The 64572-nt window shown below is 41.5% G+C and overlaps 2 protein-coding genes and 1 long non-coding RNA gene across 3 annotated transcripts; 1 reads left to right on the plus strand and 2 right to left on the minus strand.

Moving 5' to 3' along the window:
* Positions 1 to 15631: 15631 nt before the first annotated feature.
* Positions 15632 to 18340, minus strand: SLC25A53 (solute carrier family 25 member 53; the record flags this gene model as incomplete). Its single annotated transcript, XM_082864899.1, has 2 exons — positions 15632 to 16563; positions 18247 to 18340. The coding sequence occupies 2 exons, from the start codon at positions 18338 to 18340 to the stop codon at positions 15632 to 15634; spliced, it is 1026 nt and encodes a 341-aa protein (XP_082721025.1).
* A 7047-nt stretch (positions 18341 to 25387) lies between these two features.
* Positions 25388 to 26576, plus strand: ZCCHC18 (zinc finger CCHC-type containing 18; the record flags this gene model as incomplete). Its single annotated transcript, XM_082865472.1, is given in 2 exon segments — positions 25388 to 26193; positions 26195 to 26576. Coding segments are annotated over 2 exon segments (1188 nt in total).
* Positions 26577 to 33316: 6740 nt separating this feature from the next.
* Positions 33317 to 53446, minus strand: LOC309978133. Its single transcript, XR_014327113.1, has 4 exons — positions 53357 to 53446; positions 39039 to 39266; positions 35354 to 35400; positions 33317 to 33574 (listed from the first exon to the last, which is right to left on the minus strand). It is a non-coding gene; the product is annotated as an uncharacterized lncRNA (long non-coding RNA).
* Between the last annotated feature and the right edge of the window lie 11126 nt (positions 53447 to 64572).

Raw genomic sequence — 64572 nt, forward strand, 5'->3', positions numbered from 1 at the left:
ATTTCTTTGCTGCCCTTTGAGGCACATTTTTCTTTACAGATGTATGTAATATACACCTCCACGTGCAATATTTGAACATGAATATTTGAAGGCATCGTTTGAACCAGTTCTTGGTCTAAGACCACATTCCCCTAGGCTTTCTACCTACATCAATCTGGTGTCAAGAGGGAGCCCCAGACAACTTTCCTTCCATAGCCCCCTACCCTCTCTGCCTGCTCTCCACCTCACTCACTCTGCCACAACCATGGTCTCTCTGCTGTTCCTCAAAAAAGTCACAGTCACTCTTGCCTAGGGCTTTTTCAATGTCCATTCCATCTGTCAGGAACATTCTTCCCTCAGATATCCACTTGGCCTACTCCTTCACCCCTTTGTGATAGTTGTCTCTATTCACTGTTTCCAATTTTTCTCCTCCTTCCTATTCTCATTTGAACACATTCCAATCAGGGGTCCACCTCCACCACTCCACTGAAATTGCCATCCTCAAGGTCATGACTAGTTTCTACATTGATCAATCCAATGGTCAATTCTTAATCCTTACTGGACCTATCAGCAGCACTGGAACAGCTGATGAGCCCCTCCTCCTCAGTTCACTGTCTTCAGTTGGCTTCCAGGACCCCACATTCTCCTGGTTTCCTCTGACCTCACTGGCTGCTTCTTCTCAGTGACCTTTACTGGTTCCTCTTCTCCTCCCAGACCTCTTAAACTGGGAGTGCCCCCGGGCTTGGTCCCTGTTCTTCTCATTTCTATCTACACTCCCTTGGTGATCTCTTCCAGTCCTATGCTGTAAAACACTTTCTATACTGATAACTCTTAAATTCAAGTCTGCAGACCAGATCTGTATTGCTGCCTACTCAGCACCTCCACTCAGATGTCTAATAGACATCTCAAACTCAAAGTGTCCCAGATTAAATTCCTAATCAGTTTTTCCCCAAACCTGCTCCTCCTACAGCCAGCCCCATCTCAATTGATGGCAATTATATCAGTCCATATGCTCAGGCCAAAAGTCTTGACATTATCTTCAATTCCTCCCTTTCTCTCCCACTGTACATCCAACCCATCAGGAAATCATTTTGGTTCTAATTCAGAGTGTACCCAAAATCCAATTATTTCTCACCATCACCATTGCTACATATAAGGTCTAATACACCATCTTCTCTCATCTGAATAACTAAAATAGCCTTCTAAGAGATCTCTCTGTTTTCATTCTTGGTCCTCTATGGTTTATTCCCTACACAAAAAAATTAAGTGATCATTTTTAAATATAAATGAAATCCTTGTACTTCTCTGCTCAAAATCCTGAAAAGATATCCAGTTCCATTCAGAGTGAGAACCAAAGTCCCTACAAAAGCCCTACATTTTCTGGCTCTCCATTATATCTCTAACCTCCCCATCTGCTCTCTTCCTCACTCACTCTGTCCCATCTGTGGCCTCCTTACAGTTCCACTGAAAAGCCAAGCTCACTGTTGCCATAGGGCTTTTGGAGTGCCCTTTTCCAAGTTATCCATTTATTTAAATTCTCTCACCTCCTTCAAGGCTCAAATCTCACCATTTCAATGAAGACTATCTAAACTATCCTATTTAATACTGCAACCTGCCCATCCCTATTCTATCTGTCTTACCCTGCTCTGCTTTCATCATTCTCTAACACACTATACAACTTATTTACTTGCTATGCTTATTGCTTTATTTCAGTCTTCCCGCATTGAAATATAAAGTCCACGAGGGCAAGATCTCTGTTTTGTTCACTGATTCTAAGTACCTAGAATTGTGCACAAAATGAAGATTTGTTAAGTGAATTGTTTTCTCATGATTTTTGCTTCATGGTAAATTATATCACACTGTGTGTAATCATCTACAACTTGATTTTTTCACCCATTATGCTTTCTAGATTTATCCATGTTCATGCATGTTCATGTTCATATGTACATCCTTTTTAACTGGTATATAATATTCCATTGTATGAATAATTTCCTTATGCATTTCCATTCTTGTGGACATTTAGGTTGCTTCCTTTTTTTCTATTACAAAGAGTGCTTCAATTAATATTCTTGTTATAGCCTCCTATTACTCTATAAATGTGTTTCCTAGAAGTGGAATTGCTAAATGACAGAGTATGTTCATCTTCAACCTCACTGGACATTGGCAAATAGCTTGTCATAGTAATTGCACCAATTTACACACATATCAGCTATAGAAGAGTCCCCATTTCCCTCACATTCTTGCAGATAAGTATTTTAAAATTTCTTTTTACCAATCTAACAGGTGAAGATGAGCATCTCCCTAGTGTTTGAATCTGCCTTTCCCAGATTATTTCATGACATGAGCACTTTTTATAGGTTTTCTGGCCAAACTCATTTCTTCTTCTGTGAATTACCTTTTGATAACTTTTACCCATTTTTCTTTTGTTTGTCCTCTTAATATTGCTTCTTATGGGTGCTTTACATATTCTATATTCTAATTATTTGTCTGTAACATGTTTTGCAAAATTTTTTCTCCAATCCTATTTAGTTGGTTTGGTTCACAAACCATTACTATTTGGTTTACAACAAGTGTAACTGGAATAAACCTGTTTAAGGAAAGAACAACTTTTGGTGAGCATGCAACTCTACTGGTGGGAAAGTATCCTATTAGGCAGGTGTTGAAAAGGTTTTACTTAAGTATAAAATACATACAGAAAAGTGGACATATCTTAAGTGTGCATCTTGATGAATGTTCACAAAATGAAGACACCCATATAACCAACCCGCAGATCAAGACCATCCTTTATCCATCAATTATCCATCCCTTCTCCACTCTTTTGCAGTGCCACATCCTTCATAAATCAATTTCCTGTATATGCCATTTCCAATTTTGTAATCGATTGTCAAGTTCCACAAAAATAGGCCTGTTAATATTTTGATTGGAACGTTATTGGACTTATGGATTAATTTGAGATGAATTGCTAACTTATTGACATGAAGTCTTCCCATGCATAAATGCAGTATTGTTGGGAGACCCAATCCACCATGGGCCCTGAGCATCCCTGAGTTTTCTTGCTGAGTATGCCAAAAATGCAAGTCCCTGAAGGCTGCTTATCTGAGCCATTTCTCAGGGTCATGTTTGCAATAAAGGATGAAGAAGTATCTCCCCACAGACAAAGAGCAGGCTTGCTTCTACTTTCCATAAAATCAGTGGAGCTTCCAAACTCATTGTTCCTCTCCTGTAATGCAATCCACTATGTGTGCAGCCATCTATCATGAGTCCTTTACATCATCCTTGTGGGACTTGGGGGAGCATTAGGAACAGATGCAAACCAACATGAAGCTCTGGTTACTGCTTTTGTTGTCAATAATAAAGTCCTTTGTCTCTCACCCAAGAGTCTCATGTCTTATGCCAGAATCCATGAAACTAGGGCAGGCTAATGTCTTAGCTTGTATATAGGCAAAATCCCAGACCCTGTGCAGGTCTTGACAAGTATATTTCTTCACTTTCAGATATATTTTAAATGTCCTTTAGTACAATTTTATACTTTTATGCGTAATGGCTTGTTCATATTTGTTAGCTATCTTTTTAGCTGCCTTATAGATTTGGGGGCTACTGTGAATGGGTTATTTTTTCTACTGAATCTTCTAATTGGTTGTTGAATTCTACATCCTTTTTAAACATCACTAGTGTAGCTATTCATATGGAATAATGTATTTTTCCCTCAACAGACTGTGGGCTTCTCTTGAGAGCAGAAACCATGTCTTATTCATGTCTGTATTTTTCCAATGAAATATTTAGTTAAGTTAACATTTATTGAACATCTACTATGTATCAGTTGCTAAATAAGGAGTGAGAGGCATTTAACCATCAATAAAACAGGGTACCTGCTCTCAAGGAGTTTATAAAATGTGAAGAAGACCAAAACATCCACAGACTATTACCATTAAGAAAGTTATATTATGCATGATAGCAGAGATATAAACAAAGTACTATGGAAGTAGGGGCAATTCAATGTGATTTGGAGGATTATAGAAGTTCTCGTACCATATGGTGTATTTGAGTTGGGCCTCACAAGGTAATCAGCATCTGGACTGGTACAGATGGAAAGCAGAGGAAGGGAGATGACTTCTCATACCATGCCTGGCATTCAAAGTCATCCACAATTTAGCCCCAAGCTATTTTTCTGAACCAAGATGTTTAGTCCTCGAGGAGATAGGAACTAGCCTCTTATCTGTTAGCCCTTTCCCAAATTCATAATATTTGAGTTCCCACCTGTTGCTTTACATTGTAACACACTGATTAAAAGCAGAAGATTTAGAATCAGATAAATTTGGATTCTGGCCCAGGCTCTATAACTTACTGACTATGAGATCTTGGGCAAATGAAAACTAGTAATGGTGCTTATCTCACAGGATTGTGTGATAGATTAGATAATTCTTGTAAAGCTTTGGTATAGTTCTTGGTACAGAGTATGCACTCAGTATACATTAACTGTTATGAATGGTAAATCTATTTTATCCATCCCTCTGGTATTAATTCTCAAGTCAATCAAAACACACTTATTGGGCTTCCCTGGTGGCGCAGTGGTTGAGAGTCCACCTGCCAATGCAGGGGACACAGGTTCGTGCCCCGGTCCGGGAAGATCCCACATGCCGCGGAGTGGCTGGGCCCGTGAGCCATGGCCACTGAGCCTGCGCGTCCAGAGCCTGTGCTCTGCAATGGGAGAGGCCACAACAGTGAGAGGCCCGCATACAGAAAAAAAAAAAAAACACACTTATTGTATATCCACAATGTGTAATAGATTGTATTAGATATCATGGAGAACACAAAGATGAATAAGACCCTTCCTCTGCCTTCAGTGACCCGTCAAGTAAAGGATATAAAATGTGTACACAAATAATCATTAGGCAAGGCAAATTAAAAGACCTGGATTTTCTCTCTGGCCCTCCATAGCATGAGGAAGTTGGAACATGATCACCAAGATTACTTCCAAGTCTAACATGATTGTATGACTTCTATGATTGTAAGTGCTACATCAAGGTTACTAAGTACCAGGGGAAAGTGGAAAAGAGGTTAAACCTGATTCTACCTGGGAGAGTCGGGGATGCCTGCAGAGAGGAAATGACATTTGAATTGTGTTATAATACACGGGTATCATTTGGTGAGGGAAGAAATGGGAGGAATGGAATTCTGTGAAGAGAGAAAAATAAGAACAAAGGGAAGTGTAGGGCACACTCAGGGAATACCCAGTAGTCTTGTATGGTTGGAACATTGGGATTCATAATGTTTAAGTAGGGAAAAATATAGTAGAAGCAGTAAACTGGTGTCAGATCATGGAGAACCTTGAATGTCATGTTAAACCATTTGGATTTTATCTATAAGCTGTTCACATTGGAAGCTGTTAAAAAAGAGTTGTGGCAATTGTTCAGGTGTAAAATAAAAAGGGGCTGAACAAGGGCTGCGGGTCTAATAATAGAAAAGAAAGGACAGAAATCTTTCAGCATTTTCTTTCTTTTTTTGGCCGCACTCCACGGCTTGTGGGATTTTAGTTCCCGGACCAGGGATCAAACCTGGGCTCTCAGCAGTGAGAGAACAGAATCATAACTACTGGACTGCCAGGGAATTCTCTCAGCTTTTTTCATATACTACTTTGTGTGTATTATTGAATAATTTTTAATCAAACATTTCTTCAGGGCAGGAACCATTCATTCAATCTAAAATATTTATTGAGTACCCACTATATGCAAGCCACTCTTCTGGGCACTGGAAATACAGTGGTGAATGAAAGAGTCAAGGTTCCTATATGTTAAGACTCTTTCTGTTGAAAGTATCAAAAAATGATGATACCACTGGAAGTGAGAAGACTAGGTTAAGGTGGGTAGGGGAAAATAGAAAGTTCAATCTTTGACATATTAACTTTGGGATGCCTACAAAATATCTCAGTGGAAATGTCAAGTAAGCAGTTGGATATAGACACCTTGAGCTTTTTCTGTGCTCCATCCCACAGTTCTTCTCCATTAACATAGTAATTTGTTTAAGGTGAAATGTTTACTTTTTGAAAACTTGATGAATGATTGGCATCTTTATAGATAATACTATATTATATTAATCAATACATATTATATTACAATGACTATGTCAATATGAGGGAGCAACACATATAAACTGAATTATTAACACAAGATGTATATTCTTGCTTAAAACAAAACAGAAGAGCATTACCTATAAGAAACATATTAAAATCCCATTCCTGAGAATCCTCTTTACTGTTAGCAATTTTTTTAATTCAGCAATTAGTAAAAATCCAACAAAAGACATGTTAGACACTATGAAAAATATTATGAAACTTTGAGAAACATTAAAATTAGAGTCTTAACCATTATTTTTGCTTACATTAAAACTCAGCAGTTACTCAAATTAAAACAGTTTGCTCAAATTAAAATCTCAACAATAATTTTTGTAGAAAATAAAATCTCAGCAACTATTTTGGTAGATATTGATAAGAACAGTTAAGAAACTCTTGAAGAACAAAAATGAGGTGCGAAGACTTTCCCTATCAGATAGCAAGACTCATTACAACGTTACAGTAATTAAGGCAATGCCATATTGGCACAAGATTAGACAAATAGATAAGTGGAACAGAACAGAGAGGCCACAAATATTCCGAAGAATATATGAACACTTGATATTTGACAGACTTGGCATTATGAATGAGTGGGGAAAGGAGAGATTTTTCAACAAATGATATGGGGCAATTGGGTATTTGTAAGGAAAAATAATGAAATTGGACGTCAATTCTCACACTCCATACAAAAATTAATTTCAAGTATATTAAAGTCCTAAGTGTAAAAGGCAAAATTAGAGAAATTTCAAATGTTAATAAAGGAAAATATCCTCATGATGTTGGGATAGGGAAGGATTTCTTTGAAAAGACACAAAAAGCACTATGGATAAAGAAAAAAAGATTGATAACTTTGAATATAGTATAATTAAGGACTTCTGTTTGTTGAAAGAAACCATCAGGAAAATGACCAAAAAATAAGAGACAAAGTGGGAAAAGATATATGCAACACATATAAAGGACAAAGAAATAAAGTTAGAATATATAAATAACACCTACAAATTAATTTTTAAATGGCACACTACCCAATAGAAAAAAATTGGCAGATGTATTGAATAAATGCTTCAAAAAATAATAAATCCTAACGTCTGATAGGCTTATGAAAAGATGCTCAAGAGAAGAAAAAGAAATAAAAGGAATCCAAATCGGAAAAGAAAAAGCAAAACTGTCACTGTTTGCAGATGACATGATACTATATAGAGAGAATCCTAAAGATGCCACCAGAAATCTACTAGAGCTATTCAATGAATTTCGTAAAGTACCAGGATACAAAATTAACGCACAGAAATCTCTTGCATTCCTATTTCTAACAACAAAAAATCTGAAAGAGAAATTAAGGATACAATCCCATTTACCATTGCAACAAAAAGAATAAAATACCTAGGAATAAACCTACCTAAGGAGACAAAAGACCTGTATACAGAAAACTATAACACACTGATGAAAGAAATTAAAGATGATACACACAGATGGAGAGATGTACCATCTTCTTGGATTAGAAGTATCAACAATGTGAAAATGACTATACTACCTAAAGCAATGTACCAATTAAATGCAATCCCTATCAAACTGTCAATGGCACTTTTCACAGAACTAGAACAAAAAAATTCACAATTTGTATGGAAACACAAAAGACCCCAAATAGCCAAAGCAGTCTTGAGAAAGAAAAACGGAGCTGGAGGAATCAGGCTCCCTGATGTCAGACTACACTACAAAGCTACAGTAATCAAGACAGTATGGTACTGGCACAAAAACAGAAATATAGATCAATGAAACAGGAGAGAAAGCCCAGAGGTAAACCCACACACATAGGTTCACCTTATCTTTGATAAAGGAGGCAAGAATATACAATGGAGAACAGACAGCCCGTTCAACAAATGGTGCTGGGAAAACTGGACAGCTACATGTAAAAGAATGAAATTAGAACACTTCCTAACACCATACACACAAATAAACTTACAATGGATTAAAGACCTAAATGTAAGGCCAGACACTATAAAACTCTTAGAGGAAAACATAAGCAGAACACTCTATGATATACATCACAGCAAGATCCTTTTTGACCCACCTCCTAGAGAAATGGAAGTAAAAACAAAAATAAACAAATGGGACCTAATGAAACTTAAAAGGTTTTGCACAGCAAAAGAAACCATAAACAAGATGAAAAGACAACTGTCAGAATGGGAGAAAATATTTGCAAATGAAGCACCTGACAAAGGATTAATCTCCAAAATATACAAGCAGCTCATGCACCTCAGTATCAATAAAACAAACAACCCAATCAAAAATGGGCAGAAGACCTAAATAGACATTTCTCCAAAGAAGATATACAGATTGCCAACAAACACAGGAAAGAATGCTCAACATCACTAATCGTTAGAGAAATGCAAATCAAAACTACAATGAGGTATCACCCCACACCAGTCAGAATGGCCATCAACAAAAAATCTACAAACAATAAATGTTGGAGAGGGTGTGGAGAAAAGGGAACCCTCTTGCACTGTTGGTGAGAATGTAAATTGATACAGCCACTATGGAGAACAGTATGGAGTTTCCTTAAAAAACTAAAATTAGAACTACCATACAACCCAGCAATCCCACTACTGGGCATATACCCTGAGAAAACCATAATTCAAAAAGAGTCATGTACCACAATGTTCATTGCAGCTCTATTTACAATAGTCAGGACATGGAAGCAACTTAAGTGTCCATTGACAGATGAATGGATGAAGAAGATGAGGCACATATATATAATGGAATATTACTCAGCCATAAAAAGAAACAAAACAGAGTTATTTTTAGTGAGGTGGATGGACCTAGAGACTGTCATACAGAGTGAAGTAAGTCAGAAAGAGAAAAACAAATACCGTATGCTAACACATATATATGGAATCTTAAAAAAAACAGGTTATGAAGAACCTAGGGGCAGGACAGGAATAAAGATGCAGACATAAAAAAATGGACTTGAGGACACGGGGAGGGGGAAGGGTAATCTGGGACGAAGTGAGAGAGTGGCATGTACTTATATATACTACCAAATGTAAAATAGATAGCTAGTGAGAAGCAGCCGCATAGCACAGGGAGATCAGCTTGGTGCTTTGTGACCACCTAGAGGGGTGGGATAGGGAGGGTGGGAGGGAGACGCAAGAGGGAGGAGATATGGGGATATATGTATATGTATAGCTGATTCATCTTGTTATAAAGCAGAAACTAACACGATTGTAAAGCAATTATACTCCAATAAAAATCTTAAAAAAAAAAAAGAATCATGTACCACAATGTTCATTGCAGCACTGTTTACAATAGCCAGGACATGGAAGCAACCTAAGTGTCCATAGATAGATGAATGGATAAAGAAGATGTGGCACATCTATACAACGGAATATTATTCAGTCATAAAAAGAAACAAAATTGAGTTATTTGTAGTGAGGTGGATGGACCTAGTGTCTGTCATACAGAGTTAAGTAAGTCAGAAAGAGAAAAACAAATACTGTATGCTAACACATATATATGGAATCTAAAAAAAAATGGTTTTGAAGAACATACAGGCAGGACAGGAATAAAGACACAGACGTGGAGAATGGACTTGAGGACACACGGAGGGGGAAGGGTAAGCTGAGATGAAGTGAGAGAGTGGCATTGACATATATACACTACCAAATGTAAAATAGATAGCTAGTTGGAAGCAGCCGCATAGCACAGGGAGATCAGCTCAGTGCTTTGTGACCACCTAGAGGGGTGGGATTGGGAGGGTGGGAGGGAGATGCAAGAGGGAGGGGATAATGGGGATATATGTATATATAGATAGCTGATTCACTTTGTTATACAGCAGAAACTAACACAACATTGTAAAGCAGTTATATGCCAATAAAAATGTTTAAAAAAAAGAACAAGAAAAATCATTAAAATCAAATGAGAGGCCATTTTACACCCACCAGGTTGGCAAAAATTTTAAAGTCTGATAATAACAAATGTTGCCAGCAGGTGGAGCAATGGGAACTGCTAGTAAGTGTAAATTGGTACACAGCATTAGGAAAAGTTAGTCATTAGGAAAATTTAGGCATTATCCAGTAACATTGAAAGTCCCCATACCCTATAAACCAACAATTCCACTCTTAGGTAAATATCGTAGAGATGTCTGTAGTTATATACACTACTAAGAATATTCATGGTAGCGCTGTTTTGTAACAGTCAAAAACTGGAAAGAGGCAGGATGTCCCTAAAAGTTTTCATGGATAAATTGTGGTATATTCACACAATAGTACATACAAAAATAAAAGTGAAATAACCAAACAACAGTGAGATACCACTATACACATACTTGAATGGCCAAAATTCATAACACTGACAGCATCAAATGCTGGCAAGGATGTGGAGCAGCAGGAATGCTCATTCATTGCTGATGGGAATGCAAAATGGTATAGCCACTTTGGAAGGCAGTTTGGCAGTTTCTTACAAAACTATACCATATGCTTACTATACAATCCAGCAATTGTGCTCCTTAACATTTATCCAGAGGAGTTTAAAACTTACGGCCACATAAAAACCTGCACACGGATGTTTATAACAGCTTTATTCATAACTGCCAAAGCTTAGAAGCAATCCAGATGTCCTTCGGTAGGTGAATGGATAAATAAACTGATAAATCCTGATGATGGAATTATTATTCAGTGCTAAAATGAAATGAGCCACAAAAAGCCATGGAGCAACCTTAAATGCATATTACTAAGTGAAGGAAGCCCATCTGAAAAGGCTACATACTGTATGATTCCAACTATATGACATTCTGGAAAAGGCAAACCTATGGAGATAGTAAAAGGTCAGTGGTTGCCAGAGGTTGGGCGGGGTTCAGAATAGGCAGAGCACAGAGGATTGGGGGGTGCAATGAAACTACTTTGTATGATACTATAATGGTGGATACCTGTCATTATACATTTGTCCAAACCCATACAATATACAGCCCTAACAGTGAACCCTAAGGTAAACTGGACTTTGGGTGATAATGATGTATCAATATAGATTTGTCAGTTGTAACAAATGTATCACTCTGGTGTGGGAGGGTGATAATTGGTGAGGCTATGTACCTGTGGCAGCAGGGCGTATATGGGAATTCTCCCATACCTTCCTCTCAAATTTGCTGTGAACCTAAAACTTCTCTTAAAAAAATCTTTTTAAAGTAAATTTATCACAGTTTAGAAAAATGAAATAACTACAACTACCTGCAACAATATGGATGAATCTCACAAATAATATGAAAGAAGTAGTCACAATTCCAAGTATATAAAGTATATAGAGTTCAAATATCTGTAAAATAAAACTGTGCTGTTTAGGGATGCTTATACGGAAATTAGGGAACCGTTGACTGAAACTGCCCTCCCTGGCCAGGCAGGATAATAACTGCTTGCATGAGTTATCTCACAACAGGAGGTCCTGATAAGGAACATAGAACTGACAAGCTACAGCCAGCCAGAAGAATTCAGGAGGGGCCAAAAGGAAGGAGGAAATGCCAGCCCATAATATGTTCTGCCAACCTCCCAGAAACCTTCACGCTGGAATCCATTTTGGCTGAGAGATGCACACGGCACCAGGAAGGACCCTGAGTCAGACTAAATATGGGCACAGACAAGATGACTGGCCAGAGACAACCCGGAAACTAACCCCACCACCATAAACCCTGAGACTGCGAGCCATGTGGCAGAGCAGTTCTCCTGTGTTTCCTTACCCTGCTGCCCAGGTGCTCCTCCCCAGTAAAGTCTTTTGCTTTGTCAGTATATGTGTCTCCTCGGACAATTCATTTCTGAGTGTTAGACAAGAGCCCACTCTCAGGCCCTTGAAGGTGTCCCCCTTCTGGTAACAAGAAGATAAATCTATAAAGAAAAGTAATGAAATGATATCATAATAGTCAGGATAGGAGTTATCTCTAGGATGGGTGGAGGAAGGTCATCAGTGAGGGGCCTGGAATGCAGGAAGACTAGGGGTGGGGGTTATCAAGATGTTGCATTTCTTGTCTTGGATGGTCATTACATGGGCAATAGCTTTATAAATGTTCTTTTAACTGGCAGTTCTCTTCTGAATGCTTCTCTTTTCCTAATGAAATAGAAAGTAAGGTCATGAACTGGAACTGAGGATGGGGGAGGAGGTGTTGAAGATTTGAGGAAAAGTAAGATGGTATGAAAGAAACAGAGAAGTTGGAGAGTAAACAGAATAGGGAAATACAGTATTTTTTACCTTATTCTTTTAGGAAAACTTTTCACTTTTTTCCTGAGTTATGTTTTTTATCTCCTATACAACATTATTTTATTAACTTTAATATACTACACTATATGCAGTTATCCCAAACACATTGTTAAATTATAATGCTGTTTAATGTTTAAAACTAAATGTTAAAAGCAAAATTAAGTCTTCATAAACCATATACTTATGATAATAGTTTTAATACATTAGTTACTCATTATTTCACCTTGAGCGTTAGGAAGCTGATGTAGTTTATATTTAGACAAAAATACATAGAGCTCAGACAGGGATTTTTATTCTTTTTCTTTCAACTTTCTGTACCAAGTAGCTTTAGTGTCAACTTCTATATTTTATAAGTTTTAAACAGACGTAGGTTTTTATTACCTCTTTATTTTATTGATCTCAAGTCCAAAGGCCATTTTTTAAATGTCAGAAAATATAATATTAACACCACAAACTAAATATTGATATTTAAAATTACTAGAAAACCATTACACTCTTAAATTTTACTTAGAAGATTTAAATGGGGAAAGTTGATTGGTCTATATAATTTTAGAATTTTACCTAGGTTTTTATATGAATCAATCTGTAAAACTAAACTATTTCAATTATAACATGATTTAGTTGTAAATTCATGTTTATAATTGCATAGCTTCAAGTATTAACACACAATGTAAAGTATTTAAAAAGGCAAATATAGTAAATTTAAACAATTATCACTAATGTAGCTTTAAAATATGCCATGAGTTTTCATTTTCTAATATTCTGTAATAACTGTGCCAGTGTCATAGAGATAAAGCTCTTAGTCTTTTTAAAAGAATTTGAATCTACAAATACTGAATCTAGAAATATTAAAAATTGCAACTCAGATAGTTCAGGAAAAACTACCGTGTGTGTAGACAGAGAATGAGTTCTCAAATAATAAAGCAAATGGTTTATGGGTATTCTTTAAACTCTACTTATGCTGGCAACTTTTCTAGAAGTTCAAAATTATTTCTAAATAAGAATTTTAAATGAAGAACTGACACATGGACTGACACAGTGACATAAGTGGAAATGGACAGTGTACTTGGAAATAAATGCATCTCTTGAATAAGAAAAGTGGGGGAGTATGAGAGTTTATCCCCTTCTTTTCAGCTTAAAAACCAAAGCCATTAGCTAAGTAATGATTTTTGTAAATACTTTTTTTCATTCTGAAAGCTAGCCTTTAAATAGAAATAGCTGCTCTTCTACTTTTCCTTCCCTTGTACAAAATCTGTGTTCCCCATACTTGAATCTGCAAGCAGAGTACTGTCCCACCCCATCTAAGTCTGCACAGGGATCAGACATGGGAACTCATTTGCAGCGATTCTGGACCAGCCATTTTCTGTTGACCTTGCTGGCAAATGCTTTCTGATCTCATATTGCTTATAGCTGTGTCTTTAATTTCTTTGATATTCAGTGAGGAATCCCCACAGCTAGGATCTACAGTCAGATCATTATAAATGGCAATTTTGGTTTGGTAAGGAGGTGCAAGTGGAGATCATTACATGAGATCATCTATAAGGGAAAAACTGCAACATATGTCATCTTGGAAATCCTCAAAATTCCAGAGTTAAAATGAATCGGACCATTAGGCAATGTCTCTGTGAATTTCAGATCCTACAGTGCTGTCAACAACAAACATGTCACCAATAACACAAACTCATCAAATGTCCCAGTTGAAAGTCATCTTTAATTACTGTTGTTACTATTATCATCTGCAGCAGCATCATTATCATTAGCACAAAACTAAATCCACTAATAAAGCAAAAACCACACCCCAAAGGCAGGTCTTAATGACAGTGAATCAATAACATTATCTTCATGTACAAGGGACAGCACCCTGAGGATAAAGACCATATCACAGCTTGATAATCAATTCAATAATTCAGCCAACATTATTGAGCACCTAAGCACAATGGGAGATTTAAAAATGTGTACAAGAATCCCTGCTTTCAAGGAGTTTTACAGTCTAGTAGGAGGTATTGAAGAACATCAAGAACACAGCCCACATGAAATCAGTGACATAATGGCATCAGTGCCACATATGAATATTGGAGAGGGGCATCACATGAGACTAATGTCACATTCAGTTAGGGGCAATCACATTCAGTTAGGGATAATCAGAAAAGGCTCCTTAGAGAAGGTGGCATCTGAGCTGGGCTTTGAGAAACCAGAAGGATTTTGGCAGACTGGCATGTGGAGAATGGGTATTGCAGGTGGAGAAAATAGTGTGGGCCAAAGCATGGCCATGGGAAAGCTAGTGGCATGTTTGGGGAGGGAACAATAGTCCAGTTTGGCTAGGATATAGGATCTATGTAAGTGGGAATGGTGTGATAAAATGCTACAAGTTTTATGAGGACCATATTTTGAATGGCTCTGAATGACAGGCTATAATTTCAGATCTTTAACTTATGTCACAGTAACTATATTTATCCACAGCAATAAAATACGCAATTATTTATGAAGAGATATAGTCATTCCAGTTCCAGATTTCTTAGGGAACCTCAAGTGGTTTCTAGGCAATGTTATTGCCTTGCTATCAAAAATGTCCCAGCATTTAACACCAATCAACCTATAGTAGAATTATCTATTCTGCATGCAACTAAACCTATTCCCTCAAAGACTATTCTTCCCATCCATCCAGGGACCACACTTCTTCCCACTGCCCTCAGTTCTTGTGGCACATGATCAGTTGAGGCAAGTCTAACTCAGGATTTCCAGCCATAACTGCTACCCTGAAACTAGTACCCATAGCCTTGAGAAGTGAGAGTGGTGGTGGCAGGAGTAGTGAACAATGTCATGAAAATGTAGCCATCTGAGAAAGTCTATGGAATCCCCATCCTAAGAGTCAAGCTTAGTTCTCTGAAATTGGAATTCCTGGTCCTCCACTCAGTTTGGTTCAGAGGACAACTGGAGGGGTCCCAGAACTCACAGTGCCTAATTAAGGTCACCTTTTAGAGTTTCCTCTTATTCATATCTTTTAGAGTCTGTGAATTCCTTAAAGGAATGACATTTCATGTGGGTTACCAGTTACTTAAAGGCTTCCTGGGTCTGAGCCTGTTGAAGCTGTGGATAGACCGGGGTGAATTTCTTTTGCTAACCAAGGAACACTGTTGGCTTTGTCTTTGCCCAATAGGCTGGTAGTTGGGAACTTCTCGAGTGCAATGACAGTTGAAAGATGCTAAAGAATAGTTGTATTAGGTGACCAAGCTAAAGAAGTAAGCTATTTAAACCAACCCAGGAAAGCTTAGAATAACAAGTTGCCATGGCCACACTGCCTGCAGCTAGTCAGTCTTTCAGCTCTTTCCTGGAACGATACCTCCTCTGGAGGAAGTCATGGATAGCAGTAGTGATGCCCCATGTCACGCTGGACCTTAGGATGACCAGGGAACCTCCACGGTAGATCAGGAACACCTTTCGGCCCCGAGTGTCCCATACGTCCTGGGCAGAGGCCCACAGGCTTGGCATGCTCTGCCAGCCAATATGGGACTGCATATTGGCAACTAGCACAATCAGAGGATACAGAACTAGGCAGGTGATTGTTCCATTGACACTCCCAGACACCAAGGCAGGAACCCAATGGGGCAGGCCTTGCTCTGCCAAGCTATCCTGAATGGGATCCTTGAAGGAGAAATACAGAGCACTCCCCAGGCTGTTTCTGAGAAGGACAGGCCAGAAACCGCGATAGTAACCCAGCGACAGCCGCCCCCAAAGCCCATAAGAGTGGAATTCCTTGAGAATGCTGAAGGTGCTGGGAAAGCGAGCTTGCTTGCGACCATCCTGGAGCACATTTTGCACCCTTTCAAAGGGGCTGAGTGCCACAGCCTCCACTACACCAGACATGAGCCCTGCAGCCCAGCGGTGTCCCAGGGAGTGTGGCCCAACAGGGGAGAGACAATACAGCAGGCTATCATAAGTCCCAAACAGCAGAGTCCCTTGCAACGTCTTGGAGAGAAGAGGCGGGTAGATTCCCCGGTAGAAATATTGAGGGCCTTCATGCCAAAGCTGCCGCACAGCCTCTGACACCGCCACAGCATGGATCTGTTGCCGGAACACAACCTTATAGATAGGAAAGGTCAGAAAAGTAGACATAAAGTTGGAAACGGCCCCAAGGGCATAGGCCTGGGAGTGCCAGCTTCTCTTTCCCGGAGACTCTGTTCGTGTCCAGCGCTGAAGCTCCTTCCCAGGAGAGTGGTTCTGTTCCCCCATGCTGAAGATAACTGGGTGCAGAGGGAAGAGACTGGCAAGAGTGGAAAAAAAAGAGGTTAGACTGACCAATGAAATCTGTTAGTGAGCATTTTCATTGCTTAGTTAGAAACAGAGTTCCAAGAAACTCAGCTCTAAGGGAACAAGCAACTTGGGGGGCCAGTTTCTGAGAAACAAGGGCATTCTTAAGAAAGAATTCATCCACTTTAAATTAAAACAAAGGCAGTGAGTTTTGCTGAACAGAGACACCTCTACAGTGTTTTTCTGATCCAGCAAATACTCTCATATTCAAAGAAGGTTGAAGGTTGAAGAAAATAAAATTGGGAAAGGAGGGCTCCGAAACGTTACTGCATTCACCACATGAAATCTTGCATTTGATAAACTGTTAAAATAATAAGTTGTTATTCTCTTTCCAAAAAGTGGCACTATCTTGTAGAGACAGAAAGGCATTCAAAAGTTGTAGTCCAGTACTTTCTCTAAAAGTTGGTAGTAAATTTAGGGAGCGGGGAATCTCCTTGCCTCTCTTTCTGCAGATTCCTGACAATGTGGTAGCTGTTTCATGGCAACACCCCGCCCCCCTCTCCCAGTTGAGGAACAGAAAGATTAGCTGTTCCTGGAAGTTTAGCATGAAAAGGCTCCGTACCTGACAGTTTCCAAGCTTAACCTTGTAGATCTGTAGCTATATAACAGTGCAGGGGTTCTCAGCGTACATGCTACTGACATTTGGGGCGAGATAATTCTTTGTCGTAGGTGCCTGCCCTGTGCATCGTGCAATGTTTATCAGCATCCTGGTCTCTACTCACTGGATGCCAGTAGCACAAGTTGTGACCTGCCCAGCTCTGACAGACAAAAATATCTGAAAACATTGCCATATGTCCCCGGTGGGTAGGGAGGAGGTAAAATTGCCCCTGGTTCAGAACCACTATACTAGATGGAAGAGGCCATTCAAGGATTCCAGAATACTGCTCCTACCCTAGAATGGTCTGGGAGCAGATGGAGTTGTATGAAAGGTAACTGGGGAGCCAGGGTCCATGAAGGAAATTTGGGATCAAGAAGAAATGAATGTTCAGTGCAGATCTGAGAACCTGAGGGAGTTTGTCAGGAAGGAACTAGGGGTGAGAGGACCGGGTGTGCTGTGCGGGGGATGGCGTGTGGAGGAGAGGAACAGGAAGCTGTGTGGGTAGGGGAGGCGGGGAGTGGGGGACAGGCATGATGGTCGGGCAGGGGACTCACATCTAGATCGACAGGAAGCCTGGTAGGAACTGCAGACCCAAAAGTTTCACACAGAACCCTGGGCTGTGTGGTCCCAAGAGGAGAGGGGTGTTGAGGCTCTAATTACGCTAGCCTCTTCAATAGAAACAAAGGGGGTGTCCCCCAGGCTGAGGCACTGAGGGAGGGCTAGGAGCCAGGCACTGCAAGAAGCCCACTGCAGGCTTCCCTGGGTTGCCGCACTCAGAACCTGCCTTGAAGCGCTTCTCCTTCCAGAATCGCCCCCCTTAAGCTCCTCCCTGGTTCTTCCTCCTGCTCTGTCCATGACTCCACAACTGACCTTACAATCCACCTCAGCCACAGTCTCTCTAGGTGGAGGGGGTGGAGCACAGTCTCCTGTGCTCTGCCTCCACCCCTCCCCCACCCCCAGCAGTCCAGGTGTGCCTTAAGCCTCAGCTCCTGGCTGGGAGAGTTCCTCTGCCTTGGACCCTTTAGCTGAGAACTGGCCAGGAGCAAAGGCTCAAGAGGCCCACTCCTTGCATCCCTCTGGGGCACTTCTGGGCCCCTGGCAGCCACCTCCATCTCTCTGGAGCCAAACGGGACCCCTCCCGCACGCCTGAGCAGGAGGTAGCTCCAGTCAGGCCCTCAAAGCCACAGGGGCGCCTGATATTACCCAGCATTCCTACCAAGGATTTCTTCCCCAAGTTTTACCTGCACCTACGTAAGGTCAGGTGGTGAGGGAAACGTTTGTCCCCTCTTCTATCTCAGAGTGCAGTAATGTTCCACTTCCTCCCCACATTTTCCTGAGTAACCTGTAAACATGTGTTGATTGACTGTATAGGGAGAGCTGACTTAGCAGAAAGAAAACTGGGCTAGAATTTGGCAGACCAGAATTCTCAGTGCCAGTTCTCTTATCAACTTCTTGTGTGACCTTTAGAAATATATTGACATCTTGGAGTGTAATGCATCTTGGAGTGTAAAATCAGCAGACAGGACAGGGAGGAATGCTCTCTAGGCATCCTCATACTGTGCATGTGGCAGGCGGCTGATGTGGGGGAATTCAGGCCAGTATTTGATAGAGGAATTGTGCTTTTTCCATCACTGGTTCCTTCTGCCATTTTTGCCAGTCATTTTCAGGGATTAAAGCTGAACAATAATTTAGAAACAATTTACCTTAAATATCTGTCATCATTTTATAAATCTAATTCTTCCTGTTTTATGGGGGAGGGGGAGTCTACTTTACTCCCATGTGTTTTTCCATTAAAATGCCAGCCTTTGGGGGCAGACAGACCTAAGCCTGAATTCTCCCTCCACCACTTGTTTAGTTGTGTGACCTTAGGCAAGACACTTCCTCAGTCTCAGTTTCTTCAGCTACAAACTAAGGACAACAGACCTCCCTCAAAAGGTTGTTGCAAAGATCAACAAAATAAAATGAGATAAAGTGGTTGACCATCCATGGCATGGTGGCCTCAGTAAACAATATTTTTTTACAAAAGATGCTTCCCGACCTCATCGTCTGTGAGGATGCTGCAGACACTCCTGCAGGATACTCAGAACAAGATGAAGTGGTATCTTGTGTTCACATGAGAGGCAAGGAAGACCTTTCTTCTGTGAATGCAAAGGTGTTATATAAACAATCCAGGACAGCCTGGCCCCTTAAACAAGAATTTCTAAATAGAGGCCACAGAATGAGTCTGGAGTCAGCCTACAGCAGTTACCCCCTGGACCCCATGATGTGTCTCCTATGTTTACAGCCTAGTAAAGTGAGCCAAGGGGATTCTAGACTCCCCTGGCCAGTCTAGCCCAGATGCACAGCTTGCATGACTGCGCCAAGATCCAGCCCTACATTTCTCTGTTCATTCCGGCATCCTTCAGCCATTCCTTTGGCCAGCTCACAAACACATATTGATCATCTATGAAATCACTGTAGGTAAGTCACTGTGGAGCCAGAGGTGAACAGGACTTGGTACCTGCCCTCGAGGGCTTGGGAATCTAGTGGGGGAGACAGGTCAACCATGAGCTAAACTATACTGGGAGGTAAAATAAAGCGTACACTAATCAAGGTCAGAGCAAAACGTAAGAGCAATTTATTTCACCTAGGATAGGGAGCAGCCAAAAATTTCTCTGAGGAGGGGCAGCTGACTTGATCCTTAACCACTGAGCAGGCACTCGTTAGGTGGAGGAGTGACAGCAGGAGTTCTAGGCTGAGGAAGAGGCCTAAGGCACAGATGCCTAAAACATGAGTGGTACCTGGCTCTGGATACAGGCTGTGGGAAGAAGAGAGATCTGTGGGTGACAGAGACAAGCTGATGTAAAATGAGGGCCTTGTTTTCCCCACTGCAGTGTATTATAGCATAAAGATACAGCCTCTGGAGTCAGACAGCCCCGGGTTTGAATTTCACTGTGCCACTTCCTAGCTTTATGACCCTTGCTAAATCTCTTCTACTCTCTGAGCCTCAGTATCCTTATCTGTAAAATGATTGTCATGAAGGTTTCATGTTATGAAGTATATAAAATGCTTAGTGCATTACCCGGTATACAAGTTGGTCCATAAATTATATTAGTGGCTTGATTTTAAAAAATGAGATCCCAGGGTTTCCCCGGTGGCACAGTGGTTGAGAGTCCACCTGCCAATGCAGGGGACAAGGGTTCGTGCCCCAGTCCGGGAAGATCCCACATGCTGCGGAGCGGCTGGGCCCGTGAGCCATGGCCGCTGAGCCTGCGCGTCCGGAGCCTCCGCAACAGGAGAGGCCACAACAGTGAGAGGCCCGCGTACCGCAAAAAAAAAAAAAAAAAAAAAAAAAAAAAAAAAAAATGAGATCCCAGTAATATAAGTAAGATTACAACAACATTGTTTTAAAGGCTGGAATCAGTCTAATGCACTGGGTCATCTGCAGAGTACATTTTGAATTGTTTGTTTGAAATGAACTTATCTGTGAAACTGAAACAGAATCACGGACATAGAGAACAGATTGGTGGTTGTCAAGGGGGTGGGGATTGGGAGAGGGATGGCGTGGGAGGTTGGGGTGAGCAGATGTGAGCTTTTATATATAGAATGGATACACAACAAGGTGCTACTGTACAGCACAGAGAACTATATTCAATATCCTATGATAAACCATCATGGAAAAGAATATATAGAAAAGAATGTATATATATGTATAACTGAATTACTTTGCTGTACAGCAGAAATTAACACAACATGGTAAATCAACTATACTTCAATTAAAAAATATTGATAAAAAATAAAATGAAGGAAGATTTTTTTTTTCATTTCTTGTTTGTAAGACAACAGAGAAGAGTCCTTCATGGGCTTTGCAAAATGGGATAACAATGCCTGTCTCAACAGTGTTGCTGAGAAACTTAAATAAGATAACAGATGGAAAGTTCCTGGCACAGAGGAGCCAGGCAGCCAAGGGCAGCTATTGTTGCTTCAACTAATAGCTTTACCTCTCTAACCTTCAGGCTTTTTAGGTTTCTTTGTTGAAATTGGAAAATGTGGTCTCATTAGAGCCATGAATTGGAACACACTCCCACACACGAGGCCAGAGATCAGGGATGCCCTATATCTAATAGGAGCTAGCTTAGCAAATCCTCCTCCCAGTCTTGCAGGAAGAGACCCTCACTTTGTTCTAATGGCCCAATCCAGGCACCTGTACACAATCTGTTTCCTTCCACTATTTTTTGTCAGAGCTATAAGATCTATTCTTTGTCCTATTTGATCCCACACCCACCAGGTCCAACTGCAGATCACCTACTTTGGCGATGAAGCCAATTTAAACACAGAATAAGAATCTGCAAGAGACCCAGGGTCAGATGTCATGATATTGGGGAGCAGAAGCAAGAGTCTGAAGGAAACCCTAGAGCTGCTGCTAGCATCACCCCTGATTGTGTGAAGCGAGTCTTCTCTTTACTTCCTACACCCTCCACCCTCCAACTCCCCACACTCTTCCATCCACGAACAAGCCCACAGTCCTCAGATGGAAGGTGCTTCATCTCCAAATGTTCATTGTTTACTCCAAGGAACTCTAGGTATTGAGGTAGTCAATAAGAAAGCAGAAAGGAGAAGGTGAAGTATGCACGTTGAAGACAACCCAACAGCAGTCGAAGGGTATCAGATTGTTCACTTGCTTCAATGCATCAGGAGTCAAGAACAAGCCCTGAAAGGGGCCTCCTAACCACAATCTACCTAAGGGAAGTAAGACCTGCTCTTCAAGAACCAGAAATCATGGAAAATGGTACAGATTTCTCTGCCACTGATTTCACAGCCCATTCACTCTGGACAGCCCTGCATGCCGTTTCCATGGAGTTGCTCCTTCTCTGCGGCCAGTGATGCCAAATCCAGCAAAGGAGAGGTCCTCTCAAGAGCTCACAGAAGGGCAACCTAGCAACGTGTCCTCAAGCCAAGAAATGAAAGAGCTATTATCAGCGGCAGAGAGCTGTAGTTCGGGGGTTAGGTCAAATTGTGTTTCATTTCTCACACTTCCTCCTCAAGTACAAGTTGAGAGAGAAAATGTTAGGAAGAAAGATTGTAGGGGAGTGGTCCTTAACCATTTCTGGGCCACAGACTCATTTGAAAATCTACAAAGCTAAGACTCAGAAGAATATACAGAGTCCAACTTCTACTCTTTGCAAACAATTTCAGGAAGGACCCTAGATAGGAAACTCTGCTCTGGAGTTACATTTCACGACAGATATGGTATAGACAGATACATTGGCCACAGCCCCATTTACTTATTACCACCAGCATAACGTGGTGTCTCCAGCAGTTGTTCACAAACCTCTCTACACCTCAGAATTAACTACAGCACTGGTTAAAAATATAAATCATCCTCCCCAGCCCTAGTCCTAGTAAATCCAAATCCCCCAGAGGTAGAGCTTAGGAATCTACATTTCTAACAAGCTTTTCAAAATGATTCTGAGGCAGCCAGCCTTGTACCCATACTTTGGTTAACAGCATGGATTCTGGTGTCAGGGAGATGGGATACAAGCTTTGGTTTCACCTTGTAATTTCAGGCTAGTCATTTCACCTCTCTGAGTCTTATCTCCTTTGGGGGTCATAAGATGTAAAAATAACTTTTTACTTAAAGAAAAAGCAGGCAGCTTGTTGTAGTGTAAAAATGAGAAAGAAAAGTGCCTCAGTTTCCTCTTCTGTACAATAGGTACCATAAAAGTTCCCTACCTCTTCCCCACTGCCCTCTTCCCACTGCCTCCCCAAGCCCTCTCTCAGCACTACCAGCACACCAAGACTGCTGTTGAGCTGGTTTAAGACCACCCGCTTAAAAATGCCGCCAAGGCAGCTAAGCGGGGCAAATCGTTGGCATCTGGAGAACAGACTTGGGTGTAAAACCGGATGCTGATACTTACTTGCTGTATGATGTCGGGCAAGACGCCTAACCTTTCTATGACTGTTTCCTCATCTGCAAAATGGAGATGATAGTCCTTGCTCACCAGTTCTATATAGTAGTTCCAAGTGGGCCTTCCCATCTCCACTTTGGGTTTGGCTTTTCTCAACTAACCCTCAATCTGAGAGTAGAGAGGAGTGTTTACAAGGGGCAGCCTTTGAAATCAGTCAAGTCGACTTGGGTGTGAGCTCGTAGCTCTGCATTTCCTAACCATAGTGACTGGATGCTTAAGTCCCCTCTCTGTTAAATGGGCATACTGCTACTCCTTCACAAGGCTGCTGAGACGAATAAATGAGATGTCCGTGCAAGCGCGTTTGCACGCAGAAAGCGCTCAGTAAATGATTTTCATCCCTTCCCCCTATACAAAGGTGAGGAACTCTTATTGTTCACTTGATTTCTGTCCCACCTCGTGTTGAAGGCATCCGGTCTCAAAGCGCGGAGGACCACAGAGGTGTAAGGGGAGAAGGAGAAAGGAAGCGAGGGGGAAGCAGCAAACTCACGGGTAAAATGCAAATCGGCCCAGTCCGAGAGTCCGAGCTGGACTTGACACCGCACCGGCTCCCGCGCCTGTGTGCCGCAGCCCCAGCCGGCCGTCTCCCCCCTTTTGCTAGCAATGGCCTCGAGCAGGAGGCTGCGCTGGGAGGCCGCCCCCTCGCCCCGTTGATTGGCCGCGCCGCCCGACTCATCTTGCTCTTTTGTCTCAATGGGCAGAGGCTAAAAGAAGCGGCGGCTGCTGGGAGGGCTCAGCGGGTGGGCGGGGGCGGCCGCTGCTGCCTTGGGAACCGCGCTGCCTCGACTCGGCTACCCTTAGCTGGGCGAAGCGGCTCCGTCTGGCGGCTCCGGGTCGCTTGGCTGCTTAGGAGGCGTCATCTTTTTCCCCTGCAGGGCCACGGTGACCGGCAGGCGGCATCCACAGCTGTCCACGCCGGAGCATGGGCTGTCCACCAGCCCAACACAGGTAAAGAAAAGGGGCGCGATTGCCAGGCCCGGAGAGAGGAGAGTAAAGCCCCATCAGGACTGGGCGGCTCCCCGTTTGCGGAATCGGGGACTGCGAGGCAGGGGAAGGAGCACTGCCGCGGCCCCGCTGCGCTGAGGAAGGAGGTGGGTTCCACTGGATGCTGCCGAATGGGTAGGATTTGCCAGGATTGGCGGGAGGGCGTTTTCAGGGGGTAGTAATGGGGCGGGAAGGGTGGGGGGAATCGCAAGCTGTCTGCCTTGAATCCTCTTTGCATCTCCTGGTCCCTTCCTGGTGAGGGATATGTGGGTGTGCGTGTCCAACTCCCATTCCCTTTCTCCATCATTCCCTTTCCTCCATCGGCAGGCCATCAAAGCCGAATCCGAACTTGAATTCTGTGCGGCTGATTGCGGAGCTGGTAGGCCAACGATTTCCCGGAGTGGGGTGTGGGGAAGTCGCTTTGGCTTGTATTCACAAGGTGGGAGAGGGAATTTTCCGTCTGGCTACAGCGGAGGAGGGGTCGAGGGAGCAGGATGAGGGGTGAGACTGCTTCTTCCCTGCCCTGCCCTGCCCTCCGTGATGGTCCTGAGGACTGGGATCTGCAACCTCATATGGACAGAGGTAGACCTACCTCGGAATCGAGCTTTCTCACGGAGGCACCTGTTGCAGAGACTGAACGTGAAATGAAGGCGCGCACTTGTTTCTGAGCTCATATAAGAATCTTGAGAAATAACAGGGCAAACTTTGAGAAGGGGATGTGGTTGAGACGTGAGACCATGAATTTAATGGAGATCTTACTTGCTACCACAAATCTGTGAGACTTAGACCATTGCACTCTATTTTGAGAGCCCAATATCGGCTCCACACACTGACTATTTCACCTAGAATTCTAAGCAACAGTTGCTCTCCCACGTGGAGGCCTGGCAGGAGGGGATGGTTGTAGCTCTGAAAAGCACCCTGCTAGCATGGGGACACCCATTAGCTCCTGAAGGTTGTAATTGCCGGTTTCCTGCAGGATATTTTCCAGGCAGTGGACAAATGGAAAATGTACCTCAGGGCGTTCAGGAAGGTAAAGAAAGCGACCGCAGACTGCTTTCCTGCAGTCTACTACCTTACTGACCTTTCCCACCCCCTTTTCTTTACAGTTCCTACTGAGATAGAAGGAAGGCAGAGCCCAGGAACTTTGCTTTGGGGATTTCTCCTGCAGATTAGGCTTTTCTAAAAAGCCTGAGCATTTTGTTATATTCAGATAGACGATCATCGTCCATCATGGCTAGCATCATTGCACGTGTGGGTAATAGCCGGCGGCAGAACACACCCTTGCCACCTTGGGCCCATTCCATATTGAAGTCCCTAGGGAGGAGTCTTGGTCCTTTAAGGGTCAATATGGCAGAAAGAACCATGAAGTTGTTCTCGGGGAGGGTGGTGCCAGCCCAAGGGGAAGAAACCTTTGAAAACTGGCTGATCCAAGTCAATGGGGCCCTGCCAGATTGGAATATGTCTGAGGAGGAAAAACTCAAGCGCTTGATGAAAACCCTTAGGGGCCCCGCGCGGGAGGTCATGTGTTTGCTGCAGGCGGCCAACCCCAACCTAAGTGTGGCAGATTTCTTGCGCACCATGAAATTGGTGTTTGACGATTCTGAAAGCAGTGTCACTGCCCATGGTAAATTTTTTAACACTTTGCAGGCACAAGGGGAGAAAACCTCCCTTTATGTGGTCCGTTTAGAGATGCAGCTCCAGAATGCTATTCAGGCAGGGATCATAGCTGAGAAAGATACAAACCAGACTCGCCTGCATCAGCTCCTTTTAGGGGCTGAGTTGAATGGGGACCTGCACTTCAGGCTGAAGCATCTTCTCAGGATGTATGCAAATGATCTGGAGCGGCTTCCCAATTTCCTGGAGTTAATCAAGATGATAAGGGAGGAAGAGGATTGGGATGACACTTTTATGAAACGGAAGCGGCCCAAAAGATCTGAGCTAATCATGGAGAGGGCAGCAAGCCCTGTGGCATTTCAGGGCTCCCAGCCAATAGGCATCAGCACTGCTGATTGCGACGTGATAGAGGTAGATGATACCCGTGATCCTGGTGGAGTCTCAGAACCCTCCACTTATATCCATAGGTGCCCCTGGCCTCAGAGTCAGGGCCAGACTTCAGGCTCAAATACTGGTCATCAATTCCCTAAACAGTTCTCAGGCTCAATCTCCTTCTACCAGTGGTGGTTCTGCATATAAGAATGATGGTCCTGGAGATATACGTAGAGGCAGGAAGAGAAAATATACAGTCTGCTTTTCATACTGTGGTGAGGAGGGCCACTCAAAGGAAACCTGTGACAATGAGAGCAACAAGGCCCAGGTGTTTGAGAATGTGATCATCACCCTGCAGGATCTGACACATACAGAGGAGAAGAAGTCGAAAGAGGTCCCTGGTGAACACAGTGACCTCTCTGAGCCACAATAAGGAGCTAGACCCTGCCCTAAGTGAACCCTTAACTGTATTCAGAGACTGGTGATGGGGAAAACAGGGGAGGGGGTGGGGGAGGATTCTAGGTGCATGAATTAATCCACAAAGTGACTTTCATTGGGGAAGAAGAGGTTGTGAATACCAGCAAAATGGAGAGGACAGCCTGACCTCTGTCCCTGCTCCCCCCTCCATCTGCCTAAGGATCTATTCTGTGTGTGTGTCTATTTCCTTGATGACTTTATTCTTTTTGTGAAAGGAGTATAAGTCATTGTTAAACCTTCAAAAAATGAATGAAAATACAAAACTAAAGTAAAAATTACCTGAAACTCTCCATCCTTGTATAACCATTGTCAGTCCTTGGATAAATGTCCTTCTCGATATTTCCCTATTCCTGTGTACCAAGATAGATAATAGATAAAAGTGATCAAATGTAAGTGCTTTTCTATTCTGTGTATTTTTTCACCAAACTATGTTGTGGATTTTTATGTCAATTAATATATATAATCATCAAGTTTACTGTCTCTATGTGTGATATTACTTTTAGGAACACAGAAGGAAAATAATAAGAAAACTACATATAGAAACTATAAATGGGGGAAGCTCATACTGTGAAGTGGTGGTTTATCAACCTCACTTTAAGATGAGGAAAAGAGAAGCTGAAAGGAGCTATCTCGCAAAGAGTCCCTTATCACAACTGACCTTTCTCCTATATCACAGAGTCAAATTTGCACCCACTAGTTAATAATGCCCCAATGCTTTCTTAGCTAATGCATCTTGAGAAATCTGATGACAGGACAGGGGTGGGAGCAAAAATGAGAAATGGGTATTTCAGGGGCTCCATTCCTGTTCACTTTGGAAAGGGGTGGCTCTCCCTTCCCTGTGCAGATTCCCTAGATTGCTGCTACTACTGCTTCTGGACACCACCTGGTAGCAACAACAAGACTGTCCTTTGGGTTGACACTACCCTCTGGCTCCTCTCCAATTACAGAGAAAGCAGCTACTTATGAGAGTTCAGTACCAGGAGGCTTGGCACGGCCCAAGCCTTACCCTAGCTACATGCTAGGGGACACCAGAAGCCCAAGGACTCCCAGCTAACCTCCCTCTGACCTAAGAAATGGGAATCACCAGGGAAAGATGAAAAGCAATCTGGATGCCAGGGCATGTGAAAACAGGGGAATTAGAAAGCCAGAAAGCCCACATAGCCTTTCAGAACTGAGGGCATTAATAGGGGAGACACCTTCCTGGACACCTGATCCTGCCCCATCTCATGGCTTCAGATTGGAGATGATTTTTAAAAATGACTGAAATGACCTCAGTCCTTGAGGGTCCCATGTTCTTTGTAGATATATCATTAGTTCCTATCCTTGTGAACAGGACAAGTTGGTAGGGGGATGATTTCATTTAAGTCAGGGTGTGGAGTGAAATTAATGCAGACCTGAGGGAGTTTGTTAGGAAGGAACTAGGGGTGAGAGGACAGGGTGTGCTGTGCGGGGGATGGTGTGTGGAAGAGAGGAACAGGAAGCTGTGTGGGTAGGGGAGGCGGGGAGAGGAGGACAGGGCATGATGGTTGGGACTCACATCTAGATCGACAGGAAGCCTGGTAGGAACTGCAGACCCAGAAGTTTCACACAGAACCCTGGGCTGTGTGGTCCCAAGAGGAGAGGGGTGTTGAGGCTCTAATTACGCTAGCCTCTTCAATAGAAACAAAGGGGGGGGTCCCCCAGGCTGAGGCACTGAGGGAGGGCTAGGAGCCAGGCACTGCAAGAAGCCCACTGCAGGCTTCCCTGGGCTGCCGCACTCAGAACCTGCCTTGAAGCGCTTCTCCTTCCAGAATCGCCCCCCTTAAGCTCCTCCCTGGTTCTTCCTCCTGCTCTGTCCATGACTCCACAACTGACCTTACAATCCACCTCAGCCACAGTCTCTCTAGGTGGAGGGGGTGGAGCACAGTCTACTGTGCTCTGCCTCCACCCCTCCCCCACCCCCAGCAGTCCAGGTGTGCCTTAAGCCTCAGCTCCTTAACCCTCATGGCCAGAAGGAGGCTGGGAGAGTTCCTCTGCCTTGGACCCTTTAGCTGAGAACTGGCCAGGAGCAAAGGCTCAAGAGGCCCACTCCTTGCATCCCTCTGGGGCACTTCTGGGCCCCTGGCAGCCACCTCCATCTCTCTGGAGCCAAAGGGGACCCCTCCCGCCTGCCTGGGCAGGAGGTAGCTCCAGTCAGGCCCCCAAAGCCACAGGGGCGCCCAACATTCTCTGACTCTTGCAGGTTTGTAGCCTCCTTTGTAACCTTCTCTAAATCTACCCTTGGAGGGAATCTGCCCACTCATTTATCCTAGATTAAAATATTACTCTTTCTGCTCACCTTTTCTCAATTTTACCCTATAAACACTTGTTGAATGATTTACCCAAATAAAGTTTATGCTGTCATAATTTCTTTCTGGGACCAGGTAGAGTAAAAAGAAAAATAAATAAATGCTACACCTACCAGGGCCTTCCTTTTCACTGGAGTTAGCTCGGGGGTTCAGTATAGACCTCTGCTTTGAAATCCTCTAATTCATTCCTTTTTCTTCCCGCCCCTAGTCCTTCTCTATGTCATATAAACTTGAAGATGTCTAAATTTTTATTTCACCAAAATGATGCATACCCGATATTTTATTTCACTTGGTGTGACATTGGCTTTTCCTTATTTGGGAAGTATGTATTTTCCCTATTTGGAAGAGATGGGAGACCTGGGCATTCAGATCAGTCTGAGGGCTATAGCCAAAAAAAGCTTTTAAATAATTGTGTCTGATAGCCTTCATTTAAGATTATGGGTTTTCTCCCTTCCTTTTTCCCTTCAGTCTCATTAGACTGCTAAGAGATGAAATGAGTCTTTTGTCAGGAGAAACTAGCCGTTGAATGACCTTCTTTTGCATTATCTCCCTCCTTCTAGATACTATCTTTCCTTGGTTTCCATGACACCTGTCTCACAGCTCCCCCCTAAGATCTTTTTTTTTTTTTTTTTTTTTCCCCCGGTACGCGGGCCTCTCACTGTTGTGGCCTCTCCCGTCGTGGAGCACAGGCTTCGGACGCGCAAGCTCAGCGGCCATGGCTCACGGGCCCAGCCGCTCCGCGGCATGTGGGATCCTCCCGGACCGGGACACGAAGCCGTGCCCCCTGCATCTGCAGGCGGACTCTCAACCACTGCGCCACCAGGGAAGCCCTGAACAGTTTTATATCTTGACTGTGGTGGTTGTTACACAAATCTATACATGGGGTAAAACTGTATAGAGCTACATGCACTCATGAAAATGAATGCGTGTAAAAAGTGATGACAACTGAATATGGTCTGTAGTCCAGTTAACAATACTGTACCAATATCAATTTCCTGGACTTGATATTTTATGGTAATTACATAAGATACTGTCATTGGGGGAAGCTTGGTGACAGGCACTTGAGCCTCTCAGCACTGCTTCTGCAACTTCCTGTGAGGCCATAATTATTTGAAAACAAAAAGGGGGACTTCGCTGGTGGTCCAGTGGTTAAGACTCCAGGCTTCCAATGCAGGGGGCGTGGGTTCAATCCTTGGTCAGGGAACTAAGATCCCACATGCCTCGTGGCCAGGAAATAATAATAATAAATAAAAGTATATAAAATGTAGCATTAAAATGTTTTAAAAAAATAAATAAAAACAAAAAGGTTTATTTAAAAAGCTACTGTGGGATTTCCAGAGTTTCAAAAAGTAGCCTTGGTGACTTTAATTACTAGAATCATTCTGTGCTAGTTCCTTTTCATGCATAGCTGGAGTAGTTTAAAAATTCCTTTTCCTTTTGGCAAGTTTTGCAAACATGTGCTCAAAGGAAGTGCACTAGTGCTTCTTTTTAAAATTCTGACAGCTTTTTTATAATACAGTTTAAAATAAAATTACATGCACATGGTAAAAAAAGATCCTACTAAAAAAAAAAAAAGATCACTACTATGTTTTTAGACCCTAAAGACTTTTGCTTATATAGGTTATAGATCTACCAATGTTTACTATATTCAAAATCAAAACTGAAAATATCTAAAAACATTTAGTAATTCATTAAATAATAATAAACCCACATGTTAACATAAACAATATATTTTATTAAAATAACTATTTTCCAAAACAAAAACTAATTTAGAAATATTTTATATTTTTGAAAATCCCTGTAATGTCTGCCATAATACAAGACAGCTAGACTCTCGTATCTGCTTCATCATTGTGTTATGATTGTGGTTATTTTGGTTGATGTGTATGAAGAAAATCCAACCTTATGGAGATATGTAGTGGGAAAAAGGAGGATTTCCCAGAACTTTGAATGCGTCTCAGGTGTCAGGTGTCTTCAGGGTCCCTAGACCACATCACACTTGGAGAACCACTGTGCTGGAGATACATACTGAAATATTTACAAAGGAAATGTTAGGATGTCTGAAATTTGCATTAAAATACTCCAACACACACACATACACATATACACGTCAATTCTTGTTATACATGGTAGTCATGTTTAATAAAATTACCTTGAGCAGTGAACTAGCAAATGCTGAGTCACTGCTCCTAGCAGACAGACAGGGTAAGTTTCCTGCAAGCCCCTGGTCACATTCTCATCAACCAATCAACATATAACCTTGTTTCACTTGTGTTTCTGTTTAAAGACACCTTATTTTATATTTCTTAAAATAATTATATGCACTGTTTTTTAAAAAAAATTATTTATTTATTTATTTATCACTGCATTGGATCTTCATTGCTGCACGTGGGCTTTCTCTAGTTGCGACAAGTGGGGGCTACTCTTCATTGCAGTGCACGGTCTTCTCATTGCAGTGGCTTCTCTTGTGGTGGAGCACGGGCTCTAGGCACATGGGCTTTGGTAGTTGTGGCACACGGGCTCAGTATTTGTGGCTCACGGGCTCTAGAGCACAGGCTCAGTAGTTGGGGCACAGGAACTTAGCTGCTCCGCAGCATGTGGGATCTTCCCGGACCAGGTCTCGAGCCCGTGTACCCTGCATTGGCAGGTGGGTTCCTAACCACTGTGTCACCAGGGAAGTCCCTGCACTGTTTCTTTATAATACCAAGAAGGGTCTAACATTTTCCTGACCCAGGTAACATGACCTTAAATTTCTTTGGCTCTCAGCCTCACAAAAATGTCGTTTACTATGCTTTGTAAAGTTTGGCTGTCATCTTATGAACCTACAAATTTAGCTGCTTTTCCATCTTTGCCATAGCTTCATCGCACACAAATGGTATTTTAGTGATTTCTGGAGTGGCATCACATATAGGTCAGCAAATTTCCTCTTCCCTTTTCTGGATGTACCGTATTGTTAAATCAATAAATTGAACTCACAGTCAACATCACTAACTCATGCCTGAATGAAGCTTATCCAATGCATGCATTTTCTCTGTAAGGTACATCACAGCCTTCTTGCTGTGTCAGCTTCTGAACTCTGTTCACTCCCTTATATTCATTGAGGGTTATGGCATCCCAATTAATTTCTTCTTTTCCACCCCTAAGTTTTTCCATTACCTAAAGTAATTTCAAGTTCCATGTTTTCACTCATCCAACACCCTGGCCTGTCACTCCCTTGATCATCTTGTCTCCAATGACCTTCTTTCATGGTCATACTCTGAACTTTGTGATCACCTAGAATTCTTTAAACAGTGAACTTTAGTTTACTCCTGTCTCTCCAGCTCATTCTCTCTCTTATCCCCACTGCACTAACTCTTCAACCTTATCAAGACTTCCTTGATCCATCCATTTTCCTCCCAGCATGGCTTCCCATTTCCTTGTTTTTTACTCTATATCTCACAATCAATCGCTTCTACCTCTCTGACCAATATTCTCATCAAATCTTGCCCCCCAAGATATCAGCTCTGAATCCACACAAGGATTGTCTTTTCTATCTTATGCCATGTATTCTAAGAACTGATAATGAAAATATCATGGGTATAATGATCAGTACACTCTCATTTTGGTGGTTTTTCAATCCAATACCACCTGGAAATACTCCCACAAAACTTCAGTCAGTTCCTGCTCTCACTTCTCACAATAGCTCTTCCAAATCTTCATCACTATCCTCAAGCCCAATACCTATTCCTGCTCCCAACATTCTCAGTACACAGAATAAACTCTTTGTTAACAGGAAAAATAGAACTAAGGATATGAATTCTAGTCACTTCCTGGTCTAGGTAAAGTGAGTAAGCAAAAGAAAGTACCACAGTCAACCAATTCTTGCGAGATCCATTACTGTCCAACCAACCTTCATATACTCTCTTATGTCCAGTACATGGGAAAGCCTGAGATTTTTAAAGATCCAGAGGAGGGAATACATCTCCTGTTTTAGAGATTGAAGTGCCCCACTACCCTTATGTCTAACATCAGCTCCTCTATTGGAGTTTTGGATCTCATCCCTTCCTTTCTCAGAAATCTCATGCCTCAGTCATCACCTCTCTCTTCTGTATCTTCAACCTTCTCTGTCTCCTAGCTCCTGCCCCATTAGCTGTAAACATTCTCAAGTCCCTACTATCTTTAAAAAAATCCTACCACAATCTTATGAGACCTTCCAGCTGCCATCTGATCTTTCCCTTTCCAAGCTTATTGGAAGTATAACATGCATTTACAATCTCTATTACTTCAATGCCCAACGTTCCAGTTATACATTGCTGTGTAATAAACCACCCGCAAACTTGGGACTGAAAACAATAATCATTTTATTATTGCAATGAATGGGTGGGTGAGAAATTTGGGCAAAGCTTACTGGACAGATTTTCTGCCCCACGTGGCATCTACTGGAGCCACTCAGCGGCATCCAGCTGGTGGCTAGGTTGATCTGGTGGAGCCAAGATGGTTCTGGTTTCCTTTATGCTTGGCGTCTTGGTGGGGATTTCTGGAACCCTGGGTGCAGCTGGACTTCTCTCTCTCTCTCCATGTCGTCTCACAATTTTTCCATGTGGTCTCTCTAGTAGGGTGATCAGACTTCTTAAATGATTGCTCGGAGCTCCAAAAGACCAAGGCAAAAGTTACAAGGCTTCTTATGACCTACTCTCATAAGTCAAGCACCATCACTTCCCTGCATTCTATCAGTTAAACTTATTTAGAGACTTTACCAGATTCAAGACTAGGGGACTATACAGGAGTATGATTACTGGAAGGAATGGTTAACAGAAAACACATGTTAAAGTCTACCACACCCGTGCACTCCTCAAACTGCAATCTGGCAACACTCCTTGCCACTCCACCGAAATTGCAATTTCTGAGGTAAAGACCTCTTAGTTGTTAAATCCAATGCCTGTTTTTCAGTACTTGCTTTGCTTGCTTTTTCTGCTGAACTGGACCCTACTGACCACTAACTCCTTCATGAAATTCTCCTCCCCTGACTTTTGTATACCACCTTTCCTTGTTTGTCTTTAATTTTTCTGTTTCTCAGTTTCCTAAAGTGACTCATTTCTTATGCTCTCCCCTTAACTACTGGGCTTCGTTATCAGTTCTCTTCTCACCCTGTACATGCTATTTGATTACATTATCTAGACCTATGGCCTCATCTATCACTTATCCACTGGAGATTCTCCATTATACATCTCCATCCCAGATCTCTCTCCAATCCTCAGACTCAGATGTACTCTGATTGGATGTCCCACAGGTACCTCAAACATGGCCAAAGCTGAATTCATCTTCCCCCTTAAACTTGCTCTCTTTCTTACATCCTCTATTTTGTATTGACCATCCTGCCAGATGCCCAAGGCAGAAATTTGGAAGTCATCCTTAACTCTACCCTCTAATTCCACCTCATATACTTTGTCACCAATCCCCAACTATTCAACCTGCTAAAAAGTTTTGCAATTTATCCACTCTTCTCCATCCCAGATACTAGATCTGGCAGAGGACTGGATAGGGGCCTTGGCCTCTCATTCTGATCTATGAATTATATAGAAGTTACATTTATTACAATAAACTCAGATAATTTTTTTAAAGATGAGGTGACTAAGAGATATCAGGACAGGGGATATTTAAAAAGTGAATCTCCTTATGGAAACAGGCACTCAGGTTTGTGGCAGCAGGACCCTGCCTGTCCAGAGTGAACTCATTTTAGCTCATGGGAAAGCCCAGGTGGGGGCTTATCAAGCTTCTCATACCTCCAAACCTGTCATCCTGAAACTTCATCACATTTAGCTTATCTGGTTATAAAACTGCCTTTTTCAAGTCACATCATTGAGAGCTAAAATCTGGTTATAATCTGGGTATAATTTCTTATTACCTGACTAGAAGAGTCTTGCTACATTGGCCACAGGTTATACAATAGTGACCAGGCAGGTTCTGGCTTCCAGTAAATGACCGAGTAGCTTCTATCAAGCCGCCTTTCCTTCAGATATAACAATATACTCTGGACAAAATATTTAAAAACAACTACCTGAAAGTACTGACAAACAACCTGAAGCATGCAGAAACTGGAAAAGAAACTACAGTTAAAGGATAGGATTAGAACTAGGTGAGATTCCCAATTTTTAAGGCTTTTAGCCACAGAGCAGGCCCCAATCAGTCACCGGATAGGTGGTAAAACTGAGTCTTTACCGGAAGACAGAATTCAGGATTTCAGCAGCTGGAGCCTATGGAGGTAAAATACTGGAATGGAGACATCTTGACAGGTGGAGCCCTAAATTCTGTGTATAAACTCTGTCCAACTCTCTGGCCAACCTCTGAACCATGCACGCACAGGGCAGTCTCCAAATAGCTCAGATAAAACTAAAAGAACTAAATAGAAATTTCAGCTGGTACTTACTGCAGGGGAAATTGAGTATGGAGTTTGAGTTCTCTCAAGTTGACCACCTGTTAAAACAAAAAAATCAATACTCTTCAGAGGGACACAATGGAATCCAGATTCTCTACAACATGTCCTCTGACAAATCCAAATGACTGGGCATATCGGAAACAGAAAAATGTGACCCATACCGAAGAAAAAAGGTAATCAATGAAGACTAGCCCCCAAGATGACGATGTTGGAATTAACAGAGAGGAGTTTTTAAGCAGCTATTATACCTATGTCCAAGGATACAGAGGAAAACATGCTCAAAATGAACAGCAACCTGTTGCGTTCCATCCAGGTAGAGATGATCAATATGTAGATATGGGCAACTGATTCAAGGTGTAGAAGAGACATGGCAAGACTGGCCAGGAGCTACAGTACCCACTGACATCCCCTTAGTTCAGATTCTCATTGTTTCTCATGTAGACTATTAAAACAGTCTCATAAATTATCTTTCTGCTTCTGGTTACTATTTACTATGACCCCCCACACACACACACACAAACCCTAAGCACATCTACATTGATTCCAGAATTAACTTTTAGAATACAGCTTTAATCAGGGCTTTATTGGTTGCAAGTGACAGAAACACAACTTTGACTTGAACACAAGAAGGAATTTATTGGAAGTCTCACATAATCATACAAAGGGCAAGGATGTAGATGGGCCTCAAGGACAAGACCAGAGACTTGAACACTAATAGGAATTTACAGCTCATCCTGCATGCTGACTGCATTTTCTCAGACAAGCTTCCTCCCTGGAGTTGTAAAAGGGCCACCAATAGGTCCTGGCCACACATCTCCAAGCTGTGCCACAAAAGTGGGACACAATACTTTCCCCCATTTAAGTTGGTTTAAAAAAAATTGAAGCGAAGGATTCTGATTGTTCTGATCTAGATCACATGCTCATATGCCAACCAATCAAATCAACTGAGACTGGGGAGATGACAGGGTACTTGGACTGGAAACACCAACTAGAACTCCATGGCTGGACAGGAGAGGAGCAGCACTCCCCCTGAAAAAATAGGGTTTTGTTTCCAAGGGAAGGGAAAGACCCTGGGTAAACAAACAAAAATAATAAAGGTCCAACAGGTTTCCTGTACTCTCTACCTCAACTCCTGGTAACCCCATCCTCCTTGCAATCACCCATGGCAGAGTTCTGGAACTTCTCTTATAGCAGAGACTACCAGTTGTCACAAGTATCTGTTCTTTCCTTCTCTCTACCCAGCATTTTGCTGCTTAGAACATGAACGTGATGACTAAAGCTCTATCTTGTACCATGGGGACAAGTGTCACACTGTGGAGATGACAGGCCATTAAGCCTTCTAGGGTTTAATGAATTTCTTTCTTTAATGAAAGAGAAATGAATTTCTATCCTGTTTAATCCACTGTTATTTTGGATGTCTGATAGCTCACAGCTGAACCTAATCCTAACACCCTCACTCCCCAGATCTAATCAAGGCAAAACAATCTAGAAGTTAAGAGTGGCATTCAGTGAAACAGGTTAGAGTGGGTTAGAACCAACCACCTGGACTTAAATCTAGGCTCTGTCGTTTACCCGCTCCATGATCCTCCACAAATTGCTTTATCTCTCTGTACCTCAGTTTCCTCAGGCATAAAATGAGGTCAATAATGTTATCTACCCCATAGATTGGTTGTGAGAATTACGTGAGATAATTCACATAAGCACTGAGAGTAGCGCCTGGCACATAATAAAAGCTCAGTGAGTGTTAGCTACCGTTTTCAATGCCTGCCAATTTTACCTACTAAAAGTCCTGGAAGACAGTCCATACCTCCACTGCCTAAGTGCCACTTTATTCCACTCCAAGGAGCCCTGCCTCCAGTCCTATTCCTCCACAGCATCCTCCACACTGCCTCAGCCTGATTTTTCTAGAGCACCCCGATCTGACCAGGTCACTCCTTTTTGAAACCTCTTGATGACTCCCCATTAGCTACAGAATGAAGTCTTAACTCCACAGCTGGGTGACCAAGGCCTTTTTGGATGAGGGACCAACTGGCCTTTCTAGGCTCACCACCTGCCACTCTTCCACCACCGACCACACCCTGGCTGCAGCACTGAGCTATCCTCTACCACTACTTCCTTACCTGCCTCAAGAGTGTCAACCACTCCCTCTCCCTCTCTCCTGAACTCTTTCCTCTCTTGGCTTCTGTGGCACCACACTGTCCTGATTTTTTTCCAGTCTCCCCAGCTGTTCCTTTTTCATCTCTCATGGGCTTCTCATTTTCCACTCCCTTGGTAAGTGTCAGGGTTCCCTCCTTATTCCACTCCCTGTTTCACTGCATGTCCTCTCCCGAGTGATGACATCTACCGTCAGGCTTTCAAGCTCCACCTACACGCTGTGATCCCCTGATCTTCACTCCTGACCGCCGACCTGGGCTCTGGTCTCACACATCCTCCTGAAGATCACATGGACACAACCTTAGCATGTCCAAAGTGGAGCTCATCTTCCACCCCAAACTCGCTTCTCCTCTTTGCACTGAATCTACTGGTGGCACCACCATTACCCAAGCCAGAAACGTTCATTCTCTACATCTAAGAAATTACCAAATACTGCCAAATTCACATCCTCAGTAACTCTCCAGTCTGTCTTCTCCTCTCCATACTCACCACCATTGCTTTAGTCTGGCACTCCTCCTCTGTAGCATGAACTCAGCAATAGCCCCTTCTCTGCCTCCAATCCAAATGATGACGTGTGTCACCTACCTACAGTGATAACCTTATCATGTCACTGCCCTGCCTGAAACTCTTCACTGGTTCCCACTGCCCAGTCAGACAAAATTATTCCTTTCCCCATAGTTGTTAAATACCTACTATGTACCAGGGACTACGTTAAGTATTGGGTTGGCCAAAAAGTTCGTTCGGGTTTTTCCGTAAGATGTTACAGATTACAATGTTGACTATGAACTGGCCCCTGCCTTCTAAGGAATTTGCCACCTATCTGGGAAGACAGATACACAACCACATACTAATAACATAGTGTATTAAGTCTTGTGATAGATATATTCACAGAGCATTACAGGAGCATAAGACTGAGTTCCTTGAAGCAGAGACTTGGGTCTTCCTAATCTTTGTATCCCCAACATCTGGTACCAGGTCTGATTCAATAGAGAATTGTTTTTGAATACTGAACTGATGATCCTCTCTGATCCTCAATTTCCCTCTATGTAAAATGGCTCACAGCTCATATATCAAATGAATTAAACCTATGAACTTTGTTTGAATCCAGATTTGAATGAACCAAATACAGTTTTAAAAATGAGACAACTAGGTAAATTTGAATACTTGGTATATATTTGATAATGTTAAGATATTATTGCTTGGGTTTTTTTAAAGTGTTATAATGATACGGTGGTGTGTTTAAAAGTCCTTACCTTTTAGAGGAATGTAAGAAAGTATTTAAAAACGAAATTATGCAGTGAAAAATTATCTGGGATTTGCCTGAAAATAATCCAGTGGTGTTGGATGGGGGGGTATAGCTGAAACAAGCCTGGCCACGCCTATGTTAATAATTGCTGAAGCAAGATGATGGACAAAATAAATCACAAAATTAATCTCTCAGGGTTCTGAGGCAATTCAACAACATGATTATATTAAGTTTCTGATACAGTGCCTGCTAAAAAATGTTAGTTTTGCTTCTCACCTCACTCTTTTAATTCCATCCAGGGCATAGCAGGAGAAACAAGTCGGTGGTGTGGGAGTTAGAAGCCCAACATGCAAAGAACTGGAAATATACTCAGCATGGTTTCTCTCCTCTGCCTGGTAAAGACAGAGCGGCTTGAGCGCCAGATGACTCCCAAGCAGCCTTGGGTAGGAATAGCAGTGCTCCAAAACCAGCAGAACAAAGGGGAAGAAATCATGGCTTGAATTTCTGTGGAGAGGAGAGAAAAACAGCGTCAGACATAAACATGAACTCTTGGCTGGAAAGGGCTCCTCTTTTCCTCTTCTACTTGAATCCCCAGGCAGTACTGCCACCTGGTGACTCTCTAGCATCACTTTACCTAGTTCCTGGATGCTGTTGGCTCTCATAGATCTGACTGCACTGAAAATTCTAGAAGGGAACAGCCCCTCTCAACCAAATGTTCCCTGAATTGCTCAAAGTTGAGCATAACATATCATATCCCTCATGTCCTGCAAAGTGCCTTGTACTCAAGCTCTGTTATAGTACCTCTCACTACATTAGGATTGTTTACCAGTGAACATGCATTCACCTAACAAAATTACTAGGCATGGGAGATACAGAGTGAACAGTTGAATCCTGTTTAATTGAGCATATAAACAGAGTTAAACATGTAAACAGAAAATTAAAATAATCACCTTCCCACCCCCTATAAAATTAGTTACATTTAACATTTGTTGAACATTTACTATATGCCAGGAACTTGTCTAAGTCCTTTATGTACACATGTATTAACTCATTTAACTCTTACAGTAATTCTATGAGACAGATATTATCCTGCAGAGGCACAGAAAGGTTAGGCAAATTGCGGCTCAGATTCAAGCTTGACCTGGGTCCAGAGCCCCTGCTCTAGTTAAAAAAAACTACCACTGTGCCTCCACCCTCCCCAGTGCCTGTTTGATGAGTGAATAAATAAAAATCTTGGACCTCTGAAACCCAAAGAGAGAAAAGCTCAGGTAGTAGAATCTACTCCCAGGAGGTTAAGCTGATCAAGGACTTGATTCCATCCCTCTGAATCTCACCTAGGCCCTGGGGGTTCTCTCTGTGGGATCCCTGCCTCTATTGCAGTGCCCTGTTTAATCTTCTGTCTCTCAAACATAAAACAAAAAACACTCCATACAATTCTTCCTAACATATGGAAACATGCTGGCATTTTCAATAATATGTTACCAAATTCTAAAGGTGAACTGAACAGAAATAAACAAAGCAATTGCAGGAAGCATTCAAAAACAATTTCAATTCTGACCATACCGACATGGTTTCCAGCTTTGTGCATTTGGTATCTGGATTCGTGGCTGGACTCAGATTAAAAATCTGGCTGCCTTAGGGATATAATGTACAACATGATAAATACATTTAACACTGCTGTATGTTATATATGAAAGTTGTCAAGAGAGTAAATCCTAAGCCTTCTCATCACAAAGAAAACTGTTTTTTTCTATTTCTTTAATTCTGTACCTATATGAGATGACAGATGTTCACTAAACTTATTGTGATAATCACTTCATGATATACGTATATCAAATCATTATACTGTGTACCTTAAACTTATACAGCGGTGTATGTCAATTATACCTCAAAACTGGAAGAAAAAATTATATGGATGTCTTTTGGTGAGCACTTACTCTGTGCAAGGCATTGTATTTTGCACTATTGATGCATTATCCCACTTAATCTTCTCACCAAACCTGTGAGGCAGGAAAAAATGGGACCCTATTTCACAGATAAATAGGGTCAGAGAGGTTAAATTGCCCAGGATCACACAGCTAATAAGCATATAAGCAGAAAGTCTGGGATTTGAACTTAAGCAGTCTGACATCAGAACCTGAATTCTTGACCATTATGATATACTGCCTCCCCCATTTTTTTGATCATTGCCTAGTCTCTGGCTTTCTCCCAGGGATAAGCCTGGGATATATTCTTACAGTGGCTCAGTGAGGGGAATTAATTACAGATATCTCAATTGGTTGCATTAAATTTAACTGCTTTCCTACTCACCACACATTTTCTTCAACTAACCAACATGCACCCATTCTTGCAGGATCAGATCAAACCCGTGCCTCCTTCAGGAAGCCTTCCCTGATCTCTCCAGCCCACTACTCATTGGTTCATTCAGTAAGTGTTTGTTTCCCCCTTTTTAATATTATTCTCTCCCAAATTCCTTCTCAAGGAAAGGTCAAAGTCCAATAAACTTTCTGGGGAATGTGGTGAACAGTAAAGGAGAATTGGTGGCCCATCTCTGCAGAAGTTTGGCTCAAACATATCTCCAGGTTTTCAGATGCCTATGAGCACAGAAAGAAACAACCTAGTTGGGGAAAAAACAACATTATCTCACTGGCTGCCCATAGTTTTCACCCACTGTCCTACTCATGATCGTAGCCCAGCCTCAGTCCAGGACAGTCTTTTAGAGTCCTGAAGACACAGGAAGAGGCCATCTTCAGCATTTTCATTGTTAGTCCAAATCCTGCCCACTGCTAAGAAGTTCTGACCCAAATATCCACACAAGATTGTTATTTTAGATGGAGATCTGATTGTACCCTAAACAGAATAAAAATCTGTGAGGAGGAGCTTTCAGAATGGCACAGTAGGAACCTCTGAAGATCCATTCTTGCAAAACAGCAATGAGAACACTGGCAAAAAGTGTTAAAATCAACTTTTTCAGAACTATGGACATGATTCAAAAGTTTGCAGACAATCTGAGGAGCATTTATTCAAGAAAACTACTTAGTCTTGCTAAGATCACTGATCTTTGGGGCCTTTTAACTTGCCCTATTTCAACCCCCTCTCTCCTGTTCAGTGGTAGCCTTGAAAACCAGCAGCCTCACACCCATGGTAAAAGGCCATGAAAGCCAGCTGCCTACCAGTCACTGGTGGGGGCAGAACAGCCTGGAGCTCCTCAAAAACTCCCATCCTCAGAGCACTATGACTATTTGATCTGTCAGCTCCCTGAAAAAGCCTCTTTCCCATGGCTTGTAGTTATTTGACATGACTCAGCAGGGCGTGAGAGAGTGGGAAAAGCCCTATTTACAGGGCATTTGCCAAACATTATCAGTGGCAATTGTTTAACATCACAGCTGCCTAGGCCATGATACCTGTTGGGAAAAACAAAAGACTGACCATAAAACTTAAAAGGAAGATCTGGAGAATGAGATGTCCAAAAAGGTCTTTGAAAAGCTACAATACATTCCTGAGGATGTAAAAGTACACACACATTAAGGGCTGTGCACATGCCCAGGAAAAACATTAGAAGGCTCCCATGTCTCACCTCTGGCTAACCTTGAGAGTCTGTGAAAACAGGAAGTGAAGGCTAAGGCATAATTGTGAACCGCTTACCAGAGCACTGATGGTGTACCACAATACACGCAGAGCCTTTCTGCAAAAAGTGGGAGGGTTACTGGTTCAAGACACTTTAGAAAACCTCTGACCAATTATTAGCTGACAACTAAGCCACAGTGATATAACCGGGCAAGACTTCAGTGGCTACACACAACAGGAAATACAGACTTTACAGAATTAGTCCAAGAAAGACACTAAACAAAGAGCAACAACAAAAAACAGCAACAACAACAAACCCTTGCAGTGTGAATGTGATTTCCAGAGTTGCCACAGTATTCAAAATGTCGACTTTTTTTTTTTTTTTTTTTTTTTTTTTTGCAGTACGCGGGCCTCTCACTGTTGTGGCCTCTCCCGTTGCGGAGCACAGGCTCCGGACACGCAGGCTCAGCAGCCATGGCTCACGGGCCTAGCCGCTCCGCGGCATCTGGGATCTTCCTGGACCGGGGCATGAACCCGTGTCCCCTGCATCAGCAGGCGGACTCTCAACCACTGCGCCACCAGGGAAGCCCCCAAAATGTCCACTTTTAAACAAAAAAAATATGAGACACACGAAAGAAAGAAAGATAGAAAGAAAAGAAAGAAAAGAAAGAAAAAGAAAGAAAGAAAGAGAGAGAGAGAGAGAGAGAAAGGGAGGGAGGGAGGGAGGAAGGAAGGCCCAAATACAGGAAAAAAATCAGTCAATAGAAACTCCCTGAGGAAGCTGAGACATTAGACTTACTAGACAAACGCTTCATATAACCTATTATAAGTATGTTGAAAGAACTAATTAAATCAAACCATGTACAGAGACTTAAAGTATGATAAGGATGTTTCACCATACAGAGAATATCAATAAAGAGACAGAAATTATTAAAAAGAGCCAAACAGAAATTCTGGAGTTGAAAAGTACAATAAATAAAATATTCACTGGAGGGGCTCAACAGCAGACTTGAGCTGGCAGAAAAAGGAATCATCAAAATTGAGGATAAGTCAATTGAGATTGGCCAGACTGAGGAACAGGAAGAAAAAAGAATGAAGAAAAATGCATAGAGCTTCAGAGGCCTATGAGCATACCAACACACATATAATGAGCCCCAGAAGGAGAGGAGAAAGAGAAAGGGACAGAAAGTATATTTGAAGAAAATATGCTTGAAATTCTCCAAATTTGATGAAAAACATTAATCTATACATCCGTGAAGCTCAACAAATTCCAAGATAAACTCAAATGAATTCACACCTAGACACATCATAAGACCAGAAACAAGACAAGGATTTCCATTCTTGCCACTTCTATTCCACATTGTGCTGGAGGTTCTAGCCAGGGCAATGAAGGGAGAAAAAGATATAAAAAGCATCCATGTTGGAAAGAAGTATTTGTAGGTGGCATGATCTTTTACATATAAAATCCAAAGGATTCACAAAAATACTATTATAATTAATAAAATCAGCAAGGTTGCAGGTCAACATACAAAAATCCAATACATTTATATACAGTAGCGATGAACACTCCAAACAGGAAATTAATAAAACAATTCCGTTTATAATAGCATAAAAATTACTTAGGAACTAATTTAACAAAAGAAGTGCAAGACTTGTATACTGAAAACTACAAAACAATGTTTAAATAAATACAAACAATCCCGTGCCCATGGATCAGAAGACTTAATATTGTTAATATGGCAATACTCCATAAATTGTTCTACAGATTCAATGCAATCCCTATCAAACTCCTTGCTGTCTTGCAGAAATGGATGAGATGATCCTAAAATCACATGAAAATTCAAAGGGTCCAAACAGCCAAAACAATCTTGAAAAAAAAAGGAAGAAGTAAGTAATAGGACTCAGAATTCATGCTTTCAAAAATTACCCCAGAGCTATAGTAATTAAGACTGGTACTGGCGGAGGATTAACATACAGATCAGTGGAATAGAATTGAGAGTCCAGAAATAAACTCAGACCTTTATTTTCAACAAGGGTGCCAAGATCATTCAATAAGAAAGAATAGTCTTTTCAACAGATGGTGCTGGAACAACTAGGTATTAACAGGCAAAAGAATGAAGTTGGACTCCTACTTCACGTTATATGCAAAAAGTAACTCAAAATTGATCAAAGACCTAAATGTAAGAGATTAAAATATAAAACTAGAGGAAAACACAGGTGTCAATCTTCCCAATCTTAGATTAGGCAGTTGTGTCTTAGACATGATTCCAAAAGCACAAGCGATGGCTTGTAACTGAGATTTGTTTTTAGTAAAAGATTAAAACAACCAAAATAAAACTCCTGAAAACACTCTCTTAGATATAGCTCCTTAATTCTTTGGGTCTGTTCAGCATGTTTGGCTTCTCTAACACCTATTTATTACATATGTGGGGTGCCACTCACGTCTCCCCTTAGGCTTCTGATGGCACATACACACAAGGGTCTGTTTTAATAATTTTAATAATAATAATAATGACAGATATAACACTTAACATTTAAACAGCACTTACTGTTTAAACATGGATGAATCTAGACATTATCATACTAAGTGAAGTCAGACAGAGAAAGACAAATATCATATATCACTTATATGTGGAATCTAAAAAAAAATGATACAAATGAACTTATTTACAAAACAGAAACAGGGAATTCCCTGGTGGTCCAGTGGTTAGGACTCTGTGCTTCCACTGCAGGGGGCACAGGTTCGATTCCTGGTTGGGGAACTAAGATCCTGCATGCCGCGCTGCACAGCCAAAACCAAACAAACAAACAACCCAAAACAAAACAGAAACAGACTCACAGACTTCGAAAACAAACTTATGGTTACCAAAGGGGAAAGGTGGGGGAGGGATATATTAGGAGTTTGGGATTAACATATACACACTACTATATATAAAGTACATAATCAACAAGGACCTACTGTATAGCACAGGGAGCTCTACTCAATATACTGTAATAACCTATATGGGAAAAGAACCTGAAAAAGAATGGATATATGTATAACTGAATCACTTTTCTGTATACCTGAAACTAACACAACATTGTAAATCAACTATACGCTAATACAAAAAAATAATAAAATAAACAGCACTTACTGTTTGCCAGGCACCATCCTAAGTGCTTCACCTATATTAACTCTACAAATCCCCCTAACAACTCTCTATTTTACAGATAAGAAAACTACAACACAGAGAGGTTTAATACCTTGCCCAGAGTCATCAAAGCCTATGGGGTGTGGAGCCCAAACTGCAACACAGGCAGTCTTCCTCCGGAGTCTGCTCTTCATCTGGGCAAGCTCCCTTAACTCCTCAGATGGAGAGTTTTTTATAAACCATGTGGCTTAGGACTAGACTGAGGCCAAAGTGCATTTCCTACTCCCACTGCCCCAGATTTTAAATCTTACAAACTGTACCTTCAGGTACCACAGATAAGGAGATACTTTTCCTATATAAATTTAGTCAAAATCACTTTGGCCCTGGGTGTGGGAATCAGGAAGAAGAAAGATTGGAGTAGAGCTAAGGAAAAGATACCTTTTTCAGAACCGAATAAGCAAAGGCAAGGAAACAAAAGATCACTATGCCAAAGGAGGAAGAATTCAGATTGGGAAGGGAGAGCATATGGGATTTTCCTTAGTGAGATTTGAGGTAGGAGTTATCGGGATGATGACCACAGGCCAGTAAGTACAGGGGCTAAAATGTATATGGTTTTATCCATCCTATTTCCTGTTTTTCAGCCACACCTATGGCCTCCATTACCTGGGGTCAGCTCTACTGAGAGAGCAGGACCTCTTGGGCAACCATAGACTCCAGCCACATTGTCCCACTGTGATGCCCCCAGCAAGGCCAATAAAAGGCAGCCATTAGTAATGAGCTCTGCTTTTTTTTTCTTTTAAAGAAATACTAACTTTCCCAAGGTTTTTACATAAAATGACATTTTGTGCCCAGTGCATCATATTTTTCTTTTATCAGAACATTAATGCAAGAGTTCAGTGGGAGCTGTCTCAGATTCCTCAGAATTGCTACCAGGGAAAGATAAGTGGTGCAAGAGAGCAGTGGAAAAATACAAGTGCAGGAAAAGCTGGGGTTTTCTGGCTTTGTGTTTCTCCTTTCATGCATCAAAGCAATGCATGAGATAAGAACTTGTGATAAGTAAAAAATACCCATGCCCCCTAAGGTCATTGTTATCATCCTTGTACATGAATGCTTATTTACCCCAATTGCTTATTATTTCAGTAAATATTTACTGAGTGCCTACTATGTGCCAGGCACTGCTCTAGGCACTGGGGAATGCAGTAGTGAATGAAACAGATACCAAAGGTTTGCGCTCATGAAGCATACTACTTCCTCCTGCTTTTCCTCTCTCCCGCTTCCTGTTCTTCTCCTTCATCTAGTGGAAAACATCAAGCTGTGAATTAGGAGACCCGGGTTCTGGCCCTAGCTCTGCCACTGATTGGATATATGATCTTCATTAGCATCTCCAGGCTCAGGTGTCCTCTCTGCAGATCCTAAAGATGAACAAAACATCCCTCTTGGAGCTGTGAGGAACCCCCAAATCAATCTAATATAGATTCTGTTTTCCAGGGGCTCACAGACTGGTAGGAGGGCCAGACACATGCCCAGATAACTATAGTGCAAACTGAAGGTGGCAGAAAAGAGAAACAAGGAAAGGTTATGAAGAGGAGAACATGAGATCTAGGTCTCCAAACAAGTGGCGCTCACTGACTTTGGGCCTTGAGTGTTGGAAAAGATTAGGATATGTGTGAACAGACAGGAATACTTTTCGAGGAAGAATGTAGAGGGAATAAGAAGAACCAGCAGTAGAAGAGGGGTGATCAAGGTTCAAATGGGGGAGTTCAGTGTGGCTGGAACACATTGAAAGAGCCAAACACCAAATTCACAGGAATTTTTACAATGAAACAAGAGACTGAGACATTCTGTACTTGGCCCATAACCATGAGGTCAGTTGGTGGTTGTACTCAACATTTATAACCAATACCTTTTGAGTGCTCACCGATTACACAATTCCAATAATAGTACTAGGACTTCTATTCTAACTTACAGATTGAATGTCTTACCCAGCAAGAGCTATTCGTGTGTGTAAAATATAGACACATATGGAGGCTTTAAAAGTGAACCATATTCTGCCAATTAAAATAATAAAACTTCTATACATGTCATTGGAAATAACACTGTGATTTCCTCCAACCTCATACAATGATATAGAGGAGAGTATCATCCCTCACCCTCTGGTTACTAAATACTGTTAATTAGGGTCACTACTTGTTTCCTTATGGAAAAAAAACCCCACATACTTCTGTTAATCAAGATGTTCAATTAAAGAAATAACTAAATAGTTCCAGATCTTATTTTAAAAGGAGGTGCAATCATCTACAGAAGTTTCATTTAGTGTACTGGATAACTTCCCTTTCCATTCTTCCCTCTGCTGTCCACTCTGGAATCAAAGAGCTCAGCAGCGGCAGGAGCAACAGCAAAGTGAAATGCTTTGTCCCTAGCCTGTTTTCCCTCTTACAATTACTTGCCTTCCTTGCTCCTTTCACTCCATTTCTTCTGTGTTAACCAACATTTCTACCTCTGTTTGGGTTACTATTGCTTTGTGCTAAACCAATCCAAAACTCAGTGGTGCAAAACAATCATTTTATTTTGTTCTCGGAAACTGTTCAGGAACTCAGTATACAGCAGGGATGTCTTGCTTCTACTCCGTGATGTCTGGAGCCTCAGCTGGGGGCTTTAATCATCTAGATGTGTCTTCATTAACAGGTCTCCTGGTTGATGTTTTCTATCAGCTGGGACTGCTGACCAGAGGACCTGTAGGTGGCCTCACCATGAACTTGGGCTTTCTCAAAGCATGGCAGTCTCAGTGTAGTCAGACTTCTTACATGGCAGCTCAGGACTCTAAAGGTCAATGTCCCTGCAGATAAGGCACAAGCCACACTGCCTCTTACGGCCTAGCCTCAGAAGTCACAGAGTCTCATTTCTCCCTATTCTATTGATTTAGACAATCAAAGTCTGCCTAGATTCAAAGCAGAGGGGATGTCAACCCGACTTCTCAATGGAAGGGTGGCAAGGTCACATTATAGAAGAGAGCATGGGATGAGAGGTACTGTTATGGCCATCTTTGAAAAATATAATCTGCTATATTCTCCCATCCACTTACCTTGCTTAAGTATACTCTTATGATTTTTTTTAAAGGGAAACAATCTCAGGAGACTGCTATTTCTCACTGAAGCTCCTAAGTTCTGTTAGAGGGTAACCAGATGCTTTAATCCACACCCAGCCCTCAATCTTTCCTGTTCAACACATCTAACCATTTCTCTGCTACATATGGCTCCTGGCAGAAAGGGAATTTGGTCTCCTACAAGCTGCTGGACCTGGCACTGATCACTCTGAGGAGAAAAGCAGCCACTGACATATGGGAGCTGTCCTGGCCCTCACAGCTAGGCCTTGTTGTTCTCCTGATGAGCGTAACCAATTTCACAGACCATCAACATCAGACAAGGCCACTCTGTGACAAAAGCAAGACTACTGCATAGTCATGTCTGAAAAGAGACAAAACATGAACTTTGACCAAACCACAAAATAAGCAGACGTCCTCCTATCCTGGCTAATAGCTGCTACTTTACAAATTGGCCTCCTTCTAGTCTATCCTCCTAGATAAGATTCATTAAGATACCCAATCATGGGGCTTCCCTAGTGGCGCATTGGTTGAGAGACCGCCTGCCGATGCAGGGGACACGGGTTCGTGCCCCAGTCCGGGAAGATCCCACATGCCGCGGAGCGGCTGGGCCCGTGAGCCATGGCCACTGGGCCTGTGCGTCCGGAGCCTGTGCTCCACAATGGGCGAGGCCACAACAGTGAGAGGTCTGCGTACCGCAAAAAAAAAAAAAAAAAAAAAAAAAGATACCCAATCATGGAATTACCCCTATGTACAGTCTGTTACTTCCTAACAGAATCCAATCCAGAGCAAAGCCTCGCTTCTTTAAATCCTCCCCCAAATCACCTAACACAAGTCCAAATCCTATAATAAGTCCTTTCTAACACCCTCTGAGACGTTTCATCAGTTCCCCGTGGTGTGCATTCTCCCTCAACTCACTAACTAATCAACCCAACTTGTTAAACCATAGATATGTTCCTGGTGGACTTTGGCTGCAGGGCACTGGAACTCCTCTAAGGACCTTGAAATTAGAAAACACATTTCTGGCAAGGCCATTTCTGATCTCCTGAACTCCAGCTTTCAGTAAGACTTTGGATTTGGCTCTTTTACATGCAGTTTTGGAAGACAATTATATGAATTCCTTGGATCTCCAGAGGCTATTAAAATGCTTCCATAGTTTTAAAAAATACATATTTATACGAGATTAGGTTATCAGGGTTTCTTCATCGCCTTATCAAGTGCAGAAAAGTTATGATAAATAGCGGCAATAGCTACCCTGTCCCCAACAGATCACAGGACCTAAGGGGAACCTGGCTGCAGGCACATGGGTGTTTAGGCCTCTATTGTGGGAAAAGCAATAAGTTATACACCCAGCAACTGGCTCATCAGTTGCAGATTCCAGATTTTAGAATATACTTCTGCCTCTTCTTCCTCCTAGTGAGTTCTTCACTTTTATCTAATCTTATTTTGCAAAGAAACGTGATATTAATTATGATAATTACCCTTCTCCCCTCTACTTTATAGTTCTCACTCACTTGATGTAAGAACTCTCATCCTCAGAAAAACCATTCCAAACAAAACAATGACATCCATAGCCTTGTGGTTAAGTGCCAGACCTAAAACCCCACTCCACTCCAGGTGAGAGATACACACTGATTTAAAGTTGTTTAGGGAATCAGCTGTAACAAGCAAGAAGTCTGAATCTGCTGAAACAGATTCAGGACTGCAAACAATCCTGTCTGAATCTGAATTCTGGAGTAATCATGTGTTTGCTGCTCTGACACAGATGGCCCCAAATTCTCTTCAGCATCCATCTGTCTGCTCACAGGGTCCATAAGCTATTGAGTGTTCAAGCAACAAAATTAAATCATTCCTACTTAGGAATCACTTAGGACACAGTGATACATAGTTCAAAATCATAGGTTTATTTTATTCCTTTTTATCTCCTCATATTTCATAGAAAATTATACTGTCTGTAAGACTAAGTGCAAATTAGGCAGAGATGAGGACTGGTGAGGAGGGGAGGAGTCAGTGCACAAGTATAACTGAAAGGCTCACCAACCATAAGTGAAATTTAATTGATATTCAAGAGTCGTGTGTGTGACTGCCGACAAGGTTCAGAACACGCTACCCCAAAATATGGCACCGTAGCACACTGAATATTTTAAAGCTGAAGGAATTTGAGTAAATGGCAGAAACAAGAAGGACACTTGACCTCTTGCCCCTCTTCTCCCCTGAGACAGGTCATAAAACTCTCATGTGAGAGGTTCCCTCCCTATATCCAGAGGAAAGGAGAATCTTTATCTCCAAAAATACAAAGGGATGTAAAGAAAAATCCTAACAAACAGGACTTGTTAAGTCTCCCCCAGTTTACTACACTTCCCTCATACTCCTTAATTTGTCATATTTCTCCATGACTTCCCAACCTTCGTCAAACCTAGCATAAAATACTCAGCTCTGTTTCTCTGGGTCTTCATTTCCCTATGCCGGCTCCTGTGTCATGGAAAACTTACATTAAATACATTTGTATGCTTCTCTCTTGTTAATCTGTCTTTGTCAGTTTAATTTTCAGACCCAGCCAGGGACCCTAAAAGAGCCAAGGAAAACTTTTTCTTCCCCTACAGTGTCCTGCTGACTCCCTTGCAATGTGGATATGACAGACCCTTAGATTTCTGAAACATCCAGGGTACTGGTCATCCTAGCATCTTGCTGGCCCCTGAAAAGACTCACAATAGACCAAGGCCAGTTTATTTGGACTTTTTTGTGTGTTTTATGTGGGTCTGCATGTTTGGTTTTGGGGCTTGGTTTGGTTTTGTAACTGGCCTGTGGGGAAATTTGGGATCCAACACTGACAGGTCTAGAATGAGTGACATTTCTAAAAATCTGTCCTGGCCTTTTTCAGGCTCATGGGAGGGTATGGAGGGTAGGCAGAACTGGGGACTGCCACCCTCCAGTAGGCTGTTTAGGTCAGTCCCTCAAGGAAGGTTTCAAGTTAATCTCTGGCACAGTAAGAATTCTGGTCCCTTCTGTGCTTTACAGTGAATAAACTGATTATTTCTTCTGAAGAGGAAGGGGTTTCATTGAGGGTGGAAAAATAAATAAAACTACTTATCACACCATCTCAATTCTGGCTGCTTATACAAATCTTTGTGTTGATTAGATTGTCCCAACTGTCTTTTCATGTCTTAACTTCAAACATAATTTATTACCAGAAGTTAGAACACCTCATTTGGGGGGAGGGTGATGACACAAGCAGGGGTGTGAGTTCTGTAAATAACTAGCTACTTGAATATAACTCAGAAAGGGATCTGAAAAGGAAATAACTACTTTGTTTTTTAAACAATTTAAGGAACTCTGAACCCCATGAGTGAAGAAAAAGCTGATGCAAACCTTACTTTGTTTAGTTCAGGAAGATTCATCTTTGCTCTTCCATTCAAAACATACAAATGAACAACAAAAACACATCCGTTTTATTTCATATCTACCATGACTTATTTCAGACTTGTCTAACCTTTAGAACTGTGCCCAGTCTTCCCTAGAGATGTCCTTTCTGGTTTACTAATCTCAGTTCTGTTGAGACCAGTACTTCTCCAAGTGTGGTCCCGGAACCAGCAGTATCAGCATCTCCTGGGAACTTGCTAGAAATGTAAATTTGGGGGCCTACCCCAGAACCACTGAATTAGCAACTCTGTGGTGGAATCCAGTAATCTGTGTTTTAACAAGCCCCCCAGCTGATTCTGATGCACAGGAAAGTTTGAGAACCATTGACTTGGACTGTCTGCTATACTGTTTTTTCTCTGGTAAACAAAGCAGCAGGTTTGATGATTCAAACTTTTAAAAAGATTGCTTAGGATTCCAGGTAAATTCACAATTCCCTGCTATGAACTGAGTATGCTAGAAAACCAAAGAGTTGGCACAGAAGTGTTTCATATGGTTAAGGCAGAGAGCCCTTGAGTTCTGCACTCTGGTCCTACCCAGAGCTTGCAGGCTATGCGTGCAAGGGGAGGCCTTGATCTCAAGTTAAGAGTGACTCTCCAGCAGGGGTCCTGGAAGTGCCACTGTGATGGACAAATGCTCTCACCAGGAATAAACGAGTTTGGGCCTTAAGTGCTACTCAGTCCTCCAGGTAGCTGCACCTGAGCTAAACAGGGAGGGAACACGCTTGGAAAAATTGCACATAGTTTTGCCCTGCTTATTTTATCTTTAAAATGTATGTCAAATCACCACATCAAAGATCATCCCAGATGGCAACCTCAGGAGAGTCTGTGGCACCCAGTAGGTTATCAAAACACTTGGGGTATCTCTATCTCCTTGTATTGTAATTGCCTGTCTCCAAATGCATATAGTAACTGACAGGCTGTAAGTGTCGAGGATAAAGGCTAATTCCTTTCCTCATACAGAACTTCTAGTACAGTACCCAGCACAGAGCAAGTACTTGGTAATTTGTTAAAAGGAGTCAAGCCATCAAAAGTAGAATCTGAAACCAGGAGCCCAATAAAATCACTCCAAAGTCATCCCATATAGGTACGATTCATATGTGCTGGTGTCCCGCCAACAACACGTTTTCACCCTGCTGATTTTACCCTCCATTCGTCTATCCGCCACCTCTCCCATCCCAAAAGATTCACACAACTCATCACCTACGTAACATATTTACACGCCCCCTTCCGACACCCACGCCCTCAATTTTCGCCGCCGGGTCCGTCACTCTGTCAGTTCCCCCATCTCCTCACCCCCTCTCACTTCCGTTCCCCTGTCCCAGCGCAGCTGGAGGCAGGACATGCCTACTCCTTCAGCCCAAAACAAGTGCTACAAACCTCCGCCTCGTCCGCCCTCCCGGTGGCGGCCGACGGCCCATGCCTTCCGGCCTCTGAGAGCAGCTGCGCCGGCAGTGGCCAGACCCAGCCTGCCGATGGCCCTTACTTAGGGTCGGTCATAATAGAAACGCGCACTGGATATTTCCCAGGCGCCCTGGGGCGACGTACAACGGAGCTCCCACAATCCTCTTCGCCTCCGCTCGGTCCACCCCCAAACTCCGGTATTAACCCCTTCACGTCTATGTTCATTGGCCCATCGACGCCCCTGGCAAGCAGATTGCTTCGTGGAGATTCCGGACACTTAATTGGTAAAATACATAAAAGACTGGGCCTGTCCCTTAGTTATAGTTATCTATTGAAGATTTTCTCAACTTGCTTGTAAGTTGACTTGTAAACTTACTAACTCATTTTTAAATAGGAGCTTAACTTGTTGACAACATGAACGGTTTATAATGATGCGTTTAAGCTTCCGGACCTACCAAAACTCTCAATTTCCTGTTTCTAACTGTTCACCTTGAACCTGTGCCTTTTCTACTCTCCATTCCCCATCTCTTTTTGGTTCTTGACTGATTATTTAACTGCATACCTCAATGGTTAAGGGCACAGGCTTTGTAAACCTGACTTTCTGGGTTTGAATCTCCATTCTACCACTATGCAACCGTGGAATCTTGGGCAAGGGATTTAAGCACGCTATTCCTTGGCTTCCTCATCTGTAGAATGGTTATGATAGTAGGTTGTAGTGAGAATTTTAAAAGTCACATGCAAGCAGCACCTAAAACATTGCCTAGCACAGAGTTAAGCGGTATATTGAAATAGAAATTATAATTATTGACGCTAATGGATATGTCTTCTCAGCTAAGACCTTCTCGCTGATAAATAATAAACAGCAATCATGGTTAACGTTTGAGCGTCTGTGGACCAGGTACTATGTTAAGTGCTTTACACCCATTTTTTTTGTTGTTGTTTAATCCTCATGATCATTGGCGGTAGTTGTAAGTACTGTCCTTCTCTCTCCTCTTTGTTTTTCTAAGCAGCTAAGAAAATTCAGGCCAGGAGCTTCCCTGGTGACGCAGTGGTTAAGAATCCACCTGCCAATGCAGGGGACACGGTTTCGAGCCCTGGTCCGGGAAGATCCCACATGCCGCGGAATAACTAAGCCCGTGTGCCACAACTACAGAGCCTGCGTGCCACACCTACTGAGCCCGTGTGCCACAACTACTGAAGCCCGTGCACCTAGAGCCCGTGCTCCACAACAAGAGAAGCCACTGCAATGAGAAGCCAGTGCACTGCAATGAAGAGTAGCCCCTGCTTGCTGCAGCTAAAGAAAGCCCACGTGCAGCAACAAGGACTCAACACAGCCAAAAATTAATTAATTAATTAATTAATTATTTAAAAAGGAACATAAGGGTTCATATATCTTTAAAAAAACAGAGAGAAAATTCAGGCCAGTGAGATAGCAGATAACTCAATAACTTGCCCACGGTCACAGAGCTAATAACAAATAGAGCCGAGACTTAAACTCAGAGATGTCTTGGCCCTTCTCAAATATCACTGAGAAAATGGCCATAAATTCTTTTGGAGTGTTCTTCTTTTCCCTAAGAGTTGCCTCAATATCCATGCAGGTCAGGAAGGCTAGGTTCTCTTCAGAGACAGAAGGGACAGCAGGCGATAAAGCAAGGGTCTCTCCTTTGAAGGCTGACAGCAAAGATGACTAAAATAGCAAGTCAGAGTGAGCTCAATTATTGTGCCCTATTGTGCCCCACAGGCCCCATTACTGCCCAAGGCCACCGGAGATAAAATGTGCAGGATCCACAACTCACCCCATCAGTCTCTAAAACTTGGGTATTATAAAAGATTTTGCTTGTTTTAAGACATCACCAAGAGACTCTTTAATATACTATTCTGACTCCAGATAAAGTGGTAGTAATTTCCACATTAGCAGCAGGTAGAATAAGGTATTTCTACCTCAGCCCAAGAGCACAGGGAAATCTCCTCTTTCCCAGATAAAAACAAAAAAGGAATACCCTCCTTTCCCTCAGAGCCTACAGTACCCAGGGTCTTGTTACTCTTTCTCCACACCTACCCACTCCCACCTCCCAACTTATTCTCAGGCCGTCCACAATGTTTTTTTTCAGGAGAAATACTGGTGATGATAAAGGGACTGGTGAAGGAGAAGAAGGTAAGTCCCTAAATTTAATGAAGGTAAACCAAGTACTGCTTTGTCCCCACTCCTGTACCACTTTTGTAGCTCCCTGACCTTCTTTACTCCTTTATGGCACTTCAGAACACATTACCCTGCACACCCAGGAAAGCCTCTGGGCTTGAATTGCAGAAGAATCAACTTGCCTTTCTCTCTTCACAACACCCAACAATAGCACACGTGTCTGGGCTTGGTTTTCTACTTAAAGTGGGTCAACTATACTCCAATAAATTTTTTTAAGTGGCTAAGTTTAAAAAGAAAAAGGAGAGATAGCATGAGAAAGCTTTTAACTTAATTTCCTCCATTATTTCTAGTGTCAAACTATTAGAAAATGTCAGCATAAGGGTAAGGCTGAGAGAAGTCCAGTTCCAGAGGCCTGGTGCAAAGCAAAAGTGTTGACAGAGGGAAAACAAGCAGACAAGGGTGTCTCTAGGGCCAGTAGAAATAAACAAAGCAGAGAGGTTGGGTGCAGATCTCAGACACAAACAAAAGACCCTGCCTTTACAGCTCCTTTCACCCTAAACCACATATCCCCATTCCAGAGACTTCATCTGCTTTAAATTCTCCCAACCAACCCTGTTCTTTCACTGCTGGGCATCTTGCCCTGATCACAGAAGCCACCACCAGCTGCTATTGCTTAGCAAAGAGAGTAGGTAAGGGGAGAGGATATTCCTAAATCGAATGTTAGAAAGGGAGATGTGTTGCCATCATCTCATCCCAGTTTTTCTCATAACATAATTTTAGAAAGTGTCATACATAGGTTGTGTTCAAGTTCTACAGTACTTTCTGTGGTATTTTTCAGTTATATATTTCTTAAGGGCTGATCTGGGGTCCTGATACACATATGACAGTGTTTCTATAGTGTACACACACTGCTGGTGCCCAGTTCAGGCCCCCTTTGCAAGGCAGATGGACGCACCCCCAGAAGCTGTGGGTGTTAGCAGCTAACTACACCCGCTTCCTTTTCTGGATAATTGTACTCTGCAGAATAAGAGCTTCAGTACTCTACAAGACTCCTACTCCCCACACACCCCTGCATCCTGCAGTCAATGACTGATGATGAGAGTACATAATGCCAGACTTTGCCTCAAGGTAGACCAATTTTGTGGTGCAAAATCTATCCCAGCAGTCCTTGTGGGGTCAGGTTGAAGCTGGTTTCCAGCTGGCTTAAGTTTTTTCTCCCTGCTGTATCCTGCTTCCTTCACTCCCCTGCACTTGAGAGCACTCCCCTGATAAATCACATGAAGAACCCCCCTCCCCGCACCTCAGTCTCAGGCTTTGCTTCAGGCAACCCTCCCTAAGACTTTTTTTTTAACTGAAATATAGTTGATTCACAATGTTGTGTTAGTTTGGTATACAGCAAAGTGATTCAGATATATATAGATATATATTCATTTTCATATTATTTTCCATTATGGCTTATTACAGGATATTGAATATAGTTCCCTGTGCTATACAGTAGGACCTTGTTGTTTATCCATTTTATATCTAATAGTTAGTATCTGCTAATCCCAAATTCCTAATTTATCCCTCCCCCACCCCCTTTCCCTTTGGTAACCGTAAGTTTGTTTTCTGTGTCTTTGAGTCTCTCTCTGTTTTGTAAGTTCATTTGTATCATTTTTTTAGATTCCACATACAGCTCATATCATATATTTGTCTTTCTCTGTCTGACTTACTTCACTTAGTATGATAATCTCTAGTTCCATCCATGTTGCTGCAAATGGCATTATTTCATTCTTTTTTATGGCTGAGTAGTATTCCATTGTGTATATATACACCACATCTTTATCCATTCATCTGTCAATGGACATTTAGGTTGCTTCCATGTCTTGGCTATTGTTAAGTAGTGCTGCTATGAACATTGGGGTGCATGTATCTTTTCAAATTAGAGTTTTCTCTGCATATGTGCCCAGGAGTGGGATTGCTGGATCATATGGCAACTCTATTTTTAGTTTTTTGAGGAACCTCTATATATACTGTTTTCCATAGTGGCTGTACCAATTTACATTCCTACCAACAGTGTAGGAGGGTTTCCTTTCCTAAGACTTTATTTTATCTCATGTTTATCAGAGGACTAAGCAAGCAAGGCCCTCTGTAGGCCCCCCATTGTAGGCAGAACAGTCATAACCATCTCTGGGGAAGCCAGGGGTGAGTTAAGGTGCAACTAGATAGGGACCCTCAAATTAAACTTGGATATATGACCTAACAAATGAAAATGAGGCTCAGCCTATTCATAACATCTCTTGTCTTGCTGACATTAACAGACTACATTGACTGAAATTAGAAATAAAATTATTTCATGCTTCATTGTAGTTCTTTTTCAATACAGAATCTGAAAAAAATCTTATAATTGTTAGAAAAAGCTATGTGACACTCCTTAAAAATTTGGTTAGATTGTAATTATTTTGTGATAGATATTCTTGCTCTAATAACACGCATCTTAAATTTATCAGTTGTTGGTTGTTTCATTTCTGTTAACTGTAAACCATTACTGAAGATGGCCAAAGAACAAGCCCAAGGTTGGATACCCGATAAGGATGCTCTTATTAATCTAGAAGTGTTGAAAAAAAAACAGGCCAGATTACCAGTTTGCAAATAATAAAAATATATCCTAATTTAATAATTCTGCTATGACTCAGAAGACATATTGGGGTCATTATTATAAACCTTGATCATAATATTGTAGAAATATATAGGTATTGGTTGAGTAGGGTTCAGGTTGAAAAAGGGTTTAGGTTGAAAATGACCAGATTTTTAAAATTACATTTGCAGACATACAAAGTCCTTAACTTCTGGCATCACATTCAGTTTTTTTCCTCCAACACATAAATCCTATTATATATCCTTTGTAAAACCACCCATACCAAAACAGTTAACTAAATATCACTCTTCTGGCTTAAAATAAAAGAGCCAAGGCAATTCTTTTCACTGGGATTATCCTCTCAATTAACTTCCATCTAAATTAAGACCTAAACATATCTGAAAACTTATTTCTGTATATTTGAATATATTCCTTTTAGTGTGACCTCTCATCATTAATTCCCTTTTTTATTTATTATTTTTATTTACATGTATTTATTTGTATGTTATGTTATTATTTATTTCAATTCCTTTTTATTTGTTATTTAGCAAAATATATTGATTGTATCCTCCCTTGAAAAAAGTCAGGTTATGGAGGGTCTTTTAAGTGGTTGTTTTTGATTTGGTAACTGAAATAAGCATTTCCTATTTCATAAGAATAAAATATCATTATTAAAAAATTTATACTAATCTGAGAAATATTGGTTGTTTCTGAAAAGCCCTTTCTACATTAGTCAAATAAATCTCAATGTTTATAGGTCTTATGTATTATTTTACTTCTGTACAAGATTTTCAGTATAGCATAGGAAAGAATACTATTTTAACTTGCATAACACAGGTATACTGAAGAGGAGAGATGACTTTCCTAACTTGTAATAATGGTTAAATGAAGTCTTGGTAAGAGCAATTGAAGAATGGAGAATTACTCATTAAAAATTTTAAAGTGCTAAAACATTGGACTGGATAGAATTATACAGGGGAATAATATATCTTATTTCCTTTTCAGAAATAATAAGAAAATTATATGAGGGCAGATATGTACATTTTATTACAATAGTACCCTCTGTTGGTATTTCTCAAACATTTTCTGGCCACCAACCCTTAAGGGTTTCCATGATTGTATATGATTAATATCACATCATCCATTTCTAATAAAAAACATTTGCTAAGCCTTTCATCTTTCAACATTCACCAGTTTCACCACAAAAATTACATGAAATTTCAGTGTCACTGTTTGATTCAAAATGCCCATCTTTCCTGGCCTAGTTGACAGATACTCATATTCTAAAATCCCAGGCCAAGTGTCACTCCCGCTGTGAAGACCTTCCCAGTCTCCTTTTTCCTATGCAGAATTCATCCTTTCCTTAAATGTGCACTCATAGGTCTTTATACATACCTCTTTTAGACCTTACATCTTACTATATTATAATTATATGTTGTATCAATTAGCAATTGTGTTTGCCTGTCATTAAGAAACCCATTATTTTTCTATCACATAAAAGAAATCTGAAGGTAGGCAGTTCAATATTGTTACAGCAGCTCCTTTGATCTTTTTGCTATGTTTTCCAAGCTCAAGCTCTGCCTTCCTAACTCAAAGTTTCCTCAGTGTAACAATATGGTTGCTGTAGTTCCAGCCATCACACCCGTGTCCTAGGCAAGAATGAGTAAAAAGGTAATGCCTCCCAGCTTAGCAACTTCATAAGCATCATCACTCCTCCTCCCCACCCCAGTGCATGTATGTGCACACACACATACACATGGACAAAATTATGAAGCTTTCTAGGAAGCCCCACCCAACAACCTCCACCTATGTACCATTGACCTATATTTAGTCACATGGGCACCCCTATCTGAATGGAAGGCTGAGAAATTACATTATTTCCCATTTGGGTACATAGCCACCCCCCAACAAAACCACATTTTATCACTTAGAAAGAATGGGGAGAAAGGTATGTGATAGACAACTAGCAATCTCTGTCACATTTTTTTCACTTTTAAAAAAATCATATATGTTTCCTTACCTAGATTGTAAAATCTTGGATGGTTTAGAGTATGTCATATTTATTTTGTATTTCCAGGGCCTAGCATAGTGCAAGACACTGTTCACTGTTTATTTCCTTCACCTACAATATGAAGGGTTATTCTATGTAATCTGCCTAGATAAAAAAGATTTCATGTTTTACCAGAATAATTTTCCGTGCTTTGTATTGACTTTATCATGTCCTTGATTATTTAAGAAAACAAAGTTTCCTCACTTATGAAAGAGCTAATGTTCTTGATAGTCATATTACTTCTGTTTATTTTTAAATGCTTTATTGTTCCTTTCATATGAATAGCCAAATATTGTTTCTTTTCACCAACTCTCCTATTTTAAGTATCCAAATCTCCTGACTTTTGATTTTGTTTCCTTCCTAAGATTGACTCCTAAATGTAAAATGAAATAAAATAACTTTCAGGATATATTTTCTACCAGGCCCCTGGACAATCAAAAACTTGTTCTTTCACCTTAGAAAAAGATGCTAGAAACTATTATGTTTATTCAATATTACTATTGATGAGATGCATGGGAAGAGTTTTCTAATCAGAAGAGATGCTCAGCCTTCTCCAGGTTAAATTTGTATGGGCAAAATGTTATTAACATAAAAATTTCAAAATTGTATGCTAAATGGGAAGTACCTAGAGATTTCTCAAGGCCCTTGGTCTCCATGATGTTTCTATTTGTCAGAGTCCTGGTGATTCTTTGCCTGAGAATATTAGGCAATAGCAGTATAGCATGATCAGTTATAATTTCAGTTACTATTTTAAACCGCTTCTTGGCCACAACCTTCTTATTAATTTGAATCTAGCATCTTCAAGGCCAGTGGTTTTTAAATGAGGATGTGCATCAGACTTAACCTATGGATTTCCATTAAAATAAAGTTTTTTTGGTAACTGCTCCAGATTTACTGAATCTCTTTAGTTGGTATTCTTGATATCCTGTCAATATATATTCTTCCTGTATGTTTGGTATGTTCATGGTATAGAATGTACATTATATCTCTATTATTACTTTTCTTACAGTTTTTTCCTCTAAAAAAACTATGTTCATCTCTTTTTGTAAATCAGATGTAACATTTACTGTCTGATGAAAATAAGCTCAATCATTATCCTTATAGATATTTTGTCTAAAACTTTGGGAATTGGCTTTATTATTGGGATTGTCTCTTATATCATACATTTTGGCCCATTGGTTTGTCTTCTAGGAAAAAGGATAAGCAGATAATTTAATTCAAGAAAGAAAAAAAGGGAGGGGGACTCTGACTAGAGAACTGAAGCCCTAACTACTTTTGGGGAATTCTGGATTTCTTTTTCCTCTCCTCAGACCTCTTAATTTCATGCTTTATAAGAGGCCCAGAAAGTAGAGGAAATCTTACATGCTGTGGTTCAGGGAATATCAAGCGATTTAGACAATGCCACTGCAGTGGGCTGAATGGTAACCCCCTGAAACATATTTCCACTTCCTAATCCATGAAATCTTTGAATATTACAATATATGGTAAGCAAAAAAAAAAATGATAAATTTAAGGATTTTGAGAGGAGACCTCATCCTAGATTATCCAGGTGGGCCCTACATCCAAAGACAAGTGTCATTATAAAAGTGAGGCAGAGGAAGATTTGACAGACACACAAAGAAGGCAGTGTGATGAAGGCAGGTGTTGAAGAAATGAAGCTACAAGCGCATTAATGCCAGGGCAGCTACAAGAAGCTGAAAGAAGCAGGGAACCACTTCTCTCCTAGGGCCTCCAGAGTGAGTGTGGTCCTGCCAGATTTCAGATTTCTAGCCTTCACAACTGTGCAAGAATAAATTTCTGTTGTTTTAAGCCACCAAGTTTGTGGCAATTTGTTATAACAGCCTTAAGAAACTAATACAGCCACTAAGATGATAGAACTTCTTGCCTCAGAAGTTCATAAAATTGAGCAGGCCATGGTTCAGAATTGAACTGTCTTAGATATGATTGGCTTCTTGAGGGAGAATGTGAGCTACTTTAACAGTAGAATGTTGTGCTTACATCCCTGCAGACATCTCTGATATCTGTGATACTACTAAAAATCCAGGAAGTAAACCAAGAAATCAGAATTTGAGTAATCTGGAGAATGACCTCATAGCTGGTTCAGCAGACTCTTCAGATCAGGGATGGGATATATTCCCTTGGTTTAATATAGGCACTCTTGGCTCCTGGCTGAGAAGTGTACCACAAACTCTGATCATAATCAAACATACAAAATCTGATCATAATCCTTCTTTTAGTATTTAGTATTGTTTGTTTTGCAGTTTCAGATTGATGATCTCCAGCACAGCTGTTGTTCCATCAAACAATTGAGCAAATGATTATATAGCAGAAAGAGCAGAAAAACCTGATACAGAGATATAAACCACTGTGGGAAACTTGGAGACTGGAACAACCATAGACAGAAACTTGACATATGATTGTGACACCTCAAGCAACAGTGAAAATCCAGAATGATCACACCTTAGACATTAATGATGTATTTAAGGAAAAACTGAGAGCCCAAACTAGCCCCACACTCAGCCTGGACTCTGAGAATCAAAACTATGCTTTACTGTCTATATTAATATAACTTTGCTGTTCCTCTGTCTTCATGAGCATCTCTTTATTTTCAGGACTGTCCTGCCCAGGCAAATGGTTTGATTGCTCATCCCAAGAACTTCCCCAGGATACAAGGTTAATATACAAAAGTGTCACTTTCCTGTATACCAGCAATGAACAAGTGGAATTTGAAATTAAAAACACAGTACTGGGGCTTCCCTGGTGGCGCGGTGGTTGGGAGTCCGCCTGCCGATGCAGGGGACACGGGTTCGTGCCCCGGTCCGGGAGGATCCCACATGCCGCGGAGCGGCTGGGCCCATGGGCCATGGCCGCTGGGCCTGCGCGTCCAGAGCCTGTGCTCCGCAGCGGGAGAGGCCACGGCAGTGAGAGGTCCACGTACCGCAAAAAAACACCCCAAACAAAAACAAAAACAAAAACCCCCACAGTACTATTTACATTAGCACCCCCAAAATGAAATACTTAGGTGTAAATCTAACAAGATATATATAATATCTATATAAGGAAAACTAAAATTCTAATGAAAGAAATCAAACATGAACTAAATAAATGGAGAGATGTTTCACATTCATGGACAGGAAGACTCAATATTGTCAAGATGTCAGTTCTTTCCAAATTGATCTATAGATTCAATGCAATCCCAATCAAAATCCCAACAAATTATTTTGTGGATATTGACAAACTGATTCTAAAGTTTATATGGAAAAGCAAAAGACCCAGAATAGCCAACGCAATGTTGAAGAAGAACAAAGTCAGAGAACTGACACTACCTGACCTGAAAACCTACTATAAAAGCTACAGTAATCAAAACAGTGTGGTATTGGCAAAAGACTAGACAGATAGATCAGTGGAACAGCACAAAGAGTCCCAGTTTAGACCCACATAAAATAATCTTTAACAAAGGTGTAAAGGCAGTACAATGGAGAAAAGATACCCTTTTCAGCAAATAGTGCTGGAACAACTGGACATCCACATGCAAAAAAATTAGTCTAGACACAGACTGTATACCCTTCATAAGAATTTCCCAAAAGACTCACCAATTCTTCACTGGAAAGCATCAACAAAGTTTGCACCCTAAGTTTCTCTGAATTTCTTACCTCAATTCTTGCCTTGCTGCTTCCACCACTCTTAGACTGTTGTATCATGATTCTGAATCCTAATTGAGTCTCCACACTGAAATCTCTACTTTAAACCAAACTTCCAATTTTAATGAATTCTATCCTTACCTCTTCCATCTGAGACACTGCCAAATCTTTGTGGAATAGATGTGCTCCCTTGCTGTGATAAGTAATATCCTCAAGCTTTGTTTTTCAGGTTGTGTTGGTGATATTTGGGGAGCTGATTATATATATATATATATATATATATATATATATATATATATATATATATAAAATATATATTATTATTTAGTATATATAGATGTAGATATAGATGTAAATACATACACACTCATACGTTGCATCCATCAATCACATGAAAAAATTATAAGGGTTAGATCATAGATCATTGGGTCAAGTTCAATATTTTTCTATCCAATAGTAACTACAACGATAAAGATTGGTTGGCAATTCTCAATCCTGTTCAGTCTCTCACAACCCTCTTGCAGTTCATCAACTATCTGGGTACTAAGTTATGCATCTGAGGAAGGTAGATCACTCCAGAGTTTCCTTCCAGGCCCAGACCCTCAAAGAAGGTAGGGAACTAATACATACATATTAGAATTATGCCATTCCATTATAATGGAAGGGAGGGACGAATTGGGTAAATGCATTCAGACTAGGTACACCCAAGGGACAAACCAAACAAATTGAAGTGGGGCAAGAAGG

Source organism: Leucopleurus acutus, assembly GCF_964270905.1.
Source record: "Leucopleurus acutus genome assembly, chromosome: X".
Taxonomy (NCBI): Eukaryota; Metazoa; Chordata; class Mammalia; order Artiodactyla; family Delphinidae; genus Leucopleurus; species Leucopleurus acutus.